The 69,880-nt window shown below is 43.8% G+C and overlaps 3 protein-coding genes across 15 annotated transcripts; 2 read left to right on the top strand and 1 right to left on the bottom strand.

The window, feature by feature from the left end:
- Positions 1 to 18,210: 18,210 nt before the first annotated feature.
- ZNF789 (zinc finger protein 789) lies at positions 18,211 to 28,051 on the top strand. Of its 3 annotated transcripts, none has more exons than XM_048224722.2 (5): positions 18,211 to 18,279; positions 20,798 to 20,870; positions 23,473 to 23,599; positions 25,543 to 25,656; positions 26,937 to 28,051. In XM_048224722.2, the coding sequence occupies exons 2-5, from the start codon at positions 20,802 to 20,804 to the stop codon at positions 27,947 to 27,949; spliced, it is 1,323 nt and encodes a 440-aa protein (XP_048080679.1). In that variant the 5' UTR covers positions 18,211 to 18,279; positions 20,798 to 20,801; the 3' UTR covers positions 27,950 to 28,051. The 3 variants fall into 3 exon arrangements, with proteins under 3 accessions (XP_048080679.1, XP_026372012.3, XP_057171225.1); XM_026516227.4 differs by having other exon boundaries at positions 18,229 to 18,515; XM_057315242.1 differs by lacking the exon at positions 25,543 to 25,656 and having other exon boundaries at positions 18,229 to 18,515.
- A 5,175-nt stretch (positions 28,052 to 33,226) lies between these two features.
- ZNF394 (zinc finger protein 394) lies at positions 33,227 to 43,024 on the bottom strand. 3 transcript variants are annotated; one of them, XM_026516223.4, is made up of 3 exons: positions 41,132 to 43,024; positions 38,847 to 38,982; positions 33,227 to 34,315 (listed from the first exon to the last, which is right to left on the bottom strand). In XM_026516223.4, the coding sequence occupies exons 1-3, from the start codon at positions 41,582 to 41,584 to the stop codon at positions 33,234 to 33,236; spliced, it is 1,671 nt and encodes a 556-aa protein (XP_026372008.1). In that variant the 5' UTR covers positions 41,585 to 43,024; the 3' UTR covers positions 33,227 to 33,233. The 3 variants fall into 3 exon arrangements, with proteins under 3 accessions (XP_026372008.1, XP_057171224.1, XP_048080669.1); XM_057315241.1 differs by having other exon boundaries at positions 33,230 to 36,533; positions 41,132 to 41,815; XM_048224712.2 differs by lacking the exon at positions 38,847 to 38,982 and having other exon boundaries at positions 33,230 to 34,315; positions 41,132 to 41,723.
- Positions 43,025 to 46,682: 3,658 nt separating this feature from the next.
- Positions 46,683 to 67,817, top strand: ZKSCAN5 (zinc finger with KRAB and SCAN domains 5). Of its 9 annotated transcripts, none has more exons than XM_026516167.4 (7): positions 46,689 to 46,738; positions 47,961 to 48,478; positions 52,135 to 52,273; positions 56,779 to 56,861; positions 57,141 to 57,276; positions 62,736 to 63,344; positions 66,137 to 67,817. In XM_026516167.4, the coding sequence occupies exons 2-7, from the start codon at positions 48,065 to 48,067 to the stop codon at positions 67,261 to 67,263; spliced, it is 2,508 nt and encodes an 835-aa protein (XP_026371952.1). In that variant the 5' UTR covers positions 46,689 to 46,738; positions 47,961 to 48,064; the 3' UTR covers positions 67,264 to 67,817. The 9 variants fall into 9 exon arrangements, with proteins under 9 accessions (XP_048080668.1, XP_026371952.1, XP_026371955.1 ...); XM_048224708.2 differs by lacking the exon at positions 46,689 to 46,738 and adding an exon at positions 47,248 to 47,694 and having other exon boundaries at positions 47,964 to 48,478; positions 57,144 to 57,276; XM_026516166.4 differs by lacking the exon at positions 46,689 to 46,738 and adding an exon at positions 47,248 to 47,694 and having other exon boundaries at positions 47,964 to 48,478.
- The last annotated feature ends 2,063 nt before the right edge of the window (positions 67,818 to 69,880 follow it).

Raw genomic sequence — 69,880 nt, 5'->3', positions numbered from 1 at the left:
GGCATCAGGAATTTAAGAATTCCTCAGGTAGTTCCAATATGCAGTCAAGATTAAGAACCACTGATTTAGGCTCTTTCTGCAAAGGATCAACTCAATAAGGTAGGCGGAATTCAGGCAGCTGATAGGATAATAACAATCTACATCAGCTCTCCAGAGCTCTTTGTGTCTTTGTTTCTGCCTTTCCTCTCTGTTGCTAATTATATAATGTCATCTTTTCTTTTACCTGACTTTGGATCCTTTTGTTTGGACCTATTTCATTTTCTCTGACTTTGTGTGAATTGAGCTGCCTGATACTAACTTCTGTTCTGGCCCACACTTTTGCTAAATGTGCTCCTTTAAGCCTGGTTACAGTTTTCTCAACCACTCCTGCCTATGAGGATCATATATTGTGCTTGCTACCTATGGCCTAATGGTGGCAAATATTAACCATAAGAAACAAGAGGAGGACCTACAGACCAGAAATCAGGAGTGGAGACAGAGTGACTAGGAAGGAACCTCAAAGAGTTAAACTTATTTTTTTTTTAAAGATTTTATTTATTTATTTGACAGAGACAGCCAGCGAGAGAGGGAGCACAAGCAGGGGGAGTGGGAGAGGAAGAAGCAGGCTCATAGCGGAGGAGCCTGATGTGGGGCTCAATCCCAGAACGCTGGGATCACGCCCTGAGCCGAAGGCAGATGCTTAACGACTGCGCCACCCAGGCGCCCCTAAACTTATTTTGTTTTAAGATTTTATTTATTTATTTGAGAGAGAGAGAGAGAGAGTACTAGTGGGAGGAGGTACAGAGGGAGAGAGAGAAGAAGACTCCCAGCTGAGGGAGGGATCTCTACTCAGGGCAGAAGGCAGACACAACCAACTGAGCCACCCAGGTGCCTCCAAAGAGTTAAACTTTTTTTTTTTTTTTTAAGATTTTATTTATTTATTCGACAGAGATAGAGACAGCCAGCGAGAGAGGGAACACAAGCAGAGGGAGTGGGAGAGGAAGAAGCAGGCTCATAGCGGAGGAGCCTGATGTGGGGCTCGATCCCTCAACGCCGGGATCACGCCCTGAGCCGAAGGCAGACGCTTAACCGCTGTGCCACCCAGGCGCCCCCAAAGAGTTAAACTTTTGACTCCAATTGTATTGTTGGTATCTTAGGATTTCCTGAAATTGTAATAAAATTTAGTTGTGTGCATGAACTAATAGTGAACTTCAAGGAATGTAGGTGGGAAGAAGGGTGAATAAAAAATGTTTCTACATTTAACATGACCAAGAATAATAACGCTAAGGAGATTATGAGAAATTACAGATGATACTGTAATCCCTATAGAATATCCATTAAGTGATAATGCAAGTAGAGGAATGAAATTACATGTTAAAAAATGTTTAATCCAAAAGAAGGCAGGAAAGGAGGAAGAGAGGCACAGGTGGGACAAATCCTAAACAGGTAGCAAAATGGTAGACCTAAATTTAACCCTATCAATAATTACACTGAAGTAAAAGAAACACTCCAAATAAAACTCAAAGATTATGAGACTGAATAAAGAATCATGACCCAACTATATGCAAAAGAGCCACATGTTAAATACAGAAACACAGGTTGAAAGTTCAAAAGATAAAGATACACAGTGAAAACACTAATCTTAAGAAAGCTGGAGTAGATATACTAATATCAAATAAAATAGAATTCAAGAAGAAGGGTATCATCATAGATACAAAGGACATTTTGTAATGATCAAATGGTCAATTCATCAAGGTTGGGAATTCTTACAATGTGTTACTGGGTTACAAATATATGTTAATATTGTAAGTTTTATAATTTTGAGTTATTAATATATTATGTGCCTCACATCAGGGCTTCCAAAATCACAAGGTAAAAACTGACAGAACTAAATTTTTAAAAAGAACAGTCCACAACTTTATAATTAGAAATTTTTTTTAAAGATTTTATTTATTTATTTGACAGAGATAGAGACAGCCAGCGAGAGAGGGAACACAAGCAGGGGGAGTGGAAGAGGAAGAAGCAGGCTCATAGTGGAGGAGCCTGATGTGGGGCTCGATCCCATAACGCCGGGATCACGCCCTGAGCTGAAGGCAGACGCTTAACCGCTGTGCCACCCAGGCGCCCCCTAGAATTTTTAACACTCCAGGAGCGCCTAGCTGGCTCAGTTGGTTGAGCATCTGACTCTTGGTTTTGGCTCAGGTCATGATCTCATGGGTCATGAGACTGAGCCCTGCATCAGGCTCCATGTTCAGCGGGGAATCTGCTTGAGGATTCTCTCCCTCTGCACCCTCCCCCACATGCTCGCGCTCTCACATGCTCTCTCTCTAAAATAAATGGTGAGTCTTTAAAAAAATTTAATAACTCATTCTCAGCAGTTGATAGAACATCTACACAAAAAATATTAAAGACCTAGAAAAGCTGAACAACACTGTCTACCATCTTGAATTGATTGGCATATGTAGAATGCTTTATAGAATGCACATGGAACACACAACAACGTCAGACTGTAAATTCCCTTCAACTGCATATGGAATGTTCACCAAGTTAGGTTATACACTGGGTCTTAAAGCAAGGCTCAGTTAATTCAAAGGACGAGAAAATTCTCTACTACATTTAATGAAAATAGAGATCAATAAAATAAGATAGGAAGTCCCCAAATACTTGGAAATTAAATGCCATACCTCTAATTAACCCAAGTCAAAAATTTTAAAGGAAAATGGGTTGAAATAATATACATTGTACTCTTTGACTGTAGAGGGATTTACCTAGATACCATTAACAGGTATTGGGGGAAGAAGCCTCAACTTCCTAAAAATTAAGAAAAACATTATTAAATAACCAAAGAGAAAAGAAGAAATAAAAATAGAAATTCAAAAACATTTTTTGACTGAATAATAAAGAAGATGCAACATACCCAAACTTGTGGGATATAACTAAAGCAATGTATAGAGAAAAATCGCATTAAACCACCTAACTTTGGAAAGAAGGTTGAAAATCCATCGGCCCAATTTCCATTGAAAGACTAAAAGTGGAAGCAAGTTAAACACAGAGTAAAAGGAAATACATAAGAAAGAGCAGAAATTGGGCGCCTGGGTGGCTCAGTCCATTAAGCATCTGCCTTCGACTCAGGTCATGATCCCAAGGTCCAGAGATTGAGCCCTGAGTCAGGCTCCCTGCTCAGCGGGAAGTCTGCCTCGCCCTCTGCCCCTCCCCCACCGCTATGCTCTTTCTCTTTCTCAAATAAGTAAAATCTTTAAAAAAAAATAAAGAGCAGAAACTTTAAAATACAAAGCAGATACACAATATAGAACTTCAACAAAGGCAAAGGTTAGTACTTTGTGTATGGCTGCTTTTAGAAAACAAAGCAAAACAAAACAAAACTGAAAGAACACATAAGACAATTACATGTGGGGGTTGGAGGGAATGGAGTGAATGGAGCAGGGTAGAGTGCCACCCTTCACTGTATTTGGTTTTGACTTTTGAGCCACTCAAAAAAAATGTTTTTTAGGATTTTATTTATTTTAGAGAGAGAGCATGAGCAGGGGCGAGGACCAGAGGGAGGGGGAAAGAGTCTCAAAGAGACTCCACATGGAGTGCAGAGCCACACAGAGCTTGATCCCAGGACCCTGAGATCACGACCTGAGCCAAAACCAAGAGTCAGATGCCCAACCAGCTGAACCACTTAGGCACCCCTCAAAACATTTTAATGCCCCATCAGTGCTATTCCAAGCCATATTGGATACTGAGGCAAAAAGAAACATATGTACCCCTATATACACTTACCAAAATATCTTACCATGTTTTGAACCAGATTGGAAAAGTTAATACAAACTCCATCATTTAAAAGAATGACTATGGGACGCCTGGCTGGCTCAGGCAATAGAGCATGTGACTCTTGATTTCTGGTTTGTAAGTTCAAGCCCCTTGTTGGGCATAAGGTTTAATTAAAAAAAAAAAATTTAAAAATGACTACGTACAAAGTCCACATTGCCCAGCCTGTTTGCACACCACTGTCAACCTGTACAAAGTGAGGGCTTCATGGCCCAGGAACCAGGAGCTGATTGGAAATAACTTCCCAGTGCACAATAACCCTGGGTTATAAAACAAGCAAACAACAGCTTGTCTTATTTAAAATTTTGATATTTTGTTTTTCATGGATTTTTTTCATTGTTTTAAGGATTTTTTAAAAAAGATTTATTTATTTGAGAGAGAGAGAGGGGAGGGGCAGAGAGGGTCCCAAGCAGACTCTGAACTCAGTGCGGAGCCTGATGGGGTGGGGGTGGGGGTGGTCAATCCCACGATGCCAAGGTCATGACCTGAGCCGAAATCAAGAGTTGGCCACTCAACAGACTGTGCCACCCAGGTGCCCCCTTTTTAAAGATTTTTAAGATAATCTCTACACCCAGTGTGGGGCCCGAACTCACAACCCTGAGGTCAAGAGTCACATGCTCTACTGACTAGGCTAGTCAGGAGACCCTGCACTCATTTTAATTTAGAAAATATTGCATCAAAACATTTCTCTTGATTACTGTTTTTTTTTTTTTTGGTGCCCTCTTACGTTTTGCACCCAAGGTGAATGCGCCACTTGCTTCACCCTAATCCCTGCCCTGAACACATTATATGGGATCACCTGGAAGTGGGAGAGCTGGAATGGAGGAGATTCGGTGATTTTCATCATGCCTGAGGAAAGCAAAGACTCTTTCTGGACATATTTATTTAAAAACTCATTAAAAAACTGTAAAGATAGTGGTAGATTTTAGGAAATTCTAAAACCTCATTTGTACTTTTTAAACTCAGAATCACAGCCTGGAGTTACTGGCCAGTTTGGGTCTTCATCTTTGTGACAGAGGAAATCAAGAGAGACATCCATTTGTTACCAATCTCACCGTAGGATTTTCCATTGGGGGTCTGGGAGCTTCATCTCAGGGGCCCTTCAGGGAACCATATGCCTCCTGACAGGGTCTGAAAACCCCATATCCAACTACAGCTGCCGAGCTCACCCTCCTCTCCCTGTTCTGATTGGGGATCTCAGCTGGTGCTGTCCATGCCGGTGGCGAGATTGCTGGGACTATACATTTCCCCAGGTGAGCGATTTGAAAGCTCGTTTTCATTTTATCACCCTTTACCCACCAGCCTGACCATCCTCCTTGCAGGTCCAACCCAAAGTCACAGTGCAGCCCCTCTCAAAATGTAAACGAGCACACAGGCATTCCTCCTGGATTTGGCAAACATTTTCCCGCGATCCACTTTCCTCATGGTTACCATGAGGAAAACAGGAGCACCTACTTCACAGAGTTGTTATGTGGCTGCTGTAAATTAATTCATGTAAAGCACATGGAAGAGTCCCTGGCACACAGGGAAATCCTCAATAAATTCCAAGATATTATCTATTAGTTTTGGTCACTAAATAAACTTTTAATAAAAATATATGAATGCTTTTAACGGAGTGCCATCATTGGCAAAGAAATAAAATGCATCATTCAGATAACCAGACAAGTGGTCAGTGACAACTTTGTTCATAGTTTCAAGGAAGAAATGAAAAAATTTTGAGAGCCATGGGAATGAACTGAGCGCCATGGGAAAACACCAAAAAGAAGTTCAAGGAAATAATCAAACTATTCTGCAAGAGAACAAGATATTGCTGAACAGGAAGATGTTCAATCCAGCAAGAGCCTAGAATCTTCATGTATTTGCTGAAAGGAGCTGAGTAGTAAATCACTTAAATGATTTAATCTGAGTCTAGTCACCCTTGAGAATGATATTGCTGTACATTACTGCACACACTTTACATGTACACACATTTGCTGTGTACAGGTGTTCATACAAAATCATGTATCCTGTACTTTTGGGATAAGGTAAAGGATTTTACGGATATAATTTTGAAGTCATTTGATTTATCTTACCATCTAACTTCAGAACCTACCCTCCACCTAAGATGTATGTTCACAATAAATAGAATATTTGGGGAATAATAGGATAACTGGTTTGGCTGTATTATGACAGAAAAAGCGTGACTCATATTGAGAGGATCCTGAACATTCGGATAAGAAATAGAGGGACGCCTGGGTGGCTCAGTTAAGCGTCTGCCTTCTGCTCAGATCATGATCTTGGGGTCCTGGGATGAAGCCCCACATTGGACTCCCTGCTCAGTGGGGAGTCTGCTTCTCCCTCTCCCTCCGCACCTCCCCCCGCTCTTGCGCTCTTGCTCTCTCTTGCTCTCCCTCAAATAAATAAATAAATAAACAAACAAATAAATAAATAAAATGCTTTGATGAGCTGCCTTAGATTAATACTTAAAAAAAAAAAAAGAGGGGCGCCTGGGTGGCACACCGGTTAATAGCGTCTGTCTTCGGCTCAGGGCGTGATCCCGGCGTTACGGGATCGAGCCCCACATCAGGCTCCTCCGCTGTGAGCCTGCTTCTTCCTCTCCCACTCCCCCTGCTTGTGTTCCCTCTCTCGCTGGCTGTCTCTATCTCTGTCAAATAAATAAATAAAATCTTTAAAAAAAAAAAAAGAAATAGGGACTTTATTTTGGGGCCTTAGTTATCTAATGATTTTTTTTCCCTTAAGCAGAGGGATGACAATGGTGACATATACAGCAGAACACCAGTTGCTCAGAATTTCTGGGAACATAGCTATTCCAAATTTATAAAAGCATAATTGTTTCAGCGTCAACATCTTCTGGGTGCATTTTTTGGCTTTTCTTTCCAGTATGTGAATTAAAGATACAATATTGCAATTCACCATCTTGAAATGGTTGTAACTTGCCAAAAAATAAAATGGCCCAAAGGATCAGAACATATGCATTACTAAGCAGGCCAGTTATGAGGTTAGTTCAATTGTCCATTGTAATATACACCATCTTGTCCATATTGTGTGGACAGAGCCATTGTGACATCATCTGTTGGTCACATTAAGCTTTTAGATTTACCATCTCCTTTGCTCCATATGCCATAGGAAATCTTTCTTAAATTATTTCGATCACATGATATTCTTTAATGGGTGATTATTGAAAAGATCCTTTAATTTTTTTAAATTAAGATTATTTATTCATTTATTTAAGTCATCTCTATACCCAACATAGGGCTCAAACTCATGACCCCAAGATGAAGATTCACATGCTCCTCTGACTGAGCCAGCCAGGCACCCTGAAAAAAATCATTTTAGATATATACTTTTATTTGGCTACTTTCTGTATTTAAATTCCCACATTTAAAGTAAATAAATCTTCTGTATTCTTTTTTTTGTTTGTTTCCTTTAAAGTAGGATCCATGTCCAGCAGGTAGCCCAACATGAGGCTTGAACTCACAATCCTGACATCAAGACCTGAGCTGAAATCAAGAGTCAGACACTTAACTGATTGAGCCACTCAGGCGCCTCTAAATTTTTTGTAGTCTTGTTAGTCTAGGGATGGACTGACCAATTGACAAAGAAATTGCAGTTTAAGAATAAACCAGAGCATTTATGAAATGAATGAAAGTACTCCAAGCTACTAACACAGCTATGCACTAAAAGTCATCTGTTGATTGGAAACAACAGATTCCACATTGTTTCTATAGCAATGACTCTCCCCCCTTGACAATCGGACATGTAGTTAACATGGTTCCACATCCCTCAGGTCCCATCCCTTCCTCCCACAGACCTGCTCAAGAGGAATGTGGTGGTCGTAATCTCGAGTGGAGCGGGAGGGTGTTTCCAGGGCTGTTCTGGTTTCTCACAAGATTCTAAAACAGTGAGGGTGGGTAGCATGGAGGGCAGAAGAAGTGAGCGTGTTGTTGGGGTTAGGCCGCTTCACACCATGCTCTAATTTTCTACCAGAAGAAAGTTCACTTAGGAAACGAACAATAATGATTTAACAGGTTATCGACTTTTTGACTACTTTTGTCAACTTATGTGGAGTTGTGTGTGCCTAGGCCCTTATACTTGGGCCAGTTTTACATTATTATGTTGTCAATTTGTAAATGTGTTCCTAAATAATAAATGAAGCTTTAATAAAGCACTCAAATATCTGCATGACATCTAATTTGAATCACGTTTTGATTGGTTTAAATTTAACTGTAATTTGAGGCGATCCCTGATTTTGTGCCACCTCCAAATCTATTACCATCTTTTAACCAAGACTTAGCTGTATTTAAAAGATTAATGGGGCACCAGGATTTAGGGTAAAATTTGTGAGTAAAAAAGAAGAAGCAAGCAGATAAAGAAGTGATTGTAATACATCAGGGGCAACTAAAGCCGAAGCTACCACAGTAACATAGTTGAGGGAACAGAAAGAGGGAACAAGTATGAAATAAATTACATGTGAATTATGGGCAGAACTTGCAGAAGCTTAGAGATATAAGATTCAAGATAACTTTGATGTTCTAAGCTTAGGTATACAAGATACCACTGAGGCAAACAGGGAAGTTAGATTAGGATGTCAACTTTGAAGGGATAGACAAATGAATGGAAAAGTCTTGACAAGCATTGTGAGATAGAGAGAATGGAATCCGTGACCCTAAAATAAAGCAGGAAACTATATGGTTAACTTGGGATACCACTACCGCAAGTCAAATTCTCCTATTCGGTGGTTGTCTTTAGACTCCAAGGAAGGTTTGACATCCCCAGTTCTGACTCAGAAACCTATTCTACTTCTATCACCTAAATCCATTTGCATCTTAAGAGCCTCCTGAGTGAACCGCATAGAGCAGAGGTCCTCACGTTTTAGCAGGCATATGGACCACCTACAGTGTTTGAAAAAATTCACTCTCCTGGGCCTCTCCTCCAGAGATTCAGATCCAGCAGATTTAGCTTGGGACAGGTGGATCCTGTTAGATTGTAACATGTGTCTCTGATAATTCTGATGCAGATGACTGATACAACTTGTAAAACACTGTTGAAAAGTCTATAAGCATGTGAATACAAAAGAAAAGAAATGGTTTTCCAATGAAAAATCACCTCATTTCTCAAGACCATTTGCATAGAGAAGCTAGAATTTTGAAGCTCTATTTCCATCAGTCCTTAGAGTTCTTAGGTCCTATCTTCTAAACTGGCTGTTCCTCAATAGCAGAAACACGTTTGTCTTGGGGCGCCTGGGTGGCACAGCGGTTGAGCGTCTGCCTCCGGCTCAGGGCATGATCCCGGCGTTATGGGATCGAGCCCCACATCAGGCTCCTCTGCTGTGAGCCTGCTTCTTCCTCTCCCACTCCCCCTGCTTGTGCTCCCTCTCTCGCTGGCTGTCTCTGTCGAATAAATAAATAAAAAAAAATTAAAAAAAAAAAGAAATACGTTTGTCTTTAAGCTTGGGAATTAAAGTCTAAGAGGTGTGCTGTAGTTGAACCGAGATTACACTGCCCCCTCCTCAGAGAAGTTTAGGGAGAAATTCTTTCCAAGGGCTGAGAACTGCCCCACCTTTATTTAGAAAGTAAGTGAACTGGAGAAAATAATTTATATGTATGTTACGATTTCACATAGAAAAATCATCATACATGTCAGAAACTCTAACTGTAAGGATAGACTTTAGTATTCCTTCTATATGCTTCTGTCAGAATTCATTTCTGATTTCTGAAAAAGATGTATTTGCTTTCCAGGTCAGTTATGCACCCACTGAAGTCAGCCTCAGTGATAAGACTGAGTTCCTGTTTTTCATAAGACAATACCCGGTGAACAATCCTAGGCCCAGGGGGTGGCCCTAATCCCAAGATACTTTAACTGGACCTGAGTGGGCACTTTGGCTCAAGATGATGATTTGGGAACCCCGGGGAGCTCCCCTGTTGATCACTGAGCTAAAGAAAATGGGAGCCTGGAGGGATTCCTAATTATCATTCCCACCTCCAAGTCCTAGGAGAACATAGAATACAAGGAACTGTGAAGGGCATCAACTTCAAAGGTCATTGTGTGGTTTCTTAACAGTGTGAGTTTTCACCACATCTAGGCCAGACACCCAGTAAGTGATATAAGGCGGGAGATATGGATTAGAAGCAACGTTCAAGAAAATGAAATTAACATGTCCCACAAAAAATGGAGCATCTACAAGGATAGTTCATGAGTGCTTTGGTAAGGACTTACATGCCTACACTGCTGTCTAGAGCATTGCCCACACTCTTTAAGGCCTGAGTTCTTGGGATAATGGAAGTAGGCCCTCAAAACACGGGGCACATGCAAAAAAAAAGGGGGGGGGGTATGTGCACAGGACAGAGCCATCCAACCCTGGCAAACAAGCTTCCAATCAAGTTTCCAAGAGATTACTCAATACTGGGAGACAATCTGTTCTCCTTCTAGCATGCCTGTTGGCTGCTGTTCTTATTCCCTGGTTTGAAAGAGTGTTATTATAGAATTGTAATAGTAAAATTAACCAGAATCCTCACAAGATGGTAGCAAGTAAGCCAGTTCCCTCTTCTGGTCAAGTTGAACAATACACTACTCCTGGATGGATAGGAGTCAGTAAATTGTCTTCCCTCCCAGGTACTTGCTTAATGGTGCCAGAGGTTAATGGGGGTGAAACTAGGAGAAAAATCCCATCATCCAGGACCAAGAGGTCCTCTTATTGGATGGAAATATACATGATTCAGCTTTCAATCTCCTGTAGAGAACAAGCCAAGGGTACATAAAATAGCTTGGCCTTCTCCTTTGGAGAATGCAGGCTTTGGGAAAATTGCTCTTTCTGTGATATTAGTCCAGGTCTCCCAAGAAGCTCATGCCAAGATGGGATGAAACATGCAAGTATTTTATCAGAAGGCATGCTTGTGAGAAAGGAAATGGAGGGGGAAGTCTTAAAGCTGGGGACAGCCCAAGATGCAAGACGACCGCATGTGAAGGAGAGGGGAGAGAAGGTCAGTGGAAGCATTATGCTGCCCTGCAGTTTAAGGAAAAATCAGCAAAGTCCTAGGGGAATCTTGAGCCAATAGCAGCTGACAAAGAGTCCCATGCCTTCCAGGGATGGTCTGCCTTAGCGTCCACCTGCACTTAGTGCCCGGAAGCAGCACCTAGGAGGCATGTGGTGAGGCAATTAGGACCTCGAGCCAATTGTTCCTGTAGCAAAGGCTCATAAGGCACATCCTCATGGCCACTATGCGAGGCTTAAGAGAATATCCCCGTGGAGACCTAAGAGTATTAGTTTGTGGGGTATATGGCTGGCTGGATCCATAGAGTGTATGACTCTTTATCTCAGGGTCATGAGTTTGAGCCCGACCAGTGCAGAACTACTTAAAATAAGTAAATAAACTTAAAAAAAGAGTATTCAGGGGTGCCTGGGTGGCACAGCGGTTAAGTGTCTGCCTTTGGTTCAGGGCATGATCCCGGCGTTATGGGATCGAGCCCCACGTCAGGCTCCTCCACTATGAGCCTGCTTCTTCCTCTCCCACTCCCCCTGCTTGTGTTCCCTCTCTCGCTGACTGTCTCTGTTGAATAAATAAATAAAATCTTAAAAAAAAGAGTATTCATTTGTTAAAATATGATGACAGAGTGTGTGAAAAAATACATAGGACAAATGACTATCAATTTAGGTAAGGCCATAGCCTCAAGCCCATATTGAATTTTCTTTTTTTTTTTTTTTTAAGATTTTACTTACTCATTTGGGGCAGAGAGATAGAGAGAGAGCATGAGCAGGAGAAGGGGCAGAGGGAGAGGGAGAAGCATACTCCCCGCTGAGCTGGGAGCCCAACGTGGGGCTCGATCCCAGGACCCGGAGATCATGACCTGAACTGAAGGCAGATGCCTAATCATCTGAGCCACCCAGATGCCCCCCCCCCCGTATTGGATTTTCATTGCTAAAAAAAGCTTCATGGTATAGAATTATTGACCTGTCTCATGCAGTTCTAGACGACATTCCTCAAGAGATGTATTTTCCTTAAAAACACACTGCAACTTGGCAGAACTGTGTTTTGGATCCAGGCATGTTTTCAGTGTGGTTGATTTCATATGTTTTGGAGAAAATAGATAAAGTATAGTCTCTACTTATCCCAGCTAAACTCCATTCTTTTTTTTTTTATAGAAGTGATCACTTTTCTTCTTTTTTTTTTTTTAAGATTTTATTTATTTATTCATTCGACAGAGATAGAGACAGCCAGCGAGAGAGGGAACACAAGCAGGGGGAGTGGGAGAGGGAGAAGCAGGCTCATAGCGGAAGAGCCTGATGTGGGGCTCGATCCCATAACGCCGGGATCACGCCCTGAGCCGAAGGCAGACGCTTAACCGCTGTGTCACCCAGGCGCCCCAGCTAAACTCCATTCTTGCTCTCTAATTCCAGGAAAGAGTGAGCGAAGTGGGGTTATGAATGGGCTGGAGTCACTTGGGTCACAAGAGAATTTATTAGGAGCATTGCTTCATTGGTGCTGACCAGAAAATTTCAGACTGACAGGTTAGGATTACATTCCTAGGGAAGGTCGAAAGTAATTAGGTCAGGTATTAAATCTTGGTTTGGTGTCATGGGTTTGAGATAGGGAAATTGAAGGAGTCCATAAAAACCTGGGTTTTTTTTTTTTTTTAAAGATTTTTATTTATTTATTTGACAGAGAGACAGGCAGTGAGAGAGGGAACACAAGCAGGGGGAGTGGGAGAGGAAGAAGCAGGCTCCTAGCGGAGGAGCCTGATGTGGGGCTCGATCCCGTAACGCCGGGATCACGCCCTGAGCCGGAGGCAGACGCTTAACTGCTGTGCCACCCAGGCGCCCCTTTTTTTTTTTTTTTTTTTGCTTCTTTTCCCACTTCTATTCTTGCTAGGACCTGCACCTCCACACCCCCACTCACTCTACGCAGGCCTCAGAATGTCCTCCTTGTAAGGGACAAGGAGCTAATGATTTCCTCAGAATAGATAACATCTAGGGAAGGCCCAGGAGAGAATGACCAGGGGAAGCCATTGTAGAGGCTGCTTTTAGGCAAACAGGTTTGAGCAGGGAATGTTGAAAGGGCCCTCAGTGACCCCCTGGCTGAGTACAGATAGGCCCATCAGGTGACCCACCTCATAATATCCATAAGCCCTAACTTACCAATGGGCTACTTACAACTAGGCAGTTACCAGAAAAGGGAAAAATGCCCCTATGTCGCCATTACCTCCTCACCTTCCCCCTTTAAAAACAGCCCCCACCCACTGCCTCCTTGCAGATAGTCTCTGCTTTGCTGTCCTGCCCACCGCTCCCTTGGGGTGCATTCAATATACTTCTGTCTCCTTTGTTCTGCCTCAGGTGAATTCTTTCATGGCCCCCGCCACCGGCTTCCAGGTGGCTTCCACCCGATCATTGATCATCGATCATCGCCCCACATTCAATCAGAGAGATACCTCATTTAGACACCACGGCCATTATATGCACATTCCAGACCATGGCAGGAGGCCCCCTAGCTCCAAGGAATAACACCTGGGCCTTCGTCTTTGTTCTGACCAGTTCCTACATGCCTGAGGGGACACATTCACCAGATCACTGTCCTCAGTAAAAACCGCCAGACCCTGAACAAAAATGAGTCTCCCTCCTTTCCTTTCTGACTCTCCCGGACACACCGTATCTGCACTCTCTCTACACCTTTTGTAAACTCTGCTTTCCCTTCCTGCTCACTTGTGTTTCATTTCTATCCTATGTGCAGCCAGGGACCCCCATGGGTGGTCCTGCAGGACCCCCTCTGGGTCCCCAGACCCGGTCTGCTGGCATCAGGTTTAACCCAAGTGACTCTGTTTTGGGCCTGTTGCATCTTCTTCTTCTTTTTTTTAGATTTTATTTATTTTAGAGAGAGAAAGAGAGCAAGTGGGGGAGGGGCAGAGGGAGAGGGAGAGAATCTGAGCTAAGCACATGGCCAAATGCAGGGCTCCATCTCATGGACCCAAGATCATGACCTGAGCCAAAATCAAGAGTTGGTCACTCAACCAACTGAGCCACTAAGGCGCCTCTGTTGCTTTTTATTTTTTATTTTTTTTAATTTAAAAAAATTTTTAAAAAGACTTTATTTATGTCAGAGAGCGAGAGCACAAGCAGGGGGAACAGCAGGCAGAGGGAGAAGCAGGCTCCCCACTGAGCGAAGAGCCTGATGTGGGACTTGATCCCAGGACCCTGAGATCATGACCTGAGCCAAAGGCAGATGCTTAACCAACTGAACCACTCGGGTGTTTCTCTGTTGCTTCTTTTTAATAGAATTTAAGTATATGAAAATTTTAAGTGCATTTGTAATAAAGGAAATGCATATTAAAGCTATACTGAGATTCCTCTTCTGGCCATGATGCAGTTACTAAGACTGGACTTAACTGAATTCATTGTAAAAAACTATAAAACTAGACAGAACACATGAAAAAATGTTTCAGACTGGGGACAACAGTCAGTACAGACCTGTGATCCCTGAAAAAAAGCACCTTCTATGCCACAGTGCAGGGGAGGAAGAGTCCAAACAGACCACAGCAGGCTCTCTAAGATGAGGACACCGAGATTTGAATTCAAGGAGGTGGAGGTAGCTGGGATTTGGGTAGCAGAATCCTTGGAAGCCAGAAGCTACACAGAGAAAATCTCTAGAAATTTCTACAATGGGTCCTCTTGAGTCTGTTCCTAGTAGAATCAATGCCAGGCAAAGAATGAACAGGAAACTGTAAGCTGAATAATTCTCAGAGTTCACACAGAGCTGGGAGATGCTCCTGTCCTGACTGCCATAATTAGTAAAAGTATTAAATCAGCCCTAAAGGGTGTCAAGATTTGCTCAAGCTTTCAAGCCAAGGTCACACTCTTCTTGGGGTGACTCATCTTTACAAAGCTTCATAACAAGCCTTGAAAGAGTCAAGCTGATCTGAGAGTAATTTGAACTGTCTTAAAGAAAAAAAATTATTTTATTCTGGTAAAATATATGTAACATAAAATTTAACTTTTTAATCATTTGTAAGTGGACAGTTCAGTGGCATTAAGGACATTCACACTGTGTGCAACTATCACCACATTCCATTTCCAGAACTTTTTTCATCTTCCCAAGCTGAAACTCTGTCCCCATTAAACATCAACTCTCCATTTCACCCTCCCTTCAGCCCCTGGCAACCCCCTTCTACTCTTTGTCTCTATGAATTTGACTACTTTAGCTCCCTCACATAGTGTAATCATACAATATTTGTATATCGTATTTGTCAGAATTTCCTTCCAATTTAAGGCTGGAAAATATTCCATTCTATGGATACACCACAATTTGTTTATCCATTCATCTGTCCAGGACACTTGGCTTGCTTCTGCCTTTTGGCTGTTGTGAATAAAGCTAAGAACATGGGTGTAAAAATATGTTTGAGTCACACTGCTTTCATTTCTTTGGGGTATTAACCCAAGGAAGGGTTTCTGGATCGTATGGTTCTAATGCTTTTATTTATTTATTTGTGAGAGAGAGCATGAGTGGGGTGAGGGGGCAGAGGGAGAAACAGATCCCTCCAGCCCCCACTGAGAAGGGAGCCCCATGCAGGGCTCGATCTGGGGACTGAGGAATCATGACCTGAGCCAAAGGCAGATGCTTAACAGACTGAGGCACCCAGGTGCCCCTGGTTCTAATGGTTTTAAAGGAAAACAACCAACTCTGACACTCAATGCAAAATTCATGATGTCTAGCACTCAATCAAAAATTAATAGGTATGTAAACTAGCAGGAAAATGTAATCCAAAACCAGGAAAATAATCAGTCAATAGAAACAGACCCCAAAAAGACATTATGGAGTCAGGAGACAAGCTGTAAGTAGAGTGGAGTGTGGGGATCTCATGACTTGAGCTGAGATCAAGAGTTGGGAGTCTGATGTTTAACTGACTGAGCCACCCAGGTGCCCCAAGAGACATGGCCTTTAAAATAATTATGCTTGGGGCTCCTGGGTGGCTCAGTTGGAAAAGCACCTGCCTTCGGCTCGGGTCATGTTCCCAGGGTCCTGGGATCAAGCCCCAGCAGAGCAGGGAGCCTGCTTCTCCTTCTCCCTCTGTCCCTCCCCTCTGCATGTGCTCTCTCTCAAATAATAAAATCTTTAAAAAATAAAATAATTATGCTCAAGGACTTAAAAGAAACAAACGTAGCTGGTGCCTGGGTGGCTCATTCAGTTAAGTGTCCAACTCTTGATTTCAGTGCACAGCCCTGAGATTGAGCCCCGAGTTGGGTGTGGAGTCTGCTTAAGCTTCTTTCTCTCCCTCTGCCCCTTTCCCAGTCATGCTCTCTCTATAAAAAACAAAACAAAACAAAACCCCAGAAACAAAAGAAACAAACATAAAAAAGAAACAAATATAATGAACAGAAAAATACAAGGTAATAAAAACAAACAACTTCTAGAGATTAAAAAAAAAAACAAGTATCTGAAAGGATCAGCTGAAAGGTCAGCTTAAAGAGTAGCAGCAGAAACTACTGCTTGTAAGATTTAGTTAGTGATCTCCTCCCTGAAGTGGTCCTTATCTCAAGCACTGGGAGATTAAAAATTCTTCTTTTCCTTTCCTAGTGTTTTAGTAGAGCTCTTTAGCCTCCTGCTCCATGTAGCTTCAGTGATCAGTAAATATCCTAGGAATGAAACTACCTCTGAATTTGAGGCCTCCAAGTCTCCAATGTTATCATGTTAGCACAGCATAATTTTTCAAAAGCTCAACTGGTTTTTCCTGTATGAGATCAGCAGTGCTTTGCCTGGACCAAGTCCTAAATACTTTGAGTAACATTTAAATGTGCAATATTTGAAATTTAACAGTGCCTGGAACACTGTAGGCCCTGAATAAATATTAATTAAATGAATGAATTTCATTTTATTTCCTGATTCTCTCTTTTTTTTTAAAGATTTTATTTATTTATTCGACAGAGATAGAGACAGCCAGCGAGAGAGGGAACACAAGCAGGGGGAGTGGGAGAGGAAGAAGCAGGCTCATAGCGGAGGAGCCTGATGTAGGATTTCCTGATTCTCTTAATTGTCTTTCAGACCTTCAAGATGCAATGAATATCTGCGTTCATCTAACGATGTTTAGAAAACTGAAGATTTTCTCCCTAATGCTTCAGGAACATTTACTGTGGTCAGACATTGTTCTAAACACTTCACATATATTAACTCATTTAATACAGTAGAGAATGAACAGAAAGTGGTCCCCCTTTTTTGTATTCCCCCCTTACCTGTGGAGGGATACATTCCAAAACCCTCAGCTGATGCCTGAAATTGTGGATAGTGCCAAACCTTATATATACTATGTTTTTCCCTATACTTATACACTTAGGATATAAGTGTTATTAAGAGATTAATAACAATAATAAAATAGAACAATTATAACAGTATACTAATAAAAGCTACGTGAATGTGGTCTCTCTTTCAAATATGGTATTGTACGTACTCACCCTTCTTCTTGTGATGATGTGAGATGATAAAATGCCTATGTGATGTGCTGAAGTGAGGGGAATAATACAGGCATTGTGAGCTAGCGTTAGTCTACCATTGACCTTCTCAGGATATGTCAGCAGGAGGAGCATCCGCTTCTGGAGTGACTGACCTAGTAACTGAAACAGTGGAAAGCAAAACAGAGGATAAGGGGGTATTACTACTCAGAGCATCCCTATAAAATTCATAGTACTAGTCTCCTCGTTTTACATGTATGGAAACTAACATACAGAAGAGTGAACTAGTTTGTCCCAGGTCAAACTAATACCGTACTGGTAAAACAAACACCCCCATTCCTCTCTCTCCCTCCTCTTCTTTCTCTGTTTCTAGTGTTTTGGCCCATGGAAATAAAGATTTAAAGGGAGATTTCACACGAGTGTTTTTCTTAATCTGTTAACGTTTTTTTCTTTGCTAAACATACCGAATCTTCTCAAAGGTTAGTCCTACTACCAATTACAACTAATTGCCGCTGATAAATTAGTCCTATGCTGCTTTGTTTAAATAGTATTCATGTAACTTCTGAATAACATAATTTCAGATGAATACCTATTTTTCATAGTTTAATGTTAAATAACATAGATATGTATAATCATTCATTATATTCAACATACTATGTTATTCGTCTGGTAGGACTGTGTCCAGGGTTAGCTCTCTAAAAAGTTGGCCACCCTACACTACACTCAAAAAAGGAGCTTTATTAAAAATACCCAGTCGCACGAAGGCCCACTCCTAAAAATTCGGATCCAATTGGTGTGGAAAATGAGGGTCTCAGTGGTAGAGTTTTATAAAAGCCTTCAGGTAATTCTTACTGGAGATTCCGGACTACTCGGCGGGGCGGGAACTGGCCGGGGCGGGGCCTGGAAGTCACGTGGCCCAGCAGGCGCCCTCTGCGTCCGTTGATTGGCCCCGACCTGAGCGGCGGGTGCGTAAGACGGGAGGCCGCGGCTCCCCTAACCCGACCAAAGAGTTCCGAAGCCTCCGCGCTTCCTAGAAGGTACGCGGGCGGAGACGCTGGGCTCCCTGCGCCCTAGTGAGGGCGGGCGAGTGGCGCGGGTTTCTTCCGCGTTCGCGCCCTCGGGTGGGGTGGGGGGTCATTGGAGGGGCGCCGACCGCATCGCGGGTCCGGCCGGGAACCTGGAGAGGGGAGCCCGGCCCCTATGGCCGCAGCAGGTGGACACTAAGGACTTCCTGGAGGAGGTGGCGCGGCGGAGGGTCGGAGGCGCGGAGCAGGTGTGGGGAGAGAAGAGCTAGTGTGATGGGAGGGGTGGGTGGCCCGGCTAAACCCCGGTGGCTCCGCCACGGCAGGTGTCAGGGCTCGAGAGACCCTCAGGGGAGGTCGCAGGGCATTTACGGAGCGTCTTCCTGAAGATGTCAACTTGTGAATATTTTCCGTGGTGTCAGGTCACCGATGAATGAATGGCTGGTGAATACAGTGGCTTAGTTTCGTTATAGGGGGAAAAGAGATGTGATTGGACGTTTCAGGAGTTCACATAGTGAAGTGGCGTTTTAGATTCTGACTTCCAAATGCACCATGCTCACGGTAGACAGTATAGTTCAGATAATGAAAGGGTTGAGGTCCCTTCCCCGATCTTGAAGCCCTTGGTCAGGACATTTTTTGGAGTGCCTCCTTGCTTAAAAGACAGAGCATCTTCCAAATAATGTTTTTAGGGAACGTGAATGGTGCGAGAGACTTTCTTAAAAATCACTCCCAGAAAGCAAGGTTCACCTGTGGCCAGAAAAACACAAGAAAAATGAAAATCACCTGTATCCCATCACTTGTGTACTCCCCGAGAGTAACAATATTGAGTTTATAATGTTACAGAAAAACCAAAGTGGGGACCACAGTTTGGTTATACTCCTAGGCCAATCACCCATAGCTGTGGAATCAAAACTTGAACTGTCCTAATTTCCCCCAAATCCTGACTCTTCTTCTAGGAAACTTAAGCTGTCTTCATGTCATAGTGACCTTATAGCTTTCTAGCCATTCAGCTAAAGAAAGTAAACTTGTGCAGTGCTTATTTCTAAAAGGGTTGTAAGTTTCTAGTAAACAGTCACAGTAGAAAACAAGGTACTTCCTCATTTCATGTGTAGGGGCAGAGAATTTTCTTTCTCCATTCTTAGCTGAGATCCCAGCAATAGAAGATTAAGAGAAAAACCAGTTTATTAATATGTATACCTGGGAAATACCCATGGACAAATGAGTAACTGCTGGAGAGGCTTAGAATTCAGGCCTAAATACCTTCTTAATAGGGAAAGGGGAGAGAGGATGTAGGCCTCTAGAGGAGAGTAAATGAGTTTTAGGAAAGATGAATGGGTCCTTAGAAGAGCAGACAGGTCTGATGGTGTATGACAGTTTGGGTGTGGTGTCAACGTCTTGTCTCATCTCCTATGACAGAAGTCTGTCTTCCCGGGGAGGGGAATTTATGACAATTGAGTTCCTTTTCAAGGATCGGTCTTTAAGTAGATAAGGGGAGTTCAGAGAAAGCTTTTCTCTGTGTGTGCCGCTTTTCATGTGCCCACAGCTCCAAATCACCATGGGGTGCCATATTCTGCTACCCCTCACGCTTTATGAACTAAGGGGTGGCTGCCGAGAGCTCAGCCTCTTCATGCTTTCGGTTTTGAAGTCTCCTTGTTTGCTGTGTGTTTCTCAATAAATATTCATATCAAGTAAAGCTCTCTGAATGTTCTTTTGACAATGATTGCTTCTGTGTGTATAATACGTAGTCTGAAATCTCTAACTGCCCTAAAGTTGTTTTTATACTCTCTGAGCTGATCCTGTAGGTTGTAGAAATACATGAACGCCTCTCCCCCTCCCCCCAAATGAGAACAAACAGAGGCTCTTCATTCAGATGCTGCTACAGCAAGGGAGTAAGCCACCATTGCTTGTTTGGCAGAGACTCAAAGGCAGGCAGGGTAAGCTTTATGGTGGGGAAAAAAAGAAAGCTCAGATGTGCCCAGTTTGGAAGTTGTTGGCTTGCGAAAGCAGGAGGCAGGTTAAATAAATAGAAGCAGAACATCCTATGTGGTTGGGTAGGGGAGTGTTTTTGGCTTTCTCTGCTGGTCCTAAACTGTAGGAAGGAAGTCAGAATTAAGGATAAGCTGGCAGTTTTTGACCGGATCTTGACTCGGGGCTGATTGCTGCATTGGGTGTGATTTGGATCCTGGGCTGGTTGCTGCCGGTTGTGGGCCAGAGTTCTGTTCTTATCTGCGATCTTGTGCGTCTGTGTATGCAGTGTTTCAGGGAGGTGCTACGGAACATATTCTAGGGAGAAGGGGAGGGCAGGGCCCTGGGATAAAGCTTTGGAAATTGAGCTAACTTCAGAAGTTCCTAAAAAAGACTATTCTAGCAGCTCCTTTCATATTTTATCCCCTATTTCAGCACCAAACACAGTGACTGTATACTAGCTCGGGTGTGTTGGCCCTGTTGGAATTCCCTGTCCCAGGGCTGCCTGGTGAGAGAGTCTTAAATTGGGACTGGCCTTACTCATTATCTTTTTTCTCCTTCACTCCAGCCTGATGGCAGCCAGCCTGCCCCGTCTCAGAGACCAGGACTTGGAAGCTGTATTCCTGACAGCTGGGTGGAAGGTGAGCTGGGCTCCTCCTCCCCTTCCTCAGCGTAGTCCCTGCAGCCAGGCAATGGCTTTGACTCCTTCGTTCAGGTTGAACCATCTTTATTGATTTGGGGATTTTTCCTTCTTGGAAGGTGTGCTGTAAAGAGCTTGAACTCTGGGGTCAGACAGGTTCAAATCCAGGCTTTGTTTTAGATGTGTTACCTTCAGCAAGTTACATAAGCTTCTTGGGCCTCGGTTTACCGATCTGTAAATGGGATGACACCACCTATCACAAAGAGTTGTGAGAATTAAGTAAGGCACTTAGTAAAATAGGTAAATAATACTTTACATGGTATCTAGTTCTGTTTTAAGCACTCCATGAATTTTAGATACTGTTACCATAGTGGTGTTGATTTTTTTCTGTCAGTGTTATTGTGTACCAGATACTATCCTTTGTGCAGGGAGATAAACTCTACCTGAAGGAGTTTATAGTTTTTTTTTTGAAGAGTAGATATGTAAACAGACTCTTGCATTACAGGGATAAATTCTGATCTGCGAGTATTAAAGGGCACGAGGGAAGCTTAGTTATTGAATCTGTAACATTATGGAGGGTGATTCTAAAAAGTTGTGTTTAAAAGTAAGGAGACAAGTTAGGAAGCCATCCTAACAATTTTGAAAGAAAGGTCATTCAGGAGGGAGGGAATTCGAGTTACTGCTGTTTGACCGCATTGCTCCAGCGTGCTGGCACTTTCTGAGGAGTCCCGATGTTCTTCCTGCTTCCCTGGCTTCATCTCCAGCCCGCCCTGCCCCCTGCCCTCCAGAGAATCCCCAGTGCTCTTCCGTTCCCCCATTCCTGTGCATAGCCCATTCTCTCCGTACACAGGCAAACTCACATATTCATATTTCAAGACTAAACTAAAAACTCCTCTTCTCTGTGAAACCCTCTGACTTCCTACATTAACTGCACGACTATTCCCTGTGATCCCAAGTGGGGGGGTGGGGTGGGCAGGGACGCCCTAAGAGCAGTTGCAGGGGTATGATGAGGCTTAAATCAGACAGTGGCTTACTGAGTGACTGGAAGTGAGTATAGTTTTCTCCTGGGAGCTGGTCCAGTAAGGGAAGGAAAGACAGCAAAACCAGAGGGGAAGGCAGGCACAGGTGAACTCTGTGAACGGTGTCCTGTAGGGTTGAGCAGTGCACAGCCTGAACAACTGTATCCTATGGCCTCAGCAGGAGCTGGAACCTTTATTGCTGGCCTATGGCTTGAAGTCTAGCAACTCACTGGTGCCCAGTAAATGTTTCTTGAAAGAATGAGGGTGGTAAAGGTGCAGGAGACCCTGGGGAGGAATAGGAGAGTGAGAGTTTGGGGAAATATTAAAGGCCATATAACTGAATGTATAGAGATTACTCTGTGGGAGATTAAGCCATTTTATTCCCCAGTGCTTGCTAACAGACACATAGCAGCAGAGAATGTCAGCTGAGGAGACCCGCAGGGCAGCTTTGGTAAAAGGAGGGACATTTGGGATGGTGGTGGGAGGGAGCTCGAAACGGGAGCTCTGGAAGGCTTGGTAGGGAGGAAAGAAGGGCCCCGTAATTTGGGAATTCTGGTGTCTGTTTCCTGAGGGGTAGGGGTAGTATTTCCTGTTACTGATTGCCCTTACCCTGCTCAGATAGCCCCTCTGGCTACACAGTTTCTCCTAAGGGAAGGAGGAAGGGAGTGTTGGTGGGCAGATACCGGGCCTCTGCTCCAAGGGCTGCATTAGTGTGAGGCACCTTCTGTTCTCGGCCCACCTGAGTTGAACACAATTGCAAGTGGAAACTTCCGCCATATATATTGTACTAAACAGTCTCTGTTTGCCCACCTTTGATGGGCTTCACCCATCCCCACTTTGCTCTATGCCCTCGGAGGCTGACCTTTATATGCCGTCAGTGGGTTCTCTTGCCCTCTGGCTTCCAGTTGGCTTTTGGCAATGGGGTGGAGGGGGTCAGGGGACCAGAAACCTGGAGGAAAGTGGTGTAGGGTTTTATTCCCATGGCTCCGTCTGCCAGGCTGTGGGATGACGGTGTCCACATAGCCCCAGTCTTGCTTCCTTTCCAACAACTTCCTGGATTCTAATAACCCCTCCCCGACCTTCTTCCCCTTCAGACACGGTGGGTGATTGTTCCCCATGAGAGCCAGCCCCTGGCTTGCTTCGGCCTGCCGTGCTGGTTTCCACAAAGCACCTTCCTGTCTCAATAGTCTGCGTGCTGACTTACCTTCAGTGACCTCATTTGGAAGCCCTGATGATCTCCTCTCTTCCCGAAGGGGACCCGGGCAGAAACACAGTCCATGTTAAAGGTGGTATTGCAGAAGAGTAGGGTCAGCAGACTGACCTGGAACACAGCCGTGCCCGTGCACTTACCTGTTGTTCCCGGCTGCTTTTGTGTGACCGTAGCCGAGCTGAATAAATCTCCTGGGAAGCCTAAAATATTTACCATCTGGCCCTTGACAGAAGAAGTTTGTCTCCTCTGTAGCAGAGAAGAAAGAATGAGCTTGGCCGAGTCACCTGACCACCTCAAACCTCACCCGGAGAATAATAGTGATAGCTCACCAAGTTATTGTAAGAATTGAGCCTACAATTAGTCTCTCTTTCCAGGAGTTGCTGTCCTTTGAGGATGTGGCTATGTACTTCACCAGAGAAGAGTGGAACAGACTTGACTGGGCTCAGAAGGACCTCTACAGAGATGTGATGCTGGAGAATTACAGAAACATGATCTTGTTGGGTAATGACTCGGCTTGAAGGTTTGGCTTTGAGCGTCTCCACAAGTCCTCAGTCCCTTATTTGCAATTCCAAAATCAGAGAAACTCCGAAAACTAGTTTTTTTCCTAACTCTATTTGGCGGCAAGACCCAACCTGATCTCTTCCCCCAGGAAGCTAGGTCTCATCCTTATTTTTCCCACCTGGTCTTTATCTATCTGTTTAGCATCAGAAATATCAGTGCGTTTGATTAAGGGTACAGCTCCAACCCCTGTTGGGGGTGGTACGTAATAGAAAATATACACACCAGTCACCTTTCTAAAATCTGGAAAAAATTCTGAATCCTGAAACACGTCTGGCCTCCAGGTTTTCAAATAAGGGACTGTGGACAATGAATAGTTTCCTTTTGTTTTAGAGGTCAGAGACACTTAACCCCCTCCCCACCCCGATCCGCATCCTCCACATCTATAAGACCTGTAGGAGCTGAAAAGATTATGGCTGATTTGGATTCCAAAGGTTAGCTTCCTTTCCTCTTGAAAAGTCTTTTTCTGTCTTCTGTCTGGAAATGGGTTCCTTCCTTGTGGGCAGCATCACCGGTGTCCAGGAAATGACTCTTAACTGACTTCACTTCTGACCCTTCACTGCTTTTCTCCTCGGGGAGCCTGCCTTTGTCTTATTCCAAGTGCAGAATCTCCTCCTATGGGTGTTTCCTCGATAAACTGCTTTCTTTCTGGGGCCACAGCTTTGACCCCCACATTGACACTCTTGCCACAGTCTTGACCACCTCTTGTGGAATTGTCCGTCCACCTCTGGAGTTTTCGATGTCTGTTTTCCTTGTAAAAGCATTACAAGAGCAGACTCGAATACACAGAAGGTACAGGAAATTAGGACAGGGAGGGGAGAACGTTCAGGGGTAACGCTGTTCATATTTTGGAATATTTCCTTCCTGTTTTTTTTCCCCCGATGCTTTTAAAAAAACGTAGCTGACCATATTCTTTGTATAATTCTGTAGTTCCTTTAAATCTTAACATTATGGCATCAGCATTTTCCCTAGGCTATTAAAAGCCCCCATAAATATAGTAAATGACCATGATGTAATTCTGTTGTATGATCTGTAATGTTTAATCATTTTCCCATTTGGGGATATTTTAGTTTGGCTTTGTTTTTTTTTTGTTGTTGTTGTTGGCTTGTTTATGAATTCATCAGTTTCTATATTACAATGTTCTAATGGATGTTTCTGACCATAAATCTTTATATTACTTTGAGTATTCCCCAAGATACAGAATTTTGGTGTTAAAGGGTATGGGCACTTTTAAGTCCCAATGACTTTTCAATAACAGAGTAGGAAATAAAAATCCTCTGTAGGCCCACTGCCCAGAAATGATCCCCGTCAACATTTTGGTTGGATTTTTTTCTCATCTTTTCATATATATGTATACTTATGTACATATACACACGCATGCATAGGTTTTTTTTTCACACATGCATAGTTTTTAAAAACAAAATTTGGATTATACTTCACTTGAGTTTTGCATTCTGCTTTAAAGCATATAGGGAACATTTTCCTATTTTAATATTCTTGAACACATAGATTTTTAGTATCTGCCTAATACTGTCGCCTTCCCTGCATTCACGTGCTCCGCTGTAGACATTGCCCTGTTGGTGTTTGTTATTTCCAGCTTTGCACTGGTACAACTCTGCTGAACAGCTCTGGTCCATTCCTCTTGGTCCTAATTGTTCCGTAGGCTGTATCTCTAAGAGCGAAATGACCACATCTAAAGCTGTGATGATTGTTGAGGCTTTCTGTAAAGATCGTCAGATTGTCAGACTACCGAATTCTGTTCTCACCAGCCCTTTTGATTATTGTCCTTATCTGTTTGCCACCGTAGACCCAAGGGGGTTAAGCTGAGCTCTAGGACATCTCTCTGTAACTCACTAACCACATCCCATTTACTTCTCCGTGAGTAGGATTTCAGTTTCCCAAACCTGAGGTGATCTGCCTGCTGGAGCAGTGGGAAGAACCATGGATCCTGGATTTACCAAGAGCTGGGACTAGGAAGGCTTCCAGTAGTGCTTGCCCAGGTGGGTGAGGAGAAGGCCCAGTCGAGTGGCAGTCCTGAAGAGGCAGGAAAGCCACATTAATGAAGCCCCTTGTGTGCCCCAGAGACTGAGCCGGGAGTTTGGTGTATCTCCTCCCACTTATTCATCCCTGCTGCCCTCCGATGGTGGCACGTGTGACCATTAGCCCCATTTTCCAGATGAAGAAACTAAGAGATTCAGGGGCACCTGGCTGGCTCAGTCGGTGGAGTGTGTGAATCTTGATCTCAGGGTCATGAGTTTGAGCCCCACGACTGGTGCAGAGATGACTTAAAAATGAATAAATAAATAAACTTTGAAAAGATTCCGGTATCTGTCACACTGCAGATTGATAGTTGGGATTCGATTTCAAGTCTGCAAAGCTCATCCTCATTCCATAGTAGTAGAATGCTTCTCAAGCAGCCGATCCGACAGCTCTTATGCCAAAATAGATATTCCTTATTCTACCCTTGTTATTTTCCCTTCCTCTCTGTTTTCTCTTGTTCCTTTGCTCTCATTTTGTTTTTCATATTCCCACAGTGTTTCTTGACGTATCTACCTTTTCCTACTTACTGTGTCGTGATTGCTGCTTCTACCTTTTTCCATATTCCTCTGCTCCAGAGTTTCTCAACCTCTGCTCTCTTGACATTTGGGGCTGGATAATTCTTTGTTGTGCGGAGCTGTCCTGTGTGTTGTAGGATGTTTAGCTGTATCGTTGGCCTCTACCCACTAGATTTGAGCAGCACCACTGCAGTTGTGATCACCAAAGATGTCTCCGGACATTGTCAGCTGTCCCCCAGGAGGCAGAATCACCCCTGGTTGAGAACCACTGCTGTATTCCCTTGCTTTTGTACCTACTTCCCTCTGGTTCCTTTCCTATTCTGTCTTACACTCCCCATTTTTAAGTAGTTGTTTCTCCCAGAACTACGGAAAACCTGCTTATCGAGAAAGCATAAGGTGCCCCCTTTTCTGCACTTACACGACACTATTGAGTACCCAAAGGAAGTTATTTTTCCAGGAGTGGTGATGGGTTTGTTCGGTTCTCACTTCTCTGCCACACACTTGTGCATTTTTCTGTCGGTTAGTTGATGTCCAGAATTCTTTCTGCTATTGAAGCCAGGAGTCCTGTGAAAATCCGAATTTTGGCCTCTTTAGCCAGATGATGTAACTAAGCGAGCACATCTTAGCTTCCTTTGAGTGTCTGATAGCACACACAGTTGGCTTCTTCTCTTTTTTTCCTTCTGCAGTGCAGAGGTCATTTCTGTGTTTTCTTTTTATGTGGTTAGGTTCTGAAGCCAGATGCAAGATGAAAAAGCCAACTCCAAAGCAGAAAATTTCTGAAGATTCAGAGTCCTGTAAGATGTCAGTGGTGAAGCAGACAACGGCCAAGAGACCTGCAGAAAAGTTACATGAATGTAATGAATTGCTGGACATTTACAGACTTGCATTCCCTACTCCTGGCGATGAATGCCACAAGGACTTCCTTCAAAACCTTCACCTTGTTCAAGATCAGAATGCTCAAACAAGGAAGAAGCAGGGCCAATGCGAGGAGTACGGAAAACCTTTCGGTCAGAGATCATTGCTTTTGCGGCATAAGCAACTTCTTACAAACGCAAAATCTTATGAATGCAGTGAATGTGGAAGAGTCTTCAGGCGTCAGGCAAATTTCCTACGACATCAAAGAATTCACACATCAGAGGATCCCTTTGAATGTGACATATGTGGGCAAGCCTTCAAACAGAAGTCTACTCTTATGGTCCATAAACAGTGTCACCCTCAAAAAAAGCCATATAAATGTCATGACTGTGGGAAATTTTTCCGTCAGATGGCATATCTTATTGAACATAAGAGGATCCATACCAAAGAAAAACCCTACAAATGTAGCGAGTGCGAAAGGACGTTTAGTCAGAATTCAACCCTTATTCGACATCAGTTAATCCACAGTGGAGAAAAACCCCATAAATGTCCCGAATGTGGAAAGGCCTTTGGTCGGCATTCGACCCTTCTGAGCCATCAGCAGATTCATACTAAACAGAACACTCACAAATGCGGTGAATGTGGAGAGTCCTTTAGCCGGAGTGTGGACCTCATTCAGCATCAGAGAACCCATACCAAGGAGGAATTCTTTGAATGTAGAGAATGTGGAAAAACTTTTAGTTTTAAGGCAAATCTTCATCGCCATGAGGTCATTCATACCGGAGAGAGACCCTACAGATGTGACAAATGCGGAAAATCTTTTGTCTGGCGCACAAGCTTTATTAAGCATCAGGGTACTCACAGAGAACAGATACCGATGTGAGACTAACTGGAAAAATACCATTTAAAGACCAGAACTTACCACTCTTGTCATTATGTGTAACTTTATTGTTTTATAAAAATTAATAAATAGGAACTAAAATGATTTTGCCGTGGGGACCCTCTTTTTGTAGCTAACCTGCTTGCTGTGGTCAAGAATTAATAAAACGTGTAATAGGCCGTTGTGTTCAGTCTCCCTTGAGCTCCTCATACCTTCATTGTCCCAAGTCCAGGTGGAAGGGAGGCATAAAAACTGTGTGGTTCCCTAGGCTGGAGACCATTTGATGGATTATGAACGATGTAGGAATACTTTTCTTATTTCCTGTACAACTGGGGGAAAATGTTTTTAAGTAAAAGAAAGATGTAAAAAGATGCTTTTCTTGGTTGTATGTAGAAAAATTACCTGATGTTACATTGACTTTTAAAAAAGTAAAATAAGGGCCACTCACAAGTAACTAGTGAGATACTAAGAATTACTAAAATTCGGGTGCCTGGCTGAGGGGTCGTGAGTTCAAGCTCCACTTTGGGTGTGGAGCCTGCTTTAGAAAAATTACTAAACTTTATCCGTAAAGTAAAACTGGTGTGCTACCAGATTCTACTGCGGGTTCTGAGGGAGTTGTTAATGGCAGATGCTGTTGGCCCCCCTGCCCTCTGCTTACTCCCTCTGTTGGGCTTCATCTGACTTGAACCATGTGTCTCTGGGTCTGCAGGCTTTTTCTAAAACCACCGAAGGCCACTGCTCTACTGAGTAACTACATCGTGGGAGCAGGACTCAACTAATGCTTGCTGGGAATTTCACAAATATGATCCTCTCCCCTTGGGTGGAATAGCTCTGAAGCATGTGTTTTACACTCGTCTTCGGTCTCGCCATGGGATGGATTATGCGTTCACTCACCTTGGCAGCTGCTTTATTAGCGGTCGTCTCTGCTGTCTCTCCTATACTCTCCTGCCAGCATTTCAACGCCTCTTCTCCCCACAGGTGAGTTGCTCGTGCTCAGAAAGTGTTGACTTTAGTCCTTGAGGAGCCCTAGCCCTTCTGCTTCTACTTATTCCAAGCACATTGTTACGCTTAGGTTACGTAGGTTGAGCTGACCATACGACTTCCCTACAGCTCACCAATACAAGAAACCCGTTTGAAATTCTAATATCTGAAACATCATCCTAGGTCTGCATTATAAACTGCTGCGATTTAGATGTTCTCCTACAAATCCCCTCTAGTTTCTTCTTGATTTTATTTTTCTGCTCCTACCAATCCCATGACTTCTTAGCCAACATATAAAAACAAAGATCTATTGAGAAAAAGAAAGGAAGTGATGCTTCAGAAAAGTAAGGAACCTTGAGCCTTGCAGGAGGCAAATAATAAGTAATAGATTGTATATTGGGTTCAAAAAACAGTAATTTTTTTTAAAAGATTTTACTTATTTGACAGAGAGAGACAGCCAGCGAGAGAGGGAACACAAGCAGGGGGAGTGGGAGAGGAAGAAGCAGGCTCCCAGCAGAGGAGCCAGACGTGGGGCTCGATCCCAGAACGCCAGGATCACGCCCTGAGCTGAAGGCAGACACTTAATGACTGAGCCACCCAGGCGCCCCCCAAAAACAGTAATTTTGTACTGGTCGGCATGCATTGGCTAGAACCTAAACAAAGTTGACTTCTGACTAAGGGGGAAATAAGCCAGTGAGAGATAAGTCCTGCTTAAAACAAGCTAGGGATTTGGGGACCTATGAAAAGTGCTTCCCTCCACTGCTAAGTGGAAGCCATAAAACTCCCTAATAAAACAATAAATAAATAAATAGGGGTGCCTGGCAGACTCGGTGGAGCATGTGACTCTTGATCTTGGGGTTGCAAGTCTGAGTCCCATGTTGGCTGTAGTGATTACTTAAAATCTTGAAAAAGAAATACATACATACATACATACGTTTTAAAAAATGGCAGCTTGGTTTCCTGATGGCAGCTCTCCATTGTGTGGATGAGAACTGATTTGGAAACCAGCAATCTGGTCTGGGGAGACTCCGTTACAGGCATACGCTCAGCTATGGAGGAACTAGAGGCATTCCCTAAAGGCTATTCTTAGGCTGAGGCCAATAGCTAAATAAGCCATACAGTCTGGCAAATGGGCCTTGGACAATTAAAAATAAAGTGGGGAGCCCAATTATGATAAGCCCTTTGCCCACTAGAATAATCAGGGTGGGTTCTGAGGATAAGATGCTCTAGGCGAACCACTTGAAGCGGCAATGTGGATATGTGGGCATCCACGGTGAGTGGCCACGGAGGCTCCCAAGCCATGTTGTATCATATGATCCCACACGCCGTTGTGACACCTCCTGGGGCACCAATGGTTGCCAAAGATTGTTCAGAATCCTGCCAGGTTGGCACAGTGGGAAATGGGCTCACTTGCTCAGCCTGGCACACCCCACTGTGTGTGTCTAGTAGATAGCCCTGCCCCACGTCCTTTAAAGGAACCACAGATGCCTCACGACCCTCTGGTCCCTCACTCTCTGGTGGGGTTAGTGAGAGGGCCCAGACATGTGCTGCTGTGGTTCCCAGAGCTTCCCTTTCACCTCTAATCCACCGCGCTAGAGACCTCTGAGTCCCGAGCAGGGCACAGGACCTTCCAGAATAGAACTTGGAAATGTTTGAAGACATGCTAAGACGATAGATTAAAATGACCACATCACTCTCTCTCCTAGCTCCAGTCAGGTCTTCTAACACTTTAACAAAAATCTAGACTTACCATTTTGTAGGACAAGATGCTGTGCTAGATGGTATGGGAGAAAGTGCAGAGTGGAAAGATTGTTCCTGTTACGGACTGAATTATACGCTGAAGTCCTAACCCCTGGTATGACGTATTTGGAAATAGGGCCTTTAAGGAGGTAACTGAGGTTAAATGAGGTCATAAGTGTGGGGCCTCTAGTGATAAAGACTGGTGTCCTTTGAAGAGGAAGAGATTCTAGAGATTTCTCCATCCGCTGCACAGGAAGGGGCATCCACAGAAACCAACCCTGATAGCACTTTGATCTTGGACGTCTAGCCTCCAGAACCGTGAGAAAATAAACGTGTGTTATTTAAGCCACCGGTCTGTGGTCTTTTGTTTGGCATCAGAGCTAATACACTCACCCTTTACAATCTAGGCATGAGACATGGCGGCATATACACATTCACTTACTGGATGTAATAGTTTGCATGGTAAGTGACAAGCCTACAGATAATGTTACCTCAGTAAAGGAAATATTTTGGGGTAGGATAACTTAAAGAAGTGACATTTAAAAATTATTTTTGTAAGAGTAGACTTCCCCTTGGTGCGTTAGGGTCTGGGAAAAGAGGCTGGGATTAACAGCAGAGGAAGCATCTTGACCAAAGGAATCTATGTGGAAATATGTGGAAAATTCAAGTCGTATGTGGGCAACGGTCAATGTGTAGAGAGGGTGGAAGAGGAAGGGAAGAATGGAGGGAAGGCTAGAAGTGCAGAGAGGACAGTCCGCTCTAAGTTTGCAGCATTCCTCCAATAAGAACACTGGGATCAAAACCTGTACCCCATTATCACTACTACACCATGTACAAATCTCCGCACGCTCAGCCCAGAGCTAGACACAAAATCTCATTGAAATACATGACATTCTCCACATGACACCCAGGCCTGCCCTCTCTCCATCCCGCCTGCTGGTTTCAAGGAAGGTCCGAGGAGAAGGCGCGCACTACTATTCCACTACATCCAGGATCAAGGAAGTGAGCTCCGGAAGGCAAACAATTTAGTTTTGGTTTTTGTACATTTTGGGAAAAAAATTAAGATGAGGTAAGGTGACAAGGCTAGAGAAGGACACTCAAAATAGAATGTAATTTGGTACTTGCTTTGGGGGGGAAAATGGGAGAGTATTTAAGCTCACACATTGATCAAGGAATACTACTTCTGGGAACCTAGCCTTACATTCTAAGGCAAATCACGTTAAAATTACACTGGCGTTCACTTACAACAATGAGGAGAAATATCTGAAATGCCCAATAAAAGGAAAATGGCTCCATCATTAGGTGCACTTGATGTAAAATGATGCCGGCGTTAAGTGTAAAGTTTATGAAAACCATGTAAAATCCTTAAGACATAATATTAAAAAGATGTAAAATATAAACACTATGATTTTCATTATTATCAGAAGTATGCAGAGAAAAAAATCAGAAGGAGATATGACAAGATGCCAGTAACAGGTGATCAGTGTCGTAGGATTATGGGTAATTTCTTTTCCTGTTATTTTCCCAAATATCCAATAATGTCCTTATATTCTCTTGATCAAAAACAAAAAACCCAAACAGTTTCAAAAGGAACTTAGATATAATATAGGCTCCTGTGTAGAAGTGGAAAGATAGGGGGCGCCTGGGTGGCTCAGTGGTTAAGCAGGTCATGATCCTGGGGTCCTGGGATTGAGCCCCGAGTCAGACTTCTCCCTCTCCTTCTGCCCTCTACTTGTGCTCCCTCTCAAATAATAAATCTTAAAAAGAAAAAAAAAAAAAAAGAAGAAGTGAAAAGATAAGATAGGCTTAGGTTTCGTGGCACGCCTAGTTTAATCCACCAGGGGCAATAAAGCCAACCCCATATCCTTCCCTCACCAGTCGCACGGGTGGGAAGATGGCGCTGGAAAGTTAAAGAATGATCAGATTTGAAACCCTTTCAGAGCTGGTGTTTCTCCTCATGATGCGTGTGCACACGACACTGGCCCTCCACCATTATTACCACAGAGGTGCTCCAGCTGGGCAGAGGGGAGGCAGTTATAAAACTGAACTCCTAGATTGGGGAAGAAAGAGAAACTCTGCAAAATTAATGTTTAAAAAAGTAAAAAACGCAGAATGCCTCTTGCACGCACCTAACTTTACATGGTGTTTTGGATTATCATGTATTTGAAATCGTGTCCACCATTGAGGTGGAAAGACAATTCTAAGTGACTAAAATATTTCTCGGGGAAGTAAGTGGAGTGGGCAAGGTTTGGGTCCGAAAGTGGAGGTAAGAAGAGGGAAGAGACAAGGACAGAACTGTCACATGTCAGTCCTTACTGTCGTCAGAAGGCCCTTCCACGGGACCATCCTTTGGAAGGGCTCCCCACTTACACATTCCTGCCTCACTGCGGTGCTCTAGCTGGGTAGGTACTGAGACTCCAGTCAGCCTGACTGATCTGTCTTGGGTGTGAAGCCTGTGGAAATACGATCCACAATTAACTGAAATACTCCAAATGCCAAAGGATGTAGTTTCTGGACAATGGAAAAAACCCAACCAGCAAACCAAAATAGCCAGGCAGCAGCCATGTCAAAACAGTGGGACTTTATTTCTGTGGATCCTTTGGTGTCGGATAAGGTGTGGACTCTGTCTAAAGCTTTCCCCGCATTCAAGACATTTATAAGGCTTTTCTCCAGTGTGAGTCCTCTGGTGTGTAATGAGGGTTGCGCTCTGACTGAAACGTTTCCCACACACAGAACACCCATACGGCTTCTCGCCGGTGTGGACTCTCTGATGTTTAGAGAGGTCTGAGCACCGTTTGAAGCTCTTCTCACATTCTTCACACGTATAGGGTCTCTCCCCTTTATGTATCCTCTGGTGTCTGAAACGGTTGGAAATGCGGCAGGTCTCCCCACATTCGTTACACTTGAAGTGTTTCTCTCCAACATGGATTCTCTGGTGCCGGTTGAGGTGTGAGCTCTGTCTGAAGCTATCCCCACATTTGGGGCAGGTGTAGGGTTTCTCGCCCGTGTGTGTCCTCTGGTGTTTAATCAGGGCGGCACTCTGACTGAAGCTCTTCCCGCATTCTTGGCATTCGTAGGGTTTCTCCCCCGTGTGGATTCGCTGGTGTTTAAAAAGGTCAGAACGCTGTTTGAAACTCTTCTCACAGTGATCACATCTGTAAGGCCTTTCTTCACGGAATTGCCGCTGGGTCTCAGAAAGACCTGCCCTTCGGGAATGTTCCTTACTGTCAACAGAGCTGTGAGGTTTCACCCTCTGACGTTTTACTGTGTCTCGACTCTGTTTACAACTGTCCCCCTGTTTGTTCCCGTTAACGGGCCTCTCCGCTGTCTGGATGTGCCTACAAGGAACAAAGTTTGAACTTTGGGCACTGTTCCCAAATTCATTATTTTTGGAGTCTCCCTCCTCTGTCAGATCATTCTTGAGATCTGTGGTGCGGGTGAGTCCTTCCTCTTCAGGAGAATTTTCAAGTTTCAGCGGTGAGGGATTTCCTGACTGCTTTTCTACCCTGTTCTCGTGGGTATCACCACACCTAGAAAACAGGGGACCCTTCCTGTGGGACCCTTCTTGTAGCTGCCCCTGTGGCTCTACTTCTTCTAAAACTTCTTGCTTTGGAATAAATTCTTTGTTCTCCGTTCTGGTTTCCAAACCTGGAACATTAAAAAGAAAAAAAAAAAGGCTAACATTTGCAAGAGCGAAACAAGCAAGCACCTGCAGTAAAACAACCCCCCAAAATATTCTCCATGAACCACTCCCCAAGTTAAATTATTTTAATCAACCTGTCAGATGTGCTCATATTTACCAGTACGAACCCCATTTCTTTCCTTTTATACTTGTGCCTACACCCACAAACCCATCTCTTTTCTCCCTGCCCACTCCACTGTTCTAGGAGTCACTATGTCACAATAGAGGCGTATCTGGAAGGGGTATCAAGAAGGGCAGGACAGCCTGTACCCCATGAATGAAGGATAGTTTGAAAAGAGAAATTCTACTCATGTGATGAGCTATAGTAACAAACACACAACGTGTCTCCATTATCTGGAGGCAGGGTCTGGGTGGGAGACAAATCTCAGACAGACTGAAAGTCTTAAAGGAGGGGCGCCTGGGTGGCTCAGTCATCAAGCATCTGCCTTCGGCTCAGGGCGTGATCCCGGCGTTGTGGGATCGAGCCCTGCATCAGGCTCCTCTGCTGGGAGCCTGCTTCTTCCTCTCCCACTCCCCCTGCTTGTGTTCCCTCTCTCACTGGCTGTCTCTCTCCCCATCAAATAAATAAACAAAATATTTTTAAAAAGAAAGAAAAAAGAAGGTCTTAAAGGAGCAGTCAAGCCACCGGATTCCACCCTAATCCAGAATTTTTGCAGTTTACACTCCAGGGAGACTGAACCAGATATATTCTGAATTGGGGACATTGGGCACAGATGAGAACAGGGGATGGGGACCACTTTCCTATCGGGAGAATCAAGTGAAAATGGACACACAGTTGGGAGAACCTCAGTGCACTGTTTCCTGCTTATGCCCCAAACTGTGAGCTCCAAAGCTAACACCGTCCAGACAGAAAGGGAAGGGATTTTTACGGCAGGAATTTCACAGGTTTTATTCCCTATTATGTCCCCAACACCAAGAACAGCACCTGGCTTACTGCAGACACTCGAAATAATTGTTGAATAAATCTCTCTGTGGTAAGCCTTGCCAGCCCAGGCCTGACATATGGGAATTCCCAAATAAAACAGCACCTGACAGCCAAAGCAATGCTGAGAAAGAACAAAGCTGGAGGTATCACAGTATCAGATTTCAAGATACACTACAAATCTGTAGTAATCAAAATAGTACGGTACTGGCACAGAAACAGAATAGAGAGCCCAGAAATAAACCCACACTTGTGTGGTCAATTACTCGATGACAGACAAAGCGCGAGTATACAGTGGGGAAAAGACAGTCTCTTTAATAAACCGTGCTGGGAAAACCGGACAGCTACACGTAAAAGAATGAAACTGGATCACTTTCTAACACCGTACATAAAAATAGATGCAAAATGAATTAAAGACCTAAATGTGAGACCTGACACCACAAAAATCCTAGAAGACAGCACAGGCAGTAATTTGTCTGAATCGGCTGTTTTCTACATATGTCTCCTGAAGCAAGAGAAACGAAAGCAAAAATAAGTTATTGGGATGATATCAAAATAAAAAAAGCTTTTGCAGAGGGCACCTAACTGGCTCATTTGGTGGAGCATGTGACTCTTCGGGGTTGTGGGTTCGAGCCCCAGGTTGGGTGTACAGATTACTTAAAAATAAAATCTTTAAAAAAAAAAAAAAAAAGCTTTGGGGCACCTGGGTGGCTCAGTCAGTTAAGTGTCTGCCTTCGACTCAGGTAATGATCTCAGGGTCCTGGGATCGAGCCCCGAGTTAGGCTCTCTGCTCACTGGGGGGCCTGCCTCTCCCTCTCCCGCTGCCTGCCACTCTGCATGCTCCCTCTCTCTCTGTCAAATAAATAGATAAAATCTTGGAAGGAAGGAAGGAAGGAAGGAAGGAAGGAAGGAAGGAAGGAAGGAAGGAAAGAAGGAAAGAAGGAAAGAAGGAAAGAAGGAAAGAAAGAAAGAAAGAAAGAGCAGGGAAGAACCTAATGTGATCAGTCTACGAGTTCCAGCATCCAATAAAAGAAATCCCAGAAAGAAAACAGGAAAAAAATGAGATAAAAATAGATAAGTAGGGGCGCCTGGGTGGCTCAGTCGTTAGGTGTCTGCCTTCCGCTCAGGGCGTGATCCCAGAGTTCCGGGATCGAGCCCCGCATCGGGCTCCTCCGCTGGGAGCCTGCTTCTTCCTCTCCCGCTCCCCCTGCTTGTGTTCCTCTCTCAATGGCTGTCTCTCTCTGTCAAATAAATAAATAAATAAATAAATCTTTAAAAAAATAGATAAGTTTTTAAAAAATACTATAAAAAATTTCTCACAACTCATAGATATGGGTGTCTATGTTATAAGGAAAATGAATGAAAAAAAACCCCTCGGGGCGCCTGGATGGCACAGCGGTTAAGCGTCTGCCTTCGGCTCAGGGCGTGATCCCGGCGTTATGGGATCGAGCCCCACATCAGGTTCCTCTGCTATGAGCCTGCTTCTTCCTCTCGCACTCCCCCTGCTTGTGTTCCCTCTCTCGCTGGCTGTCTCTATCTCTGTCGAATAAATAAATACAATCTTTAAAAAAAAAAAAAGAAAAAAGAAAAAAAAACCCTCACATTAAGTCACATTCATTCTGAAACTTTACGTTAGCAGGAATAAAGAAGGGATCCTAAAGGCTTCTATGCAGAACAAAGAGATCACATACCAAGGATAAAATATTACAATGGCATCTAATTTCTTCTAGCAACACGGCAAGCTAGCCAGGATATTCAGTCCTCAAAATTCAATGGTAATTTATGAGAGAGGGTGAGGGGAGCACCGGCAGGGGGTGGGTCAGAGAGAAAATCCAAGCAGACTCCATGCTGAGCCCAGAGTCTGACATGGGGCTTGATCTCATGACCACGAGATCATGACCTGAACCGAAATCGAGTCTGATGCTTAACCAATTGAGCCACCCAGAAACCCTGTCGATAAAATCATTTCTAATGGGAATCCAGCCATATTATGATCTGGATATGGGAGAGGAATAGAGACATTTTCAGATGTGCAAACCTTCAAAAACTTAATATCCTGAGTATATGTTCTCTAGAAGATACTGGAAGATGCTCTCCATCAAACTGAGGTGGGTAAACCAAGGATGAGAATGGTATGGGGTCTAGGAAAGAGAAAAGGAATTCCAGAGATATAGTGAAAGAAGGTTTCGGGACAACAGTTGTGTAACAAGCCTGGAGAGAAGCCCATTCACACTGGAGCAGAAGCTTCTGGAGGATTCCTCCAAGGGGAGTATGAAATTGATGGCGTATCTGATACATTTGAACATACGGTTTTACATTTTTAACAGGGAGCCTGTGTGTGAACTCACTTTCAATAGCTAGAAAAGCAGTACATGCAAAACGAAGCATTATTCATTCCAGAGAAAACTAAAAGTGTGGAGTTTACATTCTAGAAGGGGTGGTCAGACAATAAAATAAACGTAAAATAAGCTATATAAAAAGTCAGAGCGTGATAAATGTTATGGACTAAGTCAAGGAAGGTAAGGGACCAGTCAGCAGTGTGGGAGGAGGAGACAGTGAAGGCAAACTGCAGATGGTCAGGTCAGGCCTCACTGATGACTGAGATCTGAGCAAAGACTTGAAACAAGTCAGGGAGTTTGCTTAGTGGAGATCTGGAGCAAGATTATTCCAGCCAGAAGGATCAAATAGAGAAAGAACAGGACGCAGGATGCCCACCATGTTCAAGGAGCAGCAAGGTCAATGGGGCTGAAGCACAGTGAGTGAGGGGCAGAGCAGGAGAAAAGTGGGCAGGGTGATGGGGCCTTGTCATATTAGGCTTTTACTCTGTGTGAAATAGAGAGCCACTGCAGGTTCTGAGCAGAGGTGTGATGTAATACAGTATTTCAAAAGGAACACGTGAGCTACTGTGTTACAACATCACGCCATCAACTGAACCCCAAATGTTGACAAGGATGTAGAGAAAGAATTCTCACATATTGCTGATAGGTTACAGCAATAGGTTACAGTCCTTCTGAACAGCAAGATGGGCAAACATGCCTAAGTTTATTCTCTTTAGGAGTTGCTGTAAATGAACACAGAATGACTCAAGAATATTTGATGTAATGCTATTTGTAATGGTGAAAAACTAGAAGCTTTGATGTCCATTGATAGGACAGTGGATAAATGAATTCTGGACTACTCAGACAATGAAATATACAAGTGTTAAAAAAAAATGAACGAGAGCTACATGTGTCGACATGAATAAATCCCAAAAATGTAACGTTGGAGAAAAAAGGCAAGGTGCAAAAGAATCGTACAGGAATATATTAAAATACTGAAATCTTAAAATTTGATATACCTGGGTGGCAGATACACAGATGCCCATTATATTTTTTCTATTTTTCCGTATGTACTTTATTTAAAACGAACCAAAATAAAAAGCTGAATCTATCACCTACCAATACAGAACAGCAAGGTCCTGTTGGGGCACAGAAGAGACGCTAACAGCTCTCAACCTATGTGGGTGACTGGCCCTCCACAAATCCCACACAGCTTGAAACAAAGTCAGCACTTACTTGGCGAGACCAGCGAGACCGTGTCTCTACAGCCCTTCAGTGCGCTCTCCCGGCAGAAGTCCCTCTGATCTGGGTCCAGACGATCCCACTCCTCCCAGGTTAGAGACACAGCTGCATTGTCAACCGTCACCAACTCCTGAAACAACACGAGGCCTCCACTCAGGGCCTGCTGTCCCAGGACAGCGTAAGTGACCACTAATCTCAGGATGAGGCCAGACTCCAGAGGAGTCTGCAGGAAGCCCTGGGAATCAAGTAACCACCATGGCTGTTGAGTCTTTTCCAGTAAGTTTTGTACTGAGTGGAGTTTCAAAGTAACAGAGACAGAGGCTGAAATTCTCTTATCCTGAAAAGGCTTTCTGTGGACGGTCTACACTAATGTGGGGAAAGAGCAAAATCTTCCTTTGAGTTATATCACTGTGATTTATCAAAATGGAAATCTGATATAGATTAAGAATATGCAGGTAACCAGGAAGTCCCAAATTCCAGTGCTGGCTCTGACCCTCTTTTACCTCATGTGTGAAACGCATACAAATAACTTAAGATGAAGGAAGCTCACTGACAGCAGGTGTTCAATGAAATGTACTTTCCCTTCCCTTGACCATTGCACAGTAAGATAATTATCCAGCAAGATGATCTTTGAAGATAGCTTATTTGGATGTAAGTTGACCATTCACAGAAGGTAAAGCCACAGTTCTTAGACAGGGAAGGTTCTAACGCTGGTGTGGGGAGATGTCTGTCTAGGTTTCAGTGATGGGTCACAAATTGACTCCAAGGATCTCTCATTAAACGTCAGGAAAGGAAAATATTTTTTAAATTTTCTGTATGTTATATTTTGACATCTTAAAAAAACTCTTTCTGGTTAGGGAGACTGCCCTTCCCAGGGCTAGTCAATTCTTAGAGCAAAAGGCTTAACCAAGACTACTTAATCTCAAGCCATATCTTCTCTACCTGGCCTATATACTCCAGGAGGCAACACTCTACCTTCTTTATTCTAGGACCACGTATCAGGCCAACTAGGGACCAGCCCTATAGGTTAGAGCCTGCTGAAATTATTCAAACCCACCAATCCTGTTTCCCCCTGTCCTGCCTTGTCTTTCACTGGGAAACCTCAGTACAGGCTCTGGCCTACACCTTCCTTTATGCTCCAGTTTTCTGCCTCCTGACCACCCCTGGTGTCCTTCCCAGGAAGCTCTGAGCGTCATGCTGTGCCTGTTTCTAAGATCTGAGTGTAATAAAATTTGTTTTTTCCTGAACCTCTCCTCTGCTTTCTTGTAAAGGAAAACCACACTCCTGCGTCTCTTCCACTCTCAATACTCTGAATACTTTCCCTACAATACTCCTTCACTTCTGACACCAGATGTAGGGGTTTTCCACACATCAGGCAATTTTGTAATACCACCTGGGTGTCCTAAAGTTTAACTCAATTCTGATACTATCTACCTGGATATAGAGTCAGATCCTACAGGTTAAGGGCTCGGTCCCACAAGACTATCCTCCCCTCCCAACTTTGGAAGCCAACTGCAAGTAGCAGGTCTCTAGGTTACCCACAATTTCTACCTGACATGGCCACAAATCAGAGGTTCCCATGACCTTCCCCTACCAATCTGACTCTTTGCTTGAAGAGCTCACAGTATTTAGGAAAACACTTAGGTTTACCAGTTTATTACAAAAAGATATGATAAAGGATAAACAGCCAAATGAACAGATACAGAGTAACGTCTGGGAGGGTCCAGAGCGCAGGAGCTTCTGTCCCCACAGAGTTGGGATCTGTCACCCTCCAGGTATATGGATGTGTTTACCAACTCGTTCTCTGAATCTCACACTTTAGGGATTTTTATCGAGGCTTCATCACATAGGCATGATCAGTTAACTCCATTATAGCCCCTCTCCCCTCTCCGGAGTACCATTATCAACTGTAGCAGGAGGGGGTCGCTAAGCTTATAAAAAGTAAAACAAAGTGGTAGGGAATTGCTGTTCTAGCTTACGTAGTTAAGACATCAAGCCACTTTCCATCTGAATCTTTCTTCCCCAAATAATCTAGTTAGGCAGGAGGGTGTCTCACAATGGGTAAACAATACTCCCATGTTGGTTTGTGCTCAGAAGTCTATAACTCGAGGACCATTTCCTGGATAGACTTACTTGTCACTGTTTGCCACGAAAAGAAAGTTCCATACACATCCTGAAGTTCTGACAAAATGTAATAAGGAAAGAAGGTCTGAAACTCAAGGCATCCCGTACGCCTCTATTTCCTACACCCCCGCCACCAGAACACTTTCACTCCTCACCTGGGGTGAGGCCCCATCAAGCGCTCTCTGAAAAGCGCGCACCGCGGCCGCAGCCTTCTCCCCACTCTGCGGGCAGTGCCTCCGCACCCAGACCTGGAGCTCCCGGGGCAGGATGCTCAGGAACTGCTCCAGCACCAGCAGCTCCAGGATCTGCTCCTTCGAGCGCATCTCGGGCTTCAGCCACCAGCGACAAAGTTCCCTGAGCCGGCTTAGCGCCTCTTCGGGTCCAGCCACCTCCTGGTAACGGAACCGCCTAAAGCGCTGTCGCGACTTTTCCGGATCCTCACAGTCCCCGGGCAGGTCGGGCTCCTGACCTCCGGGTGAGTCTTCCTCCACTTTCACTATCAAAAGTCCATCACGCAGAGACGGCGCAGCGACCCTGGACCTCGCAGCTGCCATCCAGGCTCCTGCCTCAGCGTCAGTGACTTGACTTGCGGTCAAGCTCGAACTCATCTTCGTCCGACGCGTGCTGACTTTCCCGGAGTTCTGCCTTCAGGTGACAAGACAGCAAACCCTGCAAAATGCCTCGGAACTCATCGGACCTCCCCAGAGCAGCGGCTCCCGACTATCCAGTCCCCAACAGAGCCCCACCCTGCCCGGCCCCCTCGGATACTCCTCCCACCCGCAGGTATTCCACCCACAAACCGCTTCGCCCCGTGACAAAAAGTACTAAAAACCGTGCCGGAAGTGCGTCACCGACTCCCTGCGGTGCCTACCCCTCCCGGGCATTTCCGGGCCCTGTCTAGGCGCCCCGGAGGAGTGAGGTCCATCTCGGTGGTTTGCCGTCCCGCCCCTGCCAGAGATACTGTTTGTGCACCCTCCTGGAGGAGCTTACAGTCGTTTAGCTCAACAGAACTAAACGATACTCTTATTTTACAACTTGAATGTGACTTTCAAACACATTGTCCGTGAATAAAGTTTTGTAAATTTTGTTATATGAAAAGATAAAAATCCAACTGTACAGTGAGTGGTAAACAATCATCCATCCATGTGGTATTTGTTTATACAAGAAAGGTTTGTAGAGTACCTGCCACGCGCCGAGGCATCCTGCTTGACACTACAGTTACAAAACTGAGTAAACAGTCTCTATCCTCAGTCTCCTAGAGAGTCAGACGCTTAGATCGTTACAGGACAGGGTGGTAAATGCAATACTTTGGCATGTAGGAACAGTACATTTATATGACCAGGGGTGGAAATAATCAGCATGGCTGATGGGGAGGGTAAGGTGAAAGACCTCACCTAGGAGATCAAAGCTTAAAATATCCATGTGGGCTGAAGACTTATTTTATTTTTTAAGATTTTATTTGACAGAGAGGCCCCAAGAAAGGGAACACAAGCAGGGGGAGGGGGAGAGGGAGAAGTAGCCTCCCTCCCAGGACCCTGGGATCATGACCTGAGCCGAAGGTAGAGGTTGAACCGACTGAGCACCCCAGGCGCCCCAGAAACTCTATTTTAAAAAGATCCCCAGGTGATTTGTATACACACGAATTGAGAAGCAGTGATCAGGTGAACATTTCTGACCAGCACAAAATTTAAATAGTGTGTGTAAATAGATTACCTTTGTCCTTACCGGGATACATAAATATTTTGTGTGACAATGTGAAGCAGAGCTGTATTTCAGGGGAAACTGTGGACGGAATGGAGCTCCACCACAGGTATCCTGCCTCCAAGCATTTGAAGCTAAACTTTAATTCAGTTTGCAATAGGAATTTTGGAATTTTGGTCATTTTTAAACTTCATTTAAAAATAATTTATGATGTTGGGGCACCTGGGTGGCACAGCGGTTAAGCATCTGCCTTCGGCTCAGGGCGTGATCCCGGCGTTATGGGATCGAGCCCCACATCAGGCTCCTCCGCTACGAGCCTGCTTCTTCCTCTCCTACTCCCCCTGCTTGTGTTCCCTCTCTCGCTGGCTGTCTCTATCTCTGTCAAATAAATAAATAAATAAAATCTTTAAAAAAAAATAAAAATAATTTATGATGTTATTATTTTGACCCAGGACTTATTATGTGACTGTAACTCCTCATTATAGTATGTTTGAAAATATAAATACCAAAGACTTATTTAAGTTTCATGGAGATACCTTAACCTTTGGATCCCATGTAGTTAGAAAAGTCAGAAGCAGAAAATAATCTAGTTATTTAATAGAGGAAGATTTTTTTCTAGTAGTTTTTTTTCTTGCTTCAAGAAACACAATATATAATAAAAATACAATTATCATGTTTTACATGTTTCATATCCATTTATACTTCAACAATGTTCAGAAAACAAATCATGCAGATGAAATGAAAAATACTGTATATTAGCTTAACATTTACATTAAATCATCTGCATAATTTGTTTAACAAGTGAAGAATTATCCAAGTCATATGCTGTGGTAAATTCATTTTAAAAATTCATCTATTTAAATAAGTACAATTAATATCCTGATTTGTGAATACGAAGTCCCAGACAAGGTCAGAATTCCATATGACAACTCTATGGACTAAAGTTTAAATTACATGGGGTGCCTGGGTGGCTCAGTAGTTAAGCATCTGCCTTTGGCTCAGGGCGTGATCCCGGCGTTCTGTGATCGAGCCCTGCATCAGGCTCCTCTGCTGGGAGCCTGCTTCTTCCTCTCCCACTCCCCCTGCTTGTGTTCCCTCTCTTGCTGGCTGTCTCTCTCTGTGTGAAATAAATAAATAAAATCTTTAAAAAAAAAGTTTAAATTACAAACTAATGATTTATCCAAAAGTTGTGCAAAAGCACAGGGAGTCAACCCATATTTCATGCTTCAGCAGCTAAGTGGCTGTACTAGTCTGTGATCTGTTTTGGTTAGACATTAACAGGGCAGGAAGGAGGTGAAGGCAGATTTTTCGGGATATATCTTTATGACAAATCCACTTCTAGAGAAACAACTTCATTATTCTCAAGGCTCAGGATTGTCATTCTAGAAATTTGGAGCAATATACAATAACTTAATGACATAACTGGTGCCACGTTTATATCTGATCTCTCCAAATGGTCTGAAAGTCTCTGGAAGGCAGAAGCTTTGTATAAGTCTACTTATTCATCTGTGTGGGATTGTTACCACAATCTGGCAGGATGTCAAAAGTTCTTTTCCCAGTATTACGGGACAAGACTTCCACTAGGGCCAGGTGGCCAAGGATGGACAAAGAAATTAAGGACAGAATGCAAATTCCTAAGTACAGGCAAACCTAGCTTCAGAAAATATCCATTTATATAACTAATTATGGAATCTGGAAGTGAATAGCAAGTACTGTGAGGGCAATACAAGCATTACATCCCCCTCCCATCAGGTGGTCTGCTCACCAGCTGATTATCAGTCAGGTTCTACCAGCTCCTGCCTCTGGGTTGTGTGACTATGGGCTCTAATCATGATATACTGTCTCACCTTTAAAAAATGATTGGGAAAATAATTTAAAAGTGGGGCAAGGATAAACGGGGCCAGGGATAAAATGAGATTACAAGTTGCCTACTGTAAGCTCCTATGTACTGGCAAAAGATAGCTCACAATTTGGCTCTGAAAAGCGTCAGCAGTCAATGCAAGAGGAAAACAAGATCAGTTACATGATATGCAGTGTGTCTTGGATAAAAGCAAACTCTTAATAGTAACTTAGGGAAAATCCAGCTATTCTTGATACCAAGTAGGAAGAGAAATTTCCCATGACTGCCCAGGAAAAGGACACTGTATGACATAGCGGACAGTATCTTAAGATCTCTTAATAAATAAAATTAGTGGATTTTAATGCCCTTTCAATGTTAGCTGATGTCGAGTACCAAAGCACAATTCAAAAAAGCTAATTCTGTGGAGGAAGAAAAAGAGATTTCCAGTACTAACTGGATCATCATCCTTTTCTTTCCTCTTGAGAGTATATTATTGTGGTATACTGCAAAAAAGGCCAAAAACGTAAAACAAAAAGTATAGTAATACACTTTGCTGTTCCTCCCTTCTAGAAGTGGAGTCTATTTCCCCACCCTTTAAATTTGGGCTGGTCTTGTGGCTTGATCTGACCAACAGAATGTGGCAGAAGTGACACTGAGTTTCAAGCGTTGGGATCAAGAATCTTTGAAACTTCTGGTCTCTTGCTTTTGTAACCTGCCACCACCAAGTGAACAAGTCTGAGCTAGGCAGCTGGGTGATGGGGAACGTGTGGCCCATATGCCTCCTAGCACTCCAACTGACAATCGGCCAATCCCCAGAGGGAGAAGTACTTATCTCACTAGCAGCTGACCACAGAAAAAAGGAGCCCTGCAGAAAAGTCACCCAGCCAAGCCTGGACCAAATCGCCAGCCCACAGAGTCATAAGCAAAATAAGTGGTTGCTTTTTTAGGTTGCTAAGTTTGGTGTGGTTTGTTATGTAACAAAAACTAACAGACATACTTTTAAAAACAGAGCAACCCAGTTCACAATATTAATAAAAAAGATAAAATACTTAGGAATGAACATAACAAGTAGGTGCAAAATATATGAAGAAAACTTTAAAACACTCCGGAAGGATCCAAAATTAGGCTTTTTTTCCACAAAGGGAAAAACATACCATGTTCTTGGATAGGAAAATCAACTTTGTAAGAAAGTCAATTCTCCCTAAGTGAATATAAATTAAAAATGATTCCAACAGAGACTTCTCTCTGGAACTAGAAAAACTGAATCTAAAGTTAAATTTGGAAAAGAACTTAAGCAAAAATACAGAAGAAACACAACTGGGGGCATTTGCCCTAAGAGATATTAAAACCAGGGGTGCCTGGGTGGCTCAGTGGGTTAAGCGGCTGCCTTCAGCTCAGGTCATGATCTTAGGGTCCTGGGATTGAGCCCCACATCGGGCTCCCTGATCAGCCAGAAGCCTACTTCTCCCTCTTCCTCTGACCCTCCCCCTGCTTGTGCTCTCTATTTAAAAAAGAGATATTAAAACCAATTGTTAATCCTCAATAAATTAAAACAGTCTACTATCACAGGGATAGGTCAATGTAACAGAACAGAAAATCTAGAAACAGACCACAAAACACGAGGATTTAGCGTATGATAAAAGCAGCATCACAAATCAATGGAAGGTAAAGACAGACTTTCTCATAAATGTTGAGACAACCGGGTAGCGATTCGGAAAGATCTATACTTCACACCGTACACCAAGATAATTTTGAAAGTACCAAAGGCTCAGTGTTGAAAAGTGAGCCTAAGCTAAATAAAAGTAAAAAGTGAAACCACACTAATCCTACAATCCACCAGACATACCGCAGTGTCAATTTAGGCGTTTGTAAACACAAACACAACGAGGGGTTATTAAGAAGGGCATCCTTTTGGCTAGAGAAGCCCTGCATAGACAAGTCCTCGTCTTCGCAGGAACGCAGAAGTCCCAACTCCACTCTCCCCAGCCTGGAGAGCAACACTCTCCGCCACCATCTGCCTTCCCGGCGGAGGCGCTCGAGGAAACGCCTCCCTGCCCTCCCGCATTCTGATAGGCCCTCGAGACCGGGGGTGCAAAGGAACTCGCGGCCCTATTGGCTAGTGGGCGTGACCCGCGCGGGGCTTCCTGGGAGTTGTAGGCTCCTGAGACTCTGCGTCTGACGTCGGAGATTTCGGCCCCGTGAGCAAGGCGGCGGTGAAGAGGTGGGTGTGTCTGCAGACGGAGTGCGGGGAGGGGCGAGGATTCAGGTGAAGAAAACGAAGGATTTAAAATTAAAGAGAAATTAGGGTTGCGGCCTCTCAGGAACGGGCGAACCTATTTCGAAGTGGGGCGCAGAGTGTTAGGGGTGGGGGAGCGCAAGTTCCACGGCCAATCACACAGTAGCAACTGTTGCCTTAGCAACCACTCCCGACAGCTAAGGCCCGGTCCCTTGCCCCCACTCCAAGGAAAGAGGAGGAGCCCGGGCTGTTTAAATGGCTTTGGGCTCGGGTGGGAAGAAGCGGACTCCGTTTCTTCCCCCACTCCAGTGGCGCTGAACCTGTGGCTCGGTGGGCGGGGAACGGCCGCGTCCCGGAGGCGCCCCAACTCCCCGCCGATTGGCCCAAGCCCTCCGGGGCGGGGTCTGGGGCGGGCCGCTCCCGCCCGCTGCGAGGCGAGGACCTCCGGGATTCCTAGAGAGGACTCGGAAGTGCTCTCGGCGGTGGGATTGATGGCTCGACCCCGTTGGACAGGGAAAGCTTGGACTTGCTTACTTCCGGCGAGGAAGTGTTGCGAGTGTCGGCTTCGGTTTTCTCTCCGTTTGTGGGAAGAAACCTGTCTTCCCAAGCGTGGCCGCGGGAGCGTGGTCTTCAGGAGAGCTCCCCGGGACTGGTTCCTGGAGGAAAGGGGATGGGCTCTGCGTCCAGACGGGGGTCCTGTCTCTAACCTTGACCCGCCCGGTTTCCGTGACTATGGGGTCAGGGGCGATTCTGAAGAATCCAGGTCCAAATCTGTTCTTGTAACTGTGCTTCTCTTCGGGACCAATGAAGTCTCCTCTTGGTCTGTCATGCTCTTGTGGCATGAAGGACAGGACCCGTTTTGACCATTGTAATGTTTTTGACCCCTGTTTTGACATAAGTTTGGCTTGTGGTAGAGAAAAGCAGAGACTGCGTCTGAACTGGTTAGTAAGTCTTGTCCTATTATTTAGATGAAATGTAATGTTCTTCACCGTTAGAATCGTATTCTGTTAGGCCTAATGTCAGATTTTTATTGCTCTTTACATTTTTTAAATGTTGGAAATGTTCTCTATTAGTAGTAATTTTATGGGCGGAGTGACGGCTGTCTTGTAGTCTATATTTTAAAGGAAATTGCACTGTCGAGTGGTCATCTTTAGTATCAATGACCTCTTTGTCATCTCTTTGCTGATAACGATTTCCAATATATCAGTAGGTTGCACACTAATGGAAGTGTCCTTCAGAAGATCTTAAAGAGCAGAAAACAGATTTGATCTGTGTAACGCAGCTAACCTGGAGACATCCCTCTGAGTTGGAATGATAATGACAGAGTCTGGGGAAGTTATAGACTTAGACCCTCCAGCTGAGACTTCACAGGAGCAAGAAGACCTTCTAATAGTGAAGGTGGAAGAAGAAGACTGCACGTGGATGCAGGAGTACAATCCTCCAGTGTTCGAGACTTTTTACCAGCGCTTCAGGCACTTCCAGTACCATGAGGCCTCAGGCCCCCGGGAGGCCCTGAGCCAGCTCCGGGTGCTCTGCTGCGAGTGGCTGAGGCCTGAGCTGCACACCAAGGAGCAGATCCTGGAGCTGCTGGTGCTGGAGCAGTTCCTGACCATCCTCCCTGAAGAGTTCCAGACCTGGGTGAGAGAACATCACCCGGAAAGTGGAGAAGAGGCTGTGGCTGTGGTAGAAAATATACAGAGAGAACTAGAGGAACGCAGACAGCAGGTGAGCGAAAGGGGGGACATTGGAGCAATGAGGAAGGAGAGGAAGAGAGTTAGGTGCTGTGGAGCAGGGGTGAGATCCTTCGCGCTCTGGTGCTTCATCCATATTCTTTTGTTCTCCTGGGATTAGGTACACTGTGGAGATTTCCTGCCATTCCAGCAAAGAGAAGCAGTATCCAGTGTGTTAACCTGGAGAAGACAGTCAGCGATTTTATTTATTTTTAAAATTACTGTATCTATTTTTTGAATGACATGATACAAAATTCAAAAGGTGCATAAGGTTGTTATGAAAAGTAAGTTTCCTCCCGCCCCTAACTCCCCGACTGCCTAGTTCTCTTCAGATGCAGCCGCTGTCACCTGATACCTGTGTATCCTTACAGAGATAGACTTTCTTCTGTATATATAAGCACACGTGTAGATAACATGGTTTTAAGAAAACACAAATGTTTTTAAATCACTGTGCACTTCTGCCTTTTGCTTTTTTCTTACATTTTGCTTTGTTCCATGTCCGTGCAAGCAACATTGCCCCACTCTCTGCAACTGTGTTATATCCCATTGTGTGGAATTTAACTCCTGTTGAAGGCCGTTTAAGTCATTCCTTTAGATTGCTTCAGAACTTTTACTATAACAAACTTTGCTGCAATGACTGTCTTTTACATACGTCATTAATTATAGACTAAATGCTTAGGAGAAGTCAGATTGTTGGCTCAGGCCATATACATTTGTAATTTTGACAGCTGTTGGCAAATTGCCCTCGGTAGAACTTCTACCAGTTTTTACTCCCTACTGTAGGGTTCGAGAGAAATTTTTTGCTCACAGCCTGTTAATGTGATATTATCCAACTTTTTGTTATTGCTAATCTGAAAGATGCGATATTCCATTTCTGTGCAATTTTAGGATGCATTTCTCATATTATGAGTGAGTTTGACCACAGTATGTATTTTAAAGGGCTATGTGTGTACCCCCCCCTTTTCTTTTATTATTATTTTTTTAAGATTTTATTTATTTATTTGACAGAGAGAGACAGCCAGCGAGAGAGGGAACATAAGCAGGGGGAGTAGGAGAGGAAGAAGCAGGCTCCCAGTGGAGGAGCCTGATGTGGGGCTCGATCCCATAACGCCGGGATCACGCCCTGAGCCAAAGGCAGACGCTTAACGACTGAGCCACCCAGGCGCCCCCCCCCTTTTCTCTTAAAGTTAGTTCTACACCCTTTGTGGGGCTTGAACTCACAACGCTGAGATCAAGAGTCACATGCTCCACTGACTGAGCCAGCCAGGCGCCCTATGTGTGTACCCTTTTTTGTGAATCATCTGTTGACATTATTTATCTATTTGAAAAAAGTAAGCATTGTGTCTGTCATCTGAGTCGCAAGTTTATTTTTCCACTTTGTTGTTTGTCTATACTTACGGAGATTTTTGTTTTGCAGGGTTTTTAATTTTTATGTAGTCTGTTTATAGCTTTTAATTTATGGTGTCTGGGTTTTGTGCCATACTTAGAAAGGCCTTCTCGACTACAATATTATAAGAAAATTTTCTACTAGTTGCTTCTCAGTTTTTTTACTTTTATTTTTTTATTTTTTTTTTTGGTGCATGGTGTTTGATATGGTTATAACTTTTTTCTCCCAGATTTATGTTGTTACATCTTCTTGTCTTTCCTTACTCATTTATACTCTGACCCTCTACTTCTTGTTGCTAGGGTCACACTCTGTTACGCTTTAATTTAATTTAATTTTTTTTTTGAGCAAAGAAACAAAAATCATGAGACCTTAGGTCACAAGAATTTGAAGCTAGTTGGAGAATTTCCCTCATCCTCTCTCTCTTTTTTTAAAGATTCTATTTGTTTGAGAGAGAGCATGAGCAGGGGGAGGAGAAGGGACAAGCAAACTCCCCGCTGAGCAGGGAGCCTGACACAGGGCTCGATCTCAGGACCCTGAGATCATGATCTGAGCCAGTCAGCCGTTTAACCGACTGAGCCACCCAGGCGCCCTTCCTTGATTCTTGAAAGCCATTGCACTTCATTGTAAGGTGATAGTCTCATTATTCATCTCTGGATAGGGGGTACTTCAACCTTCCAGAACATCCTCAGGCTCTTCAGCTGCTTTAATTCACTCCATGAGGCAAGTGGGCAGCAGAGGGAATTCCTACCAACCCTCAGCCAGACCCTTGGATATACCGAATGATTGTCCTCCAGATGGCAATGTCTGAACCTTTTATTGCCTCCATCAGGACAGAAAGTAAAGGTTCATGGTGACGTCTTGCTATTTCTTTTTTAAGCCTAATTTGTGACCTTAATGAACAAACTTTTCCTTTTTTTATAGTAATAAATATTCAAAAGTACAGTTAAAAACAAAAAGGATTTTTGAAACAGGATTTACAGCCGCTATGTACATTTACCTCTCTCGTTGTGATAGGCAGCCCATGTTTGGAAGGGACACAGAAAAGTAATTGCTTAGTGGTAGTCAGGGATTTGAGGTCCATAGAGGGGATTTTCTTAAGGGCGTCTGCAGCTCACTTTGTTGGCCTTTCTCTCTGCCTGCCATCTACATCCCCGACATTGCTCAGCTTTATCTCCAGGAAGTTCTTGTCTCTGGCAGGCCTTTTCCCAGTCTTTATCCTTTACCCCCTCCTTGGTTTCTCTGTCCTAGTGTCAGGGGACCTCAAGGGCTGCTTTGCTTCTTCGTTGCCAACGTGCCCTTTGACATACTTGGCATCATCTTAACTCTTATCCTGAGCGGGTCCACAAGGACTCACAAACTTCCATGCCAAATGATCTTTGCCACAACTGTTTTGCAGCCACCTGTTAACGTAACTCCTGTACCACATTCTGCCAGTGCTAAGAAGGTTAAAGTTTAAAGTGCTTTGAAACATAACGGAAGGGAAGAGGGGGATGGCAATTCTCTCTCAGTGCAGGATCTTATTATATGCTAGGATGCTGCTGAGCTAGTACTTTCTGGAAAAGACAGATTGTGGAGACCGGTTGTGGCAGAGTAACTGTGTGTCCCCTAGGGTTGACCGAGAGCCCAGAAGAGAAAGATGGAGTACTTAGCAGGTTGGACAGGAAGTAGCTCTGGTCTTGGTGTTGGTCTGTCCTTCTTGAATGGGGTCCGCTAAGGAACCGAGTGTGGCTTCCTGTGTCTTGTATTGACCTCTGCCACCTCCCTTTTCACTTCTTTCCCCCTTCACTAAACTTGACCCACCCTGACTTTCTTACGGTTCCTCAACTGTACCAGACACCTATTTTCTGCCTGAGAGTCTTTGCTTATATTGTTCTCTCTACCTGGGACACTTCTGACTTTTCCCCTGGTGGGCTTCTTTTGCCCTTTAGGTGTTTACTTAAAGTGACACTTCCTCAGAAAAGCCTTCCTTGGCCACCCTCTCTAAAGTAGGTCTCATCTGTTCTGTCTTAAGGCACTACTTTCTTCTCCTTTCTAACATATAACAGTTTGTAATTATGTATTTATTTGTGTGTGGATATGTTTAATGGAAGTCGTCTTCACCTAGAAATAAACCGTGTTTATTAAGCCACTGTATAGTCAGTTGGCTCGTTGTAGATGCACATTAAATATTTGGCAAAAGAATGAATGGAAGAAGAATGGGGATTTACTGGATTTTTCCACAGCCCTCTCTGCAACGTGTTGATCGGTGTGGTTGTGCTTGTCAGATCGTGGTGTGTCCTGAAGTGCTTCCTCCGAAGATGGTGCCACCTGGAGCTGTGCAGGAGTCCCTCAGCCACCAGCTCCTGTCTGTGGACCCCCAGTCTGAACAGGAGCCACAGAAGCCTCATCTCCTGGAGGAAAATGGTGAGGACGTGTGATTCAGTGGAACAGATGTGGCTAGAAGTGGGTGCCCTGGCCACGTGGGTAAGCGGTATCTGTGTGAGAGGGACTTCGGGCTGGGCAGCCTCTCTGCAGTCAGCAGGATCGGGAGCTTGGGAAGGGCTGGGGACCTGGCATCGAGTCTCTGGCATTGAGAGAGAGGTCAGCTTGTAGGATGGCTAGGCAGTGTACCGTAGTTCCGTTCAAGAGCTGTCATGATGATGACAGCTCTAAGTGCAGGGACTGTCGGAAGAGCTACAGAAGTCCTTTACGAAAGTGTCGTACTTGTTTTACGACAGTTTTCCGGCTCCATCTCATATTTTGTCCTCCTGCTTATGTAAGAACAGCTCACCAGTTCCCGACTGCATTCGTTTTTGGCTGCTCAGTCACTCACCTTGAAATCTTATTTCAAGCAGTGCCTCACAATGACCTTTAGAGCGACTGTTCTCTCCTCTCTCTCCTTTCCTGCCCCCCTCTCAATCTTATTAACTTGTATTAGACACATGAAGGAAGAAAAGTGAACTGCTGAGTATCTTATTTATGGTGGTAAATGTCCACAGGTCTCTAACCCTAATCACAAACTCTCGCTATCAATATATTTTAGGATTCGGAATTTTCGGATTTATTAAGGGAATATGATTTATATACCATATATTACAGTACAAACTCTCGCTATCAGATATATTTTAGGATTTGGAAATTTTTGGATTTATTAAGGGAATATGATTTATATACCGTATATTACAGTACCAACAGGATTTGAGGTGGGACTCCACAGTGACACACATTAATATTTCGGCAGTGAAATGTATGCAGCTGTACAGTAAGCGGATTAAATAAAAACTTCAATTAGTTTCCCATCAGTTCTAGTCAGGTTTTGCTGTCAAATTAGTTCAGCGACTAATTTAATGAGAGGAAGTCCTTTGGTATTTAGAGCTTCGGGATTTCAGAATTATGGAGAAGGTATCATGAACCTGTGTTCCAGGTTCGGCCCCAGGCTTTCTTCTGTTCTCCCCTTGGGGGTCAGGTCTTCCATTTCACATGCCCTGACCGCTCTGACCTTTTCCAGTTTTCCTTTCACTGCGATATAATAAAAAGTGGGAACAGCAGCAACTGTTAACTTAATAGTGTTTACTGGGTGTCAGCAAGTGTACAAGTGCTTTACTTGTAGGAATTCATTAAACCCTCAGTGTACCAGAAAAAATAGTTTTCGCTGTTTACCATCTGGGCCCAAGGGATCCTTTATTTTATATATATATTTACTATTTTCTTTTATTATTATATTATCGTATTATTTAATTATATATATTATATATGTTATTTTGTGAATAATTTACAGAAGAATCAAAGGATAATAAAAATAATTCTCAAGGAAGTTTTAATAAGAACTAAACCTCTTTATATCAAGTACATTTTGATAATAGAAAAATTGTAAAAAATGAAAGAATACTGTCACACAGTACTGTCTGTTTTCCCTTTAGAAAAATGAAAACTGTCCCTTTTGAAAAATGGGATAGTCCAGAATCTTGTTGCAAAATCTTGCCTGATGAAGTCCTTCCTGTTGAATAAGTCAGTGGATGAGAATGTCATATTTCCTTTTTGAAATTAGAAATGAAGTGTGTATGATTGATTCTTATGTTTGAGAAAATTTACCTCTGATATTATTTGTAGACTCCTTCGAAGATTTACCCTTTGGGTTCAGTTTCATCATTATCATGAGAAATTCACTGCTCTGTCTCTTCATGTCATCTTCTTACTCATCTAGTAATAGTGAAGTGTTTTCAGCTGTAAATTTTCTTCTCTTTGCTGATGGGGTGGAAAACAAAAAATTCTGAATTCACAGCTATGCTCGATGAAAGCTAAAAGCAGGCATCAACAGTCTTATACCTTCTTGAAGATGATGCAAAACTCTGGTCTGTGAATTTAATACTTGGAGACTAGTGAAGAAAGATGATTTATTTCATTCTTACATCATCATCCTAAGCATTTCCTTTATTCTCCTGTTTTCTTACTATTTTGGTTTTTTCTGCTATCATTGGGAAGAATTAATGAGTAATGATTAGTAAACATGCAGTAGAGGCGCCTGAGTGGCGCAGTCGTTAAGCGTCTGCCTTTGGCTCAGGGCGTGATCCCAGCGTTCTGGGATCGAGCCCCACATCGGGCTCCTGTGCTAGGAGCCTGCTTCTTCCTCTCCCACTCCCCCTGCTTGTGTTCCCTCTCTCGCTGGCTGTCTCTGTCAAATAAATAAAACAAAATCTTTAAAACAAACAAACAAAAAAAAACATGCAGTAATTTCTAGGATGATGAATTAGGAAAATGCTTTATGATACAGGAAAAATAAGATCACTCAGATTTCAAAATGTACCCTCCATGTGTAGAAGAGGCCAGTGGATCCATATAGATATAAGACAGAATGAGTTGTATTCTATTTTTTAATAATACTAAAATAAATTTTCTTTTTGTTCTTCAGAAGACCTCTAAAGGAATAAAAGTCATGTAATTCCAGCCTTTAAAAATAGTTAACACTGAAAAAAAGATATAGCTAACACTGTTCAAAAAAGAAACCCCAAATCCCAAATTGTGTCTGATACACTTAGTTGGCATACTAAGGGTTAATGCCCACACTAACCCAATAGAATAGGTACCACTGTTATCCTCGTGTTAGAAATTAAAAGAAGCTGAGGCCTAGTCAGGTTAGGAAATTTCTTCAAGGTCATGGAGCTGTTAGTGACAGAGCTGGGATTCTAACCCCAGAAATCCAGCTCTACATTTAACCTTTTACCCCAGTCTGAGCTGTGCTGCTTTTGCTTTTGCACCAGGCCCTCCCAAGTGCACACTCCTGTCCTCTTCCCTCTGCTGCCAGAGTCTCATCACGCCAGGCTGCTCTTTCCTTCCGTCCCTAGGTGCTACTTCTCTTCTCTGCCCTGTTAGCTAGACCTAGCCAGTTTCTATCTTCCAACAAAATTACGAGGTTTGTTTTGTGTTTGTTTCGGTTTTTGATTACACACTGGGGAAGGCTGCATTCCTTGTGCCTTAGATAGCACTGAGAGCTGGTTTTCTGTGTCTGGGACTAATTCCACCGTGAGAGGGGAAAGTCATTTGCTGAAAAGCTAAAGAAACAAAAGGTTTTACAGGAACTTCATAAAGTAAGTGGAATTGTCTGGAGTGTTAATTATTATAATTATTCCAGTTGTAATTGGAATGTAGTCTATACTAAAAATCAAAATTACCATCTAAGTACAGATACATTCATCCCTTTCTTCAAGTCCTGTTTTGACTCTGTAGCCACACTCCTGGTTTCAGCTGCTATCTCTGTTTCTGGCTTTCGTCTCTAACCGTTATCTCCTCCTTTTTGTGTCATTGCTGATTACTTCCTGGTCCTTGGACAGAAGCAAGCTGCATAACAACCTACATCTTTAGGACCAGGGAAACCATAGCAACGTCTAAACTGTCAGGTTAAAGATTACCGGGTGGATCTGTCCCAATCAGGGCATACATAGACAATGAGATCGTATGCACCACCGGTCTCAGACAAAGAACAAGCAGAGATGACAGCAGGGGTTAGAAGGTCACCAACACGTAGAGTTCAGACCCTCCAGGCATTGCACATGCAATTCACTCTTCCCAGAAAGACCCTCATCCCCCCAACCCCACCCCAACCCTGCTTACCAGAGTCACTTCCACAGAGCCTGTGGAAAGGCTTTCCTGATGTTCCCACCTCCTGCTGTCCACTCTGTAGGTGCTCCGTCTTCCACGCTTCTGTGGAAACTTGGGTGAATTTCAAGCACATTACCCTGTGCTGGAAGTAAGTGAGGCTCACATGTCTGCTCTCCCCACTAGACAGTGAATTTTATGGAAGACAAGAACTGTTGTATCTGCCTGTTCTTATAACACACAATGTAGACTTAGTACATTACTAATTGGCTGACTCTCCATCAACCATGGTAGCTTCTAGAAGGAAGAGAATGTGGACAAAGACCTTGTAGCCAAAGTGTGGCTCAAGGAGCAGCAGCAGAATCACCTGGCTTTGTTAGGGGTGCAGAATACGGGGGCCGCCACACAACTGCTGAGCAGTATCTGCCCTGTACCAAGACCTCCATGTGATTCGTGTGCGCATTAAAGTTTGAGAAGCCCTGGGCTCTCGGTAGCGCTTCAGCTTTGTGGAAGCTGTGGGACTGGCTGTTCTCTGAGATGACTAGATTTGATCTTGGCGGAGCAGATTGCATCCTTTAACAGGTGAATGGCATAGTCTTGAGATCACTGGCAGGGATTAGCCTGACCAAAGCAGGGAGTCTAGTTTTTCGGAGGGAAGAGTGAGTGTAGTTAGGTGGAGGAGGAGCCACAACGTGGAGGGTCTTGAGAGCCAAGCAGAAAAATGGGGCCTTGCCACAGCAAGGTGCATCATGGATTCTTGAGCGGAAGTGGAACATGATGGCAGTCGTAACTGGGCAAAGATATTCTCACTGACAACTCTTTTTCTCCCCCCTCAGCCCTACCTGCTCTCCAAGTTCCTTCCCTTCCCCTGAAGGACAGCCAGGAGCTGACAGCCTCACTCCTCTCGGCTGGGTCCCAGGTGAGCCGGTGTCCCATGCCCGCAGTGAGGACCCATGTCTGTTCTTGGACAAGTAGCTGCCCTAATCCTGAATCTCCATCGGGAATTCTGTCTCTCACTGCAGACTGGGCCCATCTGGGGTTCCTACTTGAATGTCACTTTCCGTTCTACCCAGTGCTCCCCTATCCTCTTTGAAGCACAGACCCTCCCTCTGTTTTTTCCCTTCACTCTCCCGATTCTTCCCCTCACTTCAAATTTTAACATAGGGAATGGGAATTTAGTGGCGGTCTCGTGTTTCAGAAGTTGGTGAAAATTGAAGATGTGGCTGATGTGGCTGTATCCTTCATCCTGGAGGAATGGGGACATTTGGACCAGTCCCAGAAGTCCCTCTATAGGGATGACAGGAAAGAGAATTATGGGAGTATTACTTCCATGGGTAAGAATGATTTCATCTGCATGGATTAGGACATCTTAATTTTGTTATAAAGAGTATTTCTGGCACATCATACAAAAGCATGTATGTGACTTAATTACTGTGACTTCGCTTATTTTATTTTTTTTCTGTGAAAGAGTAAATTGACATTCCTTTTTTCCTTATTCAGCTTATTCTGATTATTTCCATCATAATCAGGGTATGATTGAAGTCTGATAATACCTGGGGGATAGTATTTGCAATCCAGCAAATGTTCTCGTTTTAGTGCTTTAAGACAAAAGAGCTCAGAACCAACAGGCTTGGGTCTTAAGAGATTTGTGGTAGTTATTGTCTTCTATTCCTTGACAAATTGAATAATTCTTAACTGAATGATTCTCACTTGTGGAAACATCTCAGACTTTGCTGAATAACTGTTTATTAGAGTACATTTGACCCTTGAACAACACAGAGCCAGGGACACCGACCCCCCACACAGTTGAAAGTCTGCGTATAACTTTTTTTTTTTTTTTAAAGATTTTATTTATTTATTCGACAGAGATAGAGACAGCCAGCGAGAGAGGGAACACAAGCAGGGGGAGTGGGAGAGGAAGAAGCAGGCTCATAGTGGAGGAGCCTGACGTGGGGCTCGATCCCATAACGCCGGGATCACGCCCTGAGCCGAAGGCAGACGCTTAACCGCTGTGCCACCCAGGCGCCCCATGCGTATAACTTTTGACTGCCCCAAAACTTAACTACTTGTAGCCTGCTGTTGACCTGAAACCTTCCGGTAACATAAAGTCAGAGAAAAAGAAAAAGGAACTAAAAAATAAATAAATAAAAATAAGAATAAAAATAAATAAAAAATTTAAAAATTATAAAAACCTATAAAGCCGATTAACACATAGTTTATATGTGTGTCATACTGTGTTCTTATATGAAAGTAAGCTAGAGAAAAGGAATTGTTATTAAAATTGTAAGGAAGAAAAAATGCATTTACGGGGTATGTATCAAAAGAAATCTGCGGGGCGCCTGGGTAGCGCAGTCGTTAAGCGTCTGCCTTTGGCTCAGGGCGTGATCCCGGCGTTCCGGGATCGAGTCCCACATCGGGCTCCTCCGCTGGGAGCCTGCTTCTTCCTCTCCCACTCCCCTGCTGTGTTCCCTCTCTCGCTGGCTGTCTCTCTGTCACATAAATAAATAAAATCTTTAAAAAAAAAAAAAGAAAGAAATCTGCGTGTCAGTGGACCTGCACAGTTCAAACGCGTGTTGTTCAAGGGTCAGCTGTGTTAGAGGATCTCCCTTTTCCCCATGCATGGGTGGCTAGTTGTTCACTCCATCACCATTCTCAGATCACGGGTGCCTATCTCATGACGTTCGCTTTGACATCTACATTTTACATGTCCCCATCTCTTCTTGAATTTTGTGCCCTAAATGAGATTTTGAACCCATTTCTAAATTATGATCCTGGAAACTAATACTCAGTTATGTGCCTGGAGTGGTTATAAAAATCAGAGCACTGCAGCAAACATTTTGGAGCTTATGGCTTTTAGCTTCTTTTGAATGAATTCTCTTAGAAGAACCATTACATACCAAGCACTGTGGTAAACTTCAGATGAAATACATGTATAATGCCAAATCTCTGCCTTTTTTTTCCTTAGGTATATTTATTTAATTAATCTCTACACCCAGCGTGGGGCTCAAACTCACCACCCCAGGATCAAGGGTCGCATGCTCCTCTGAGCCAGCTAGCCCCATATAATGCCAAATTGCTTTTGAAAAGCATTATACCAGTTTACATTATTCTAAGAGTTAGTTCGCTTACAGGCTTTTATTTAAATAATAAAATTGACTCCTACTCTCTGAAATTTTCTTTCTCTTTTAATACTAGTGATATATATTTTATTTCCTTTTCTTTGACTTACTTGTACGTGCCCTCTGCGGCTTTATCTGTGGGGATCTTGGTGGCGTTTCATCTCAAGGGATTACTTATGTAGCTCAAATGTTATATGCAGTGCAGATATTTTATCATTCTCTTTTTAAATGAATTTCAGATACCTCAGTTGTCTAATTTGAGTCTAGTAGTATCATTTTCTTTTTTTCAATTACCTTGCAGGCATTTGATGGGTTTCAGGCTTTCAGAACTTGGCACAGTTCTTTTTTACACTGTTCTTCAAGCAGTTTTAAATTTGTCCTTTCTGGGTTGTTTTTTTTTTTTTTTTTGGATCCATCTGTTCATCACAACCTCTTTACAACTCTAGTGTACTCCTACATTAAGAACACATTCAATGATTTCTGCCCCTTAACTTCTCTGGGAAGGTCGCATGAGATGATTTTCATGCCTGTGTGTTCCTGACAGCATTGAGAAGGTCAGGATTTGGCACACCTGGGTGTCTCAGTTGGTTAAGTGGCTGTCTTTGGCTCAGGTCATGATCCCAGGGTCCTGAGATCAAGCCCCGCGTAAGGTTCCTTGCTCAGTGGAGAGCCTGCTTCTCCCTCTGCCCCTTCCCCTTGCTCGTGCTCTCTCTTTTGCTCTTTGTCTCAAATAAACAAATAAAATCTAAAAAAAAAAAAAAAAGAGAGAAGGTCAGGGTTTTAAAAGTATCCATTAGATTCAGAAAGGAGATTTAAAAAAATAGATGTATCCTGGAGACAGCCATTACAGTGGAGTGTCCAGGATATTAGGGAATAAGAGACAGTTTCTTTGAAGATTGCAAAGGAGAGGAATTTGAGAAAGCTATCATAGATAAACTTCCAAGAACATTGTGGAGGATATGAGAAAGAGGGCTTATCACTGTAGGAGTACATGGCTTAGATGGATAGATTGGTTTTATATGTTTTCTTTTTCTTTCTTTCTTTTTATTGGCGGGTGGGGGGTCAAAGGGAGAGGGAGAGAGAGAATCTCCAGCAGACTGCCCACTGAGCATGACACCCGATGTGGGGCTTGATCTCACGACCCTGAGATCATGACCTGAGCCAAAATTAAGAGTCGGACACTTAACTAACTGAGCCACCGAGGTGCCTCTGTACGTTCTTTTTCAGTGGAAGAGTTTTAAGCGTACTTAAATGCTACTGGAAAATAACTAATAAGGAGTCGGTTTGAAATGTTGGGGCAAGGAAGAGGAGATCATTGATGAGGGTGGTCCCTCAAAAACAGGATGGCATGGGGTGGTCCAGGGTCCAGGAGGAAGGCTTGGCTTTGGCCAGAGAGACAGCTCTTCCACCATGAGCTGAGGGGAGGATGACAGAGGAAGGCTGCCAGCAAGTTTTTGGTTGCGGCTGTGGGGTGTTCAAGGAGCCTTGCCTTTCTTTGAAATAGGAGACAGTCACCTGTTGAGAATGAGCAGATGATGAAGTAGGTGGCGGAGTAGAGGTTCGAACACATTGGAGAACTTTGGTTTGAAAAAGGCCATACATGCACATAGTAAAATATATGCACATAGTATAAGTGGGTATAAAGTGAAAACTGAGTTACCTACCCCAATCCTCAGTCTTCTGTTGACTATTACAGTTTCTGGATTGTATCTCTAGGCATATTCTGTATACACACGTTTTTGCAAAAATGATAACATACACCATACACTACTGGAATTTTAAAATAACAGATATATTTTAAATAAATTTAAAATTTAAAATAACAGATATATCTTGGAAGCCATGGTGGAGATATTTTGACATAGCTGATGAGAAAAATGAATGGGGAAAAGGAGCCAACTGTAGGAACATAGAATACCAGACAGGGCAGCAGTGAGGTTGAAAGCCTGAAACTTTAAAGCACCAGATCTGCCTGATTGGGTGTTTTTGTCTCCCCTGCTCCCCGCCATTGCATTACTAACCAGCTGGGCAGAGCATTGAGCAAGGAACATAGTCCTTTGTCAGATACACAAATAAACCAAGGAATCAACAGAAAGCTTGTCATGTACATGGTGGAGAGGTGGGGAAAGAGGGAAAAAGCAAATCTGTAAACCCATTGGTGTGACAACCTATATAATTGCCTTCTCTGGAAAAGGGCAATTATTAATAGAACCAAAGAGTTGCATTGGGCTAATCTGATTTTTTTTTTCCCCCGAATTCACGCTTGGAAAAAGAAAACCGTGTGCTTTTTTGACTTGTTGAATGGGAGAGAATTCTGGTAAGAATAAAATATGTGGGCATAAGCAGATGTGAGTAAAAGAGAAAAAGAAATCCTATGATGACAGAGATTACCTGCCTACTTAAACCGGGGAGGAAAAAAACAATTCTTTTTGATTATATGTTTGTTTCTACTATTAAGATGTCTTTTAAAAGGAAGAGAATTAAGGAAAAAGTTTTAAGAAATTAAAATTGAAGTTTTCTTGATGGAATAAGAATTATAACTTCTCACTGTCAAAAAAAAAAAAAAGGTTAGTAATAGTATCTACCTCAAAAGGTCATTGTCAGGATTAATGCCATAAAATCGTAAAACACTTACAGGCCTGGTGCATAGTAGCACTCAGCAAATGTTAGCTGTCATACCATTATTCTGTAATATTTGAAAACAACTTTTCTGTTTACAAAAAAAATCATATCAGAAAGTTCTCCGTAGGCCCTGGTCTCTCTCTACAGCATATAAAAAAATAATATTCCCTATCTTTTAATTACCTAAGATTTGTCTCTGCAAAGCACATTAAATGTCGGTGCTTCAAGTGAAATGTAGGCTGCTGATCGAGTTACACAGGGAGATGACTGCAGTCTGTCCAGCACCTGCATTCATCAGTGACTGTTCGGTGCCAAGCTAGCTCTTTTTTTTTTTTTTTTTTTAAAGATTTATTTTATTTTATTTATTCATTCGACAGAGATAGAGACAGCCAGCGAGAGAGGGAACACAAGCAGGGGGAGCGGGAGAGGAAGAAGCAGGCTCACAGCAGAGGAGCCTGATGTGGGGCTCGATCCCAGAACGCCGGGATCACGCCCTGAGCCGAAGGCAGACGCTTAACCGCTGTGCCACCCAGGCGCCCCTAGCTCTTGACAGTACTAGATTCTTCTCTGGGTATAGAAAGAACGCCTTGTTTTCCGTTAGACTAATTCATACCAAACTGGGATTCTTTGGGGATTACAAAAGCTGGAAAGATCATCTTTCTTCTCCAGGCTGTGAATAAATGGGAAGAAGAAGGTGAAGACAGGGTTTAGCTGCACAACCCAATATTACATTTTATGAAGAAAATATTCGATATTGCACAGGTGTGCACAAACAGGTACTTGAAGCACCCAACCAAGAGGACATCACCTCCATTAAATAGAAGGACTGCTCTCCCAGTTTCATCCATTTGACACATCCTTGCCAGCTCTTCCGTCCCCAACCTGTGTGTTTCCGCTGGAGGATTCTTTGTCCCCTCCCTGGAGCATGAAGCCACCTTTGCCAAATCCCGTGGTGCTAGCACGTGTGGGCTTCGTAATTACCCATGTACTTCAGTCATTTTGTCTCTTCCAGGATGGGGAATAGCTAATGCATTTTCCTTCTGTTATTTCAGATTATGAATCTGGACATGACAACGTGGAACTCGCAGTGAAGCAGATTTCTGATGACGCTGAACCCCGCTGGATGACATCAGGAAGCCCTGAAAGAAATGTTCCCCAGAGTCAAGGGTTTGGAGAAGTTAGTGACCTTCACGGCATGGTAGAGAGGTGGCAGGTAAACCCCGCAGTGGGGAAATCAAGGCGGAACCCTTCCCAGAAAAGAGATCTTGGTGCCATCGCGGACGTTAGCCGTAAGCAAAACACAAGTGGCGAGAGAGGTCACAAATGTAACGATTGTGGTAAATTTTTCCTTCAAGCCTCAAACTTCATTCAACATCGGCGAATCCACACTGGAGAGAAACCGTTTAAGTGTGGTGAGTGTGGGAAAAGCTACAATCAGCGCGTGCACCTGACTCAGCACCAGCGCGTTCACACTGGCGAGAAACCGTACAAGTGTCAGGTGTGCGGGAAGGCCTTCCGCGTGAGCTCACACCTCGTCCAGCATCACAGCGTGCACAGCGGAGAGAGACCGTACGGCTGTACCGAGTGCGGGAAAAACTTCGGTCGGCACTCCCATCTGATCGAGCACCTGAAACGCCACTTCAGAGAGAAATCCCAAAGATGTACGTATCGGGAGTTGGTGTTCAGAGAACAGATGGAGGCAAAAATGGTTTTATGAGCTTAGAGCAGCAGGACAGACGGGTTGTGCTACTGGGAGCAGTAGCTAAGGGGCAGAGATCACAGTCCGTTTTGTTGTTTTATACTTTAATTAGTCCAATGAGTAGGCAAACCTGTCCCCTCTCCATCCTCCCCCCAGTTTCCCTTTCCCAGAGATACCTGCTTTCAGCTCTCTTACCTGTTTCTTCTGGTAATTCCCCCTTTTTTTTTTTTTAAGATTTTATTTATTTGAGAGAGAGCGAGACAGTGCATGAGCAGGGGAGAGGGGTAGAGGGAGAAGCAGGTTCCCCGCTGAGCAGGGAGCCCGATGCGGGTCTTGATCCTAGGACCCTGGGATCAGGACCTGAGCCGAAGGCAGACGCTTAACCAACTGAGCCACCCAGGTGCCCCACTAATTCCCTGTCTGTCAATAATATAGCTATTGCCTGACTTACTGATTTCAAACATCATCTGTTTGCCTTTCTGTGGTAAATGAGGATTTTGGCTCTCTCGCATGGTTCCTTCCCTTTTTCCCCTTCTCTCAATTTTACTAACACATTTTAATTTTTTTTAATTTTTAAATATTTTTTTTAAGATTTTATTTATTTATTTGACAGAGAGAAAGACAGCCAGCGAGAGAGGGAACGCAAGCAGGGGGAGTGGGAGAGGAAGAAGCAGGCTCCCAGCAGAGGAGCCCGATGCAGGGCTCGGTCCCAAGACTCCGGGATCATGCCCTGAGCTGAAGGCAGACACCTAACGACTGAGCCATCCAGGGTCCCCTAACACATTTTATTTTAAAATGATAAAAATAATACTAGAACAGGAAGTTTGGAGGAAAGAAAGCAGAAAGAAAAAAAATCACCCACAATCCCACCATCCTGACTAATAGAGCTGTTATTATTTAGTGTATTCCTTCTGTCTTTTTTTTCATCAGCTTATTTGTAGGTAGGTGTACTCGGAGGGTACAGTTTAAATATTAGACATGCTTTGTCCAGTGTGGCTTGGCCCTCCTGTTCGTTATTTCTGACAACCTGCCATTGTATGGAGACATTGACACTTAATTGTTCCTCAGTTGAACTTCTAATTATTTTTTTCTTTTGTCCTGATACCTGTGCCTATGCCTTTAAAAAAATTTTTTTTCAGATTATTTCCTTATAATAGATGCCCAAAAGTGGGGTTAGTAGATGAAAAGCCAAAAACATTTTTACGGGTCTTGATACATTTTGCTTTCTCAAACAGTCACCACGTATTAGTTTTACTAAATTTCTCCCAGGGTAATCAGACATTTTTTTTTAACAAATGTAGTAAGCAGGAGAGACGTCTTTGCTGTGTTCATTTTCATTAGTTTGGTTATCGGTAAGGCTGAACAACTTTCCCGGTTTGTGTACTTGTGTTTTTTTTTGTGGCTCTTCAAGTGACATTAAACTTATATAAGGAGGAGATCACTGTCAACCGTACTGTGAATTTAAAGGCTCTTTTTAATATTTTTCACCTAGTTCTTAAAACTGGCTTTAAAGTATTTATTTTTAAATTCTGCCTTTGATGTCCCCAAGCCCCGCTACTTGTCATTCGCATTAACAGTGACTGCTACTGTCTCCGTCGAGGAGTAGAAGATTGTGAGTTCTCGAGGCCTCTAGAGTTCTGGGTTGAGCCGAGCTTTCCCCTCGGCCAGTACTTTCCTTCTGCTTGGTGGCTGCCTCGTTGGGGAAACCCATCCAGTAGCACCCGGGACTTGGGAAGCAACTGCTTTAAAGTAGTCTCTGTCCTTTCCTATCTTCTCGACAGTTGTTCTTCCGACTAGTGTCCTGGTTGACACTCACCTACCTCCTCCCCCCCCATTTTTTTTTGATCCAGAGAGGGATCTTTTGTGCGCTCATCCAGCCCTAATTATCGGGAGCCTGTAGTACTCGGTGCTGGGGGTAGAGGAGTAAACAGAATCACATAGTTTGTGCCCTCGTGGCGCTGATGGTCTGGACCAAGGAGCAGATAGGAAGGGTGGTGAGCATTCACAGGTTCGATGCCCTGCTGGGGAAACAAGCTCAGGTGATGGCTAAGGGTGAAGAGAGCAGAGATTGACCTATCACCCACCCTCCTGACAGTAGGTTTTACTGGCTCATTTCTCTTTTGTCCTGGATCCTAATCAGGTATTCTTCCAACTTTCTGTGCCCCTCATAGTCCTTCGCTCCCCATTGTTCAGTTCTTGTCTGCTTCCTCCATCCAGCTGTGTTTTTGTTCTGTTTCATTGTCTGCCCAACTCATGTTCGCATTTCAGAATACCTCTCTCTGCTTCCTGTATGATAGAGGTGTGGGACTCCTCCTAGCCATTGCCTCCCCTCGGTCTGCTTAGTGAGCCTCTTCGTCTCACTCTTTTCACTAGACAAATACCAAAGGTTCTTTTCACTCCTGCTGGCGTCAGGCGCATACATGCATCCCTCCCTTTCTTACTGCCTTCACATCGTGGTTTCACCTGATTATCCTCTTTTTCCGGACAGTTTGTCTTTCTTCTGTAAAAGAACTGGTGACAGGGGCGCCTGGGTGGCTCAGTCGGTTAAGCGTCTGCCTTTGGCTCAGGTCATGATCCCAGGGTCCCGGGATCGAGCCCCACATTGGGCTCCCTGCTCAATGGGGAGTCTGCTTCTCCCTCTCCCTCTTCCCCTCCCCCTGCTCATGCTCTCTCACTCACTCTCTGAAATAAATAAGTAAAATCATAAAAAAAAAAAGAACTGGTGACAATTGAATTTCCTCTTTATTCTTTCAGGCAGTGACAAAAGAAGTAAGAATACAAAATTGAATGTTAAGAAGAAAATTTCAGAATTTTCCGAAACAGATGTGGAACTATCAGGAAGAATCCAAAGAAATGTTTCTCAAGGTCAAGATTTTGGAGAAGGCCATGAACACCCAGGCAAGTTGGATAGAAAGCAGGGAGTTCCCATGAAAGAGATACTAGGACAGCCCTCTTCAAAGAGGATAAATTTCAGTGAAGTCACGTATGTGCACAAAAAATCATCCACAGGAGAGAGACCACATAAATGTAATGAATGTGGAAAAAGCTTTATTCAGAGTGCACATCTGATTCAACATCAGCGAATACACACGGGGGAGAAACCCTTTAGGTGTGATGAATGTGGGAAAAGCTACAATCAGCGTGTGCATCTGACTCAGCACCAGCGTGTCCACACTGGCGAGAAACCCTATACCTGTCACTTGTGTGGGAAAGCGTTTAGAGTGAGGTCCCATCTTGTTCAGCATCAGAGTGTGCACAGTGGGGAGAGACCCTTTAAGTGTAATGAGTGCGGGAAAGGCTTTGGGAGGCGGTCCCACCTTGCAGGGCATCTGAGACTGCACTCTAGAGAGAAATCCCATCAGTGTCATGAGTGTGGAGAAATCTTTTTTCAGTACGTTAGCCTCATTGAACATCAGGTGCTCCACATGGGTCAGAGAAATGAAAAAAATGGCATTTGTGAGGAAGCATACAGTTGGAACCTGACAGTGATTGAAGATAAGAAGATTGAGTTGCAAGAGCAACCTTATAAGTGTGATATCTGTGGCAAAGCCTTTAGTTACAGTTCAGACCTTATTCAGCATTACAGAACTCACACTGCAGAGAAAACCAGTAAATGTGATACATGTAGAGAAAACATTGGCCAGTGTTCGCACGTAAAACAACATCAAAAAACCTACTCCAACATGAAATCCCATCAATGTAATGAGTGTGGCAGAGGCTTCACTCTCAAGTCCCATCTTAATCAGCATCAGAGAATCCATACTGGTGAGAAACCCTTTCAATGTAAAGAATGTGGAATGAGTTTCAGTTGGAGCTGTAGCCTCTTCAGACATCTGAGAAGTCATGAGAGGACAGATCCCATAAATACCTTAAGTGTATAGATGTTTCTGTCGCAGAACGGCTCTTACTCAATTTTAGAGAAGCCTTCCTAAGAGGAAACCTACTCCTATAATGAATGTAATAATAACTTCCAGCATTCTCTCCAGTGTAACCATCAAACTTACAGATATGTTGAAATCCTTCAGTTAGAACTTAGGAACACTGGAGAATCCACAGTGAATAGCTATCTGTTTGCTTTCCCCTTCGAGAAGTGCTTTTGTTAGCATCTTCATGCTTAAGTATCTAGACAAGAGAGAACCTGTGGATATGGCGGATGAAGGAGAGCCTTCAGGTGGCACTCATTCTTTGGTTGAGTCTCAGAATGTTGACACTGAGAAAAGCCTCACGAATGCAGTAGAAATAAGCTTTATTTGTAGTTTCTGCCTTGTTTGACAGCTTATTCAGGGAAGAGCACAGTGAAAGGAACAGAGAACTCTTCAGCATGATATCTGTTTTGGTACCTCAGCAACGAACCTTTTCTAGAAATCATGATCCCAGCCACTAGAATGCTCCAGCTGTTGTTCCCATCTTGAGTATTAAAGCCTTTGAAAAGAAATCGACTTAAGGTATTTATATTCCGACAAAATTGAGGTTCAGAGGCTGGAGGGGATGTGTTCCCGTTGCATTATTCGGCCTCTGACTTCTCCATGAAACATCCTCTGCCTTGTTTTAGTTTTGATTCTACTATCATCAAAGTTGGCTAGTAGCAGGAGGAGTCAAGTGTGTAAATTCAGGAGAGAAACTGTTGGTCAGTCACATCTTTAGGAGAAGAGAGAGGGACCTTGGGAATAGAGAAGAGAAAATAGGCCAAATGTAGGCTGGTTTTTATTCTGTCACCCACAAGAACGAGGGCAACCATGTCCATGGAAGGACTCGGACCAAGTTGAATTAAGAATCTAGGTCCAAGGAGTATGTGTAGCAATTCCCAGTTGCCTTGGAGATAGACCTCCTACTTGTTGCCTGTATATGTTGTACACTGGTGCCCTGACCAGATCCCCTTTACCAAGCTGGCATGTCCATCCCCCAACTACTCTGAGTTTTGGCTGCTGAGTGCTCACAACTCTCCCTCTTCTCCAGAGACTCTGGAAAGTTTTCCTCAGGTGATGGGAGCTGCCTCCCAGGAGTTAGCTGTCCTCCACAGCCCCCAGCCAGTGGCTGATTGATCCGGGGGAGGGAGGGGTACAAAAGGCTGATTCACTAGGTCTGTCTCAGTGGGGGATAGAGGGAACTGTGGTACAGTTTATGCTCCAGAACCTTCCCTTTGTGGTTCAGGCCAGACTATATCTGAGACTACTTCCATGCTTGGTTCTTGCCATTCTCTATCCTGTTTCATTCCTTCTCATAAAGACTTATCCTGAAGGGACGCCTGGCTGGCTCAGATGGCGGAGCACGCGACTCTTGATCTTTGGGTTATGAGTTCAAGCCTCATGTTGGGTATAGGGTTTACTAAAACAAACAAACAAACAAAATAAACTTTTCCTAAAGAGCACTTCCTCAACAAATCACATGGCTCTGAATCCCTTTCTCAGGCTCTGCTTTAGGGAATTTGATCTAAGACATTTGGTGCCATGAGTGGTCCTAGGATAGTGACTGTAAGAATGGATTGTGGAGATGGCCAATCAACCAGGAGGCAGTGAGGACCCCCATCACTGATGGTGGGCAGAGTAATGGTAGTTTCTGGTGTGAGATGGCTCTTCAGTTGTGGGACATCTGCCGTGGTAAACTGGGACGGGATACAGGTGGAAAGGGATGTGCTGCTGGCTTATGTAAGGTCTGGAGGGGAAATGAAGTAATAGAAAGGTTATGGAATTGGGTGGCTCTTGCTGAAAGCCACTACTTGCTCAAAGAGACAGTGGCACCCTCGAGAAAAATAACCACCAATTTCATGTAAAGTGAGTGTCAGAGGGCCTCACTGGTAGCATTTAAGAGGTTTCCTACAAACAGAATCACAACTGAAGATCAGATATAAGACTTAATGGAGAATGAAAACTTCAGTGAAGACTAGTGTTAATGTTTATTGAGCATTTACCATGTTCTAAACATCACATGCTTTATGTGGCTCATCTCATTTAATCCTTACGACATTATGAGGTGGTTTTACTTAGCACCCTCATTTTACAGTTGGGAAAAACTGAAGTTTAGAATAGTTAATTCACTTGTCCAAAGTCACACAGCATGTGGCAGAACTAGTATTTGAACCCAGCCAGACTACTTTCCACTTTGCCTCCAAAAGCTAAGCTCTTAAGCACTAAACTATAATGTGCCTTATATTATTTTTTAAAGCTTTTTTTTCTTTTCTTTTTTTTTTTTAAGACTTTATTTATCTATTTATTTATTTGACAGAGAGAGAGCCAGCCAGCGAGAGAGGGAACACAAGCAGGGGGAGTGGGAGAGGAAGAAGCAGGCTCCCAGCGGAGGAGCCTGATGTGGGGCTCGATCCCAGAACGCTGGGATCACGCCCTGAGCCGAAGGCAGATGCTTAATGACTGAGCCACCCAGGCGCCCCTTTATTTTTCTTTTTAGAGAGAGTTGTGTGTGCACAGGCACCTGACCTGGGATGGGGGGAGAGGAAGAGAGAAAATCCTAAGCAGGCTCCACGCCTATCATGTAGCCCAACTC

Source organism: Ursus arctos, unplaced genomic scaffold (assembly GCF_023065955.2).
Source record: "Ursus arctos isolate Adak ecotype North America unplaced genomic scaffold, UrsArc2.0 scaffold_2, whole genome shotgun sequence".
Classification (NCBI taxonomy): domain Eukaryota; kingdom Metazoa; phylum Chordata; class Mammalia; order Carnivora; family Ursidae; genus Ursus; species Ursus arctos.
The sequence above is the reverse complement of the archived record's forward strand: the minus strand, read 5'-3'. Positions and strand labels throughout refer to the sequence as shown.

Excerpts from the sequence above, each read along its gene's own strand:
- ZNF789 (XM_048224722.2), top strand. The coding sequence starts at position 20,802 with ATGGCAGCCAGCCTGCCCCGTCTCAGAGACCAGGACTTGGAAGCTGTA. Across the intron at positions 23,600-25,542 it reads CAGAAACATGATCTTGTTGG|GATTTCAGTTTCCCAAACCT; the intron begins GTAATGACTCGG and ends CTCCGTGAGTAG. Across the intron at positions 25,657-26,936 it reads TTCCAGTAGTGCTTGCCCAG|GTTCTGAAGCCAGATGCAAG; the intron begins GTGGGTGAGGAG and ends TTATGTGGTTAG.
- ZNF394 (XM_026516223.4), bottom strand. The coding sequence starts at position 41,584 with ATGAGTTCGAGCTTGACCGCAAGTCAAGTCACTGACGCTGAGGCAGGA. Across the intron at positions 38,983-41,131 it reads TTGATGGGGCCTCACCCCAG|GAGTTGGTGACGGTTGACAA; the intron begins GTGAGGAGTGAA and ends GTGTTGTTTCAG. Across the intron at positions 34,316-38,846 it reads GGTCTCGCTGGTCTCGCCAA|GTTTGGAAACCAGAACGGAG; the intron begins GTAAGTGCTGAC and ends TTAATGTTCCAG.
- ZKSCAN5 (XM_026516167.4), top strand. The coding sequence starts at position 48,065 with ATGATAATGACAGAGTCTGGGGAAGTTATAGACTTAGACCCTCCAGCT. Across the intron at positions 52,274-56,778 it reads TCATCTCCTGGAGGAAAATG|CCCTACCTGCTCTCCAAGTT; the intron begins GTGAGGACGTGT and ends CTCCCCCCTCAG. Across the intron at positions 56,862-57,140 it reads TCCTCTCGGCTGGGTCCCAG|AAGTTGGTGAAAATTGAAGA; the intron begins GTGAGCCGGTGT and ends CTCGTGTTTCAG.